Here is a 72,089-nt window from a genome sequence, read left to right on the forward strand (position 1 = left end):
CTCTCCTCTTTGCCTCCTTTACCTTATGCTTTACTTCTCTTTTCTTTTCTTTGTACCTCTCATATGACTCCCTCATCCTATTTTGTAACCAATCTGTGAAAGCTTGCTTCTTCTCTTCTACAACCTTCTTTGTTTCCTCATCCCACCATTCACTACCCTTTCTTCTATTTCCTCCTGACCTTCTTGTTCCACACACCATCTTTGCACACTTTGTGACTCCCTCCTTGAACCACCCCCATTCCTCCTCCACACCTAGCTCTACTCTATCCTTCACTCCCTCCCACTCCTCCTTCAGCTTCTTCTTGTACTCCTTCTCCTTTTCCTTTTCATTTAAAGAGCTCACTCTAAGCACCTCCCTACCTTTTGTCCCATTCCTCTTCCTCCATCTATCCTCCACTCTCAACTTACCTTCCACCAAAAAATTATCTGTATATATATATACATATATATATAAATATATATATATATATATATATATATATATATATATATATATATATATGTGTATTTACCTAGTTGTATTTTACGGGAAGGGGAGCTATGCTCGTGGGGTCCCGTCTTCATATCTCATTTTATCTAAACTATTTTTAAATTCATGTATTGTTTTTGCACACACCACTTTCTCATCTAATTTGTTCCAACTGTTTATTACTCTGTGAGGAAAGCTGTTCTTTTTCAAGTCTCTTCTATAGCTATCTTTTTTTATTTTCTTTCCATGTCCTCTTGTATTTCTGTTATCCCATTTTATCAGATTCTCTCTATCAGTAATTTCTATGCCTTTCATGATTCTGTAAATAGCTATCAAATCTCCTCTCTCTCTTCTTTGCTCTAGTGTCTGTAGTTCAAGTTTTTCTAGTCTCTCTTCATATGATAGTTTTGAGAGCGTTGGTGCCAGTTTTGTAATTGCTCTTTGTATTCTTTCAAGTTTTTTTATACATTTTTTTGTACTTGGTGACCATATCGTTGCTGCATATTCCAATCTTGGTCTTATCAGGGTGATTAGGATTTTCTTCACCATTTCTTCATCCAGGTATGTAAGTGCAACTTTGATTGTTCTTATTAAATTATAAGTTTCTCCAAAAATCTTATTTATATGTTTCTCAGGTGACATACCATTCATAACAATGACTCCCAGGTCCTTCTCATTTTCTACTTTTCTTATTCCTTCTTCTCCCAATTTATATGCTCCTGTTATTCTGTTTTTGCTTTTTCCAAATTCCATTATACTACACTTTTTTGTATTGAACTCCATCTCCCACTTCCTACTCCATTCCTGTACTATATTTAGATCTCTCTGTAGTGATTCACAATCTTCTTCAGTTTCCACTCTTTTCAGTAGTTTTGCATCATCTGCAAAGAAGCTCATATAGCTTTCTATTCCTTCATCCATATCATTAATATATATAGCAAACATTATTGGGGCCAGAACTGTTCCCTGCGGAACACCACTTATTACTTCATCCCATTTTGAGTGCTGGTTTCTTATCACTACTCTCATTTTTCTTTCTTGCAAAAAGTCTTCCATCCAATTTAGTAGTTTGCCCTGTATTCCTCCTTCAGTTTCTAATTTCTTAAGCAACTTCTTATGTGGTACTTTGTCAAAAGCTTTCTTTAGGTCTAGAAATGCACAGTCCGCCCATCCATCTCTTTCTTGTATTATATCTATTAGCCTTGAATAGAAACATATTAAATTGGTGACGCATGATCGTCCTTGTCTGAATCCAAATTGCCTTGGATTTAACACTTTGTTTTTTTCTAAATATTTTACCCATCTACCGGTACTTTTGATAATTCTTTCACAAATTTTTGCTATTGTACTTGTTAGAGAGACTGGTCTATAGTTGGTAGGTTCTTCTTTATTTCCTCCTTTATATATAGGTACTATATTTGCTTTTTTCCAATCTTCTGGAACTTTTCCTTCTTTCAAGGAACTGTTTAGTATGCTATGTATTTTGTCTGCCAGTTCATTCCTGCATTCTTTCAGAATCCAGTTTGCTATATCATCTGGTCCATGCGATTTTCTGACATCAAGATTACTCAAGTGTGTCAATATTTCATTCTTTGTTACTTCTATTTCTTCCATAGGGGGGACTTTCTCTTTCCATTCAATCTCTTCAGGTTGTATGTTCTCCCTTGTAAACACTGATTTAAAATGTTTGTTCATAATTTCCGCCATTTCCATTTCCTCAGTGTATTCAACTCCCTCTTGTCTTAATTTCTCCAAGTCTTGTTTGTTTTTCAGTTTATTGTTTACAAATCTGTAGAATAGTTTTGGTTCAGCTTTACACTTTTCTATGACATCTTTTTCATATTTTCTCTTTTCCTCTCTGCACGTTTGTACATATTCATTTCTATAACAGGTATATATTTTCCATTTTTCAGGTCTTCTGTCTTTTTTCCATCTGGTCCAGGCTTTGTCTCTTTTGTCTTTTAGCTCCCTACAACTTTTGTTGTACCAGCATTTTACATATTCTTTTTCTTGTTTTTGTCTTGGGACATACTTTTCCACTCCTTTTTTGTAAATTTTTGTCAAAATATTCCATTTCTCTTCCACTGTTGTTTCTTCTTTGTATATTTCTTCCCAGTTTTCTTGTTGAAAGAATTCTTTTATTTTATCAAATTTTGTTTTTTCATATATCATTCTTCCTTTTCTATATTGCTCATTTCTTTTCCTATATTTTTCTTCATTAAGTTCCAGTTCAATCAATATGTGGTCACTTTTGCTTATTGGTGTTTTATATTCAATCTTGTCCACTATTCTAGGTTCAGATGTAATTATTAGGTCTAGTCTCGATGGTTCTTCTTCATTTCTATACCTGGTGTTCTCCTGTATCCATTGTGTCATTGTATGGTCAGTAATCATCTCAAGTAGAGCGTTTCCCCATGAGCCGTCTCCACCCTTTACTGTCATTTCTTCCCAGCAGATTTCTTTGCAATTAAAGTCGCCCATTATAACTATTCTTCCTCCATCTTCCATTATTTTATTTAATGTTATCTTTGTGTCCTCTAACATACTTTTATGTTCACTCTCCTCCCATGAGGCTGTTTTCGGTGGCACATAATTTATCACAAATTTTCTGCTCTTCTTATCTCTGTCTTCCACTTCTATCATAATCATCTCTACTGTATTCTTTCCATATATGACACCCTTCACGTTTATATCCTTCTTAGTCAGGAACATAACTCCACCCCCTTGCTTTTTCTCTCTGTTTTTAATCCAATGATTATATGCATCATGTCCTACACTGTTGGGTGGTATTGGGCCTTTTAATTTTGTTTCTACAATTCCCATTATGTCCGGTTCTTTTTCTTTCAAATAATCATTCAGCTCATTCAATCTTGTTATTAATCCATCTATATTTGTGTAAGACACTCTTAGTTTTCTGTCACTTCCATTGTGTTCTCTGTTTCCCTTTTGTTTTTCTCTTGTATGTAGAACTGCCTTAGTTTCATATTCACTACTCTCCAATAGAATCTCTCTTTCTCTGACTCCGTTCTGTTCTCGTTTTTTGTCTTAGCTTCAAGTCTTTTCTGCTTTTCTTCCTCTCTTTCCTCTTTATTCATTTCCCTTTTTATCCATACTTTTTTATATTGTTCACTTGTTGCTAGTTTCCCTGTTTTGGATAAGATATTCTCTGCCGTCGTTTGTGACCTGAATTTAATCTTAATTGGTCTGGTCTTATCCTTACTATACTTTCCGAGCCTGAATTTTTCCTCAATTTCCTTCATAATTTCTGGTTCATCTTCCTGAACTAATTTTAGTAAACTGCTTACTTTTTCATTTTCCTCATTGGTTCTTGAGGTTCTATCTGGGTTATGTTTCTCTTCCATTCCTAATATAATTATACATTTCTTTTTGTCAGCTAAGTCTCTTACTATATTCTCCTTCTGTCTCATTACTTTAATAACTGAGTCTTCAGTTTGTTCTCTCATTTGCTGTTTAATTATATCAGTAAATGCAACTTTACTGTTTTCTTTTATCGACTTCCATCCCTCTCTGTTTTCTTTACTATTCTTCTTCAATTCCTCATTCTCCACCTTTACTTCTTTTAACTGTCTTTTCAGGTTTTCTATTTCATCAGTTAAGTTTTTGTTCGCCTTCTCTAGTTCTTCCAATTTTTCAACCCGCCTTATAATATTGTTCACATGACCGAACCTATGCTCCAAGTCCTCGATCATCTTATCGACCTTCTCTTCTAGTCTTGTCAGTCGGGGGGGGTTTGTGTCCCCCCCACCCTCTTTAAATCCCTGGAAAATATTCTCATCACTTTCTACTGTATTGCTCTTATCTATACTTCTAATCTTTACATTTTTATTAGACATTTCATCGTCGTCGGGGGGCCTTTTGTTTACCTTTCGCCTGTCTGCCTGGGCCAAGTCTACTCCTTCCTCATTTCCTTCCATTTCCCTCAGTAATCCCTCCCCTTTTCCTCTTTCCCTACTTTCCTACTATTCCACGAGCAATTTTCCCCCCACCCTGTAAAAACAATAGGCACTTCTCTTTGCGTTGGGATCCACAAACTTCAATTTTCTTCAGAACGTCTTCTAAGCCGTCCATTCGTTGAAGTGTGTGTATGTATGTATATTTATGTGTGTGTATTTACCTAGCTGTACCTAGTTGTATTTTACGGGAAGGGGAGCTATGCGCATGGTGTCCCGTCTTCATATCTCATTATATCTAAACAGTTTTTAAATTCATGTATTGTTTTTGCACACACCACTTTCTCATCTAACTTGTTCCAACTGTCTATTACTCTGTGGGGAAAACTGTTCTTTTTCAGATCTCTTCTATAGCTGTCTTTCTTGATTTTCTTTCCGTGTCCTCTTGTATTTCTATCATCCCATTTTATTAGATCCTCTCTATCAATAATTTCTATGCCTTTCATGATTCTATAAATAGTTATCAAATCTCCTCTCTTCTTTGTTCTAGTATCTGTAGCTCAAGTTTTGATAGTCTCTCTTCATATGATAGTTTTGAAAGTGTTGGTGCCAATTTTGTAATTGCTCTTTGTATTCTTTCAAGTTTTGTTACACATTTTTTTGTACTTGGTGACCACATCGTTGCTGCATATAATCTTGGTCTTATCAAAGTGATTAGTATTTTCTTCACCATTTCTTCATCCAGGTATGTAAATGTCACTTTGATTGTTCTTATTAAATTATAAGTTTCTCCAAAAATCTTGTTTATATGTTTCTCAGGTGACATATTATTCATAATAATGACTCCCAGGTCCTTCTCATTCTCTACTTTTTTATTCCTTCTTCTTCCAATTTATATGATCCTGCTATTCTTTTTTTGCTTCTTCCAAATTCCATTATACTACACTTTTTAGTGTTGAACTCCGTCTCCCACTTCCTACTCCATTCCCATACTTTATTGAGATCACTCTGTAGTGACTCACAATCTTCTTCAGTGTTCACTTTTTTCAATAGTTTTGCATCATCTGCAAAGAAGCTCATATAACTTTCAATTCCTTAATCCATATCATTAATGTATATAGCAAACATTATTGGGGCCACAGCTGTTCCTTGTGGAACACCACTTATCACTTCAACCCAATTAGAGTGTTTGTCTCTTATCACACTCATTTTTTTTTTTTCTTGCAAAAAGTCTTCATCCATTTAAGCAGTTTGCCCTGTAGTTTCTAATTTCTTAAGCAACTTCTTATGTGGCACCTTGTCAAAAGCTTTTTTTAGGTCTAGAAATGCACAATCAGCCCATCCATCTCTTTCTTGTATTATATCTATTAGCCTTGAATAGAAACATATTAAATTGGTGATGCATGATCGTCCTTGTCTGAATCCAAATTGTCTTGGGTTTAGTACATTGTTTTTTTTCTAAATGCCTTACCCATCTACTTTTGATCATTCTTTCACAAATTTTTGCTATCGTGCTTGTTAGAGAGACTGGTCTATAGTTTGTAGGGTCTTCTTTGTTTCCCCCTTTATATATAGGTACCATATTTGCTCTTCTCCAATCTTTTGGAAATTTTCCTTCTTTCAAGGAACTGTTTATTATGCTATGAATTTTGTCTGCCAGTTCATTTCTGCATTCTCTCAAAATCCAGTTTGCTATTTCATCTGGTCCATGTGATTTTCTGACATCAAGATTATTCAAGTGTTTCATTATTTCATTCCTTTTTACTTCTATTTCTTTCATAGGGGGGACTTTCTCCTCCCATTCGATATCACTAGGTTGTATGTTCTCCCTTGTAAACACTGATTTAAAATGCTTGTTCACAATTTCCACCATTTCTATTTCCTCTGTGTATTCAACTCCTCCTTGTCGTAGTTTCTCTAAATCTTGTTTGTTTTTCACTTTGTTATTTACAAATCTGTAAAATAGTTTTGGTTGGTCTTTACATTTTTCTATGACATCTCTTTCATATTTTCTTTTTTCTTCTCTGCACACTTGTACATATTCATTTCTATAACTAGTACATATTTTCCATTTTTTAGGTCTTTTGTCTTTTTTTCATTTTGTCCCAGCTTTGTCTCTTTTGTCTTTTAACTCCCTACAACTTTTGTTGTACCAGCACTTTACACATTCTTTTTCTTGCTTTTGTCTTGGGACATACTTTTCCACTCCTTTATAAATTCTTGTCAAAATATTCTATTTCTCTTCCACTGTTGTTTCCTCATTGTATAATCTTTCCCAGTCTTCTTTTTGAAAGAATTCTCTTATTTTATTTAAAAAAAAAAAAAATCATACATCAATCTTCCTTTTCTATATTGTTCATTTCTTTTTATGTATTTTTCCTCTTTTAGTTCCATTTCAATCAATATGTGGTCACTTTTACTTATTGGTGTCTTATATTCAATCTTTTTCACTATTTCAGGTTCTGATGTGATTATTAGGTTCAGTCCCAATGGTTCTTCATTTCTATGCCTAGTGTTCTCTTGAATCCATTGCGTCATTGTGTGGTCAATAATCATATCAAGTAGTACATTTCCCCATGAGTCTCCTCCTCCCTTTACTGTCATCTTTTCCCAGCAGACTTCTTTACAATTAAAGTCACCCATTATAACTATTCTTCCTCCATCTTCCATTATCTTATTTAATGTTATCCTTGTGTCTTCTAACATATATTTATGTTCTCTCTCATCCCATGAGGCTGTTTTAGGAGGCACATAATCTATTACAAACTTTCTGCTCTTCCTATCTTTGTCTTCCACTTCCGTGATAATCATCTCTACTCTATTTTTTCCATATGTGACATTCTTCACGTTTATATCCTTCTTGGTCAGGAACATAACTCCACCCCCTTGTTTTACCTCTCTGTTTCTAATCCAACAATTATATGCACCATGTCCTACACTGTTGGGTGGTAGTGGACCTTTCAATTTTGTCTCTACAATTTCCATTATGTCCGGTTCTTTTTCTTTCAGGTAATCATTCAGTTCTTTCAAGCCTGTTATTAAGCCATCTATATTTGTGTAAGACATTTTTAATTTTCTGCTACTTCCATCATGTTTTCTGTTCCCTTTCCATTTTTCTCTGTTATGTACCATTTTCTCACTTTCATATTCACTACTTTCCAATAGAATTTCTCTTTTTCTGTCTCTGTTCTTCTCTCATTTTTTTTCCTTAGCTTCTTGTCTTTTTGCTTTCTCATCCTCTCTTTCTTCTTTGTTTATTTCTCTTTTTATCCATATGTTTAAATTGTTCACTGTTTGCTAGTTTCCCTGTTTTTGCCAAGATATTCTCTGCTGTTGTTTGTGACCTGAATTTGATCTTAATTGGTCTGGTCTTATCTGCATTGTATTTCCCTAGTCTATATATTTCTTCTATTTCTCTCCCTGTTTCTGCTCCATCTCCTTAAACTACTTCCAATATCTTATTTACTTTCTCCTTCTTCTCCTTTATTCTTGTAGTTCAATTTGTATTATATTTCTCTTCCATTCCCAATATACTTATACATTTCTTTTTATCCGCTAAGTCTCTCACTATATTCTCTTCCTCATCACTTTAATAATTGAGTCTTTAGTTTGATCTTTCATCTATTGTGCTACTATATCCTTAAATACAATTTTGTTATTTTCTTGGACTTTTTTCCAACCCTGTACTTCTTTTGCTATGGATTCTTTATGCTCTTTATTATTCCTCTTTAATTCTTCATTCTCATCTTTTACTTCTTTTAACTGTCTTTTTAATTCTTCTATTTCCTTAGTTAGGGTTTGGTTCTCCTTCTTTAACTCTTCCAATTTATCAACTCTCTGTGCTATCCTTGTAAGTTGACCGAACCTACTCTCCCAATGTTCGGTCATTTTCTCTAGTTTTTCTTCTAGACTTGCTAATCGGGGGAGGTTGGCATCCCCTCCTCATTAAATCCATGGAAATTATTATTCTCACTTTCCATTGTGTTGTTCTTATCTATATTTCTTACCTTAATGCTTTTACTGATATTTTCGATTTCCCCTGTGTCGTCAGCAGACCTCTTGTTTACATTTTTTCTGCTGTCAGGGGGAGCCCGTTTGTCTCCCTCCTTATTTCCTTCCATTTCCCTCAGTAATCCCTCCCCTTCTCCCCTTTCATTACCTTTCTACTACACCACGAGCTTTCCCCTTCCCTACTAATACAAAAAGGTACTTCCTTATAGTTGAAATCCACGAAAATTGCGGGGGTTTTTCCGGAGTTCCAATCTTCGCTGTCAATCTGACGATTGTGTGCGTGTGTGTGTGTATACATTATGGACATATATACATATGCACATGTTTATATGTATACTTATACACCTATATAGATATATGCAGTACATACATATAATAATTTATTCATTTATTTATTTACATACTTATTTGTCTGTTTATCTACTTAGACCTTGATATAGACCTAAAGAGTTTTCATCATCATCTTTTTTCATCTGTGCCATTATAGTCTAAGCCCAAAATTGCACGCAGAAACTAAACTATCAGCCAATGACTTACTGAAGCTGTTATCTATTTATGTATAAACAAATCTATTAATTAATATAATTTATTGTAATTTATCATTTATTATAAATTATTATAATTTATCATTTATTATAAATTGTTCTTATTTTTTAGGATTTGTCATTATCTATTTATCTTGTTCGTTAATCTACGGATTTCTTCCCACATCTGACCTAGTTATGGACCAAAAGGTCTCCTATTGGCATGCTCTTCCTTTGTAATCCTTTGTAGCGTCCAAGACTATGTGTCAGTAGTATGGTCCCCACACAGTGAAGGATATAAGCAAGATTGAGAGAATACAAAAGCCAACAACCAAACTGGTCCCTAGCCTGGCAAATAAATCATATGAGGAAAGACTAAAAGTACTGGGTCTGCCAACTTTGAAAGATCAAAGAGGAGGAGGTGATATGATTACAGTATTCAAGTCACTAAAGGTGATGGATTACAATGACAGAAGAGATCTCTCGATTAAAGATGGGAGGGCTTTAAGTGGTCATGGGAGTAAATTAAGAAAGACCACATCTCTAAAGGATGTGAAGAAATACAGTTCCCCATATAGATGCATAAATATGTGGAATAGCTTAGGTGATATAGCCCAAGCTCAAACAATACACAAGTTCAAATCTAAATATGATAATTGGAAATCAAGGATATAGATTAAGTTGGAAGTGTATATGAATTTGAGTCTGTTAGAAAATTACAAAATAGGAGATGGGACCCAATGAGCATTACTCTTTTTTTGTATACTACTATTAGGTAAATACCCCCTACCCCCCATCCCTGCCTTGCATAACAGTATCATCTACTGTATATACAGCCACTCTCGACTCATCCTTATCTCCTGCCTTCTTCCTTCCTTGCTCAATAGACATTCGCCTCTTGTTCAATGTCCCCTTCACCTCATCCATCCATCCATCCATCCGATCCTTGGTTTACTACTACCCTATGAAATATTATATTTTAATTAAATATTACTCATAATGGAACATATTCTGTGGTCCAGTATTCCCACCAATATTCCTGTCTATGGAGCTAGTGTGTCCACCATGGAAAGGACTGAGAACTAATGGAGAACCCTACTTCCCACTGTAATCCTTGCCACCCAGATGCAAAAGGACATACCTATTCCACCTCCACAAGGTGTATTTACCTAACTGTAGTATACAGGAAAGGAGTACAGCTCACTGGGTCCCATCTCCTACTCTTCAATTTATCATACCTAGCCTCAAATTCTTGTACATTTCCAACTTAATCTATATCCTTGAATTCCAATTATCATATTTAGATTTGAACTCAAATATTATTCCAGCTTAGGCTATGTCACCTAGGCTATTTCAAGTATATATCCATCTATATAGAAAATTGTGCTTCTTCACATCCTTTAGACATGTAGTCTTCCTTAATTTGTTCTCATGAGGTCTTAAAGTCCTGTTCTTATTCATGAGATCTGTCAATGTAATCTATCCCCTTTAGTAGCCTGAATACTACAATCATGTCACCTCTTTCTCTTCAATCTTTCAAAGGTAGCAGACCCAGTGCTTTTAGTCTTATCTCATATGGTTTACCTGCCAGGCTTGTGTGAGGGTTGGTAGGGAATGGGTAGAATCAATGGTTTGAAGAAGGTTGTGTTATGTCACCGTGGTTTTTCAACATGTACATGGATGGGGTGTTATGGAAGGTAAACATGAGGGTAATGGGCAAGGGCTTGGAGCTGGTTAGTTAAATTGTAAGGAAGTGGGATTTGAGCTACTAGTTTGCAGATGACACTGAACTTGCAGCCAAGTCACAGGCAATACTGAAGGTGTTGGTGGCAGAGTTTAGAAAGGTATGTAAAAAGAGAAAGTTGAAAGTAAATGTGGGCAAAAGTGTGGTTATAAGATATAAATGGGTGACAGTGAGCTGTAGGTGAGTTTAAAAGAAGAGAGGCTGAAGAAAGCTTTAAGTATTTAAGGTCACATGTAACAGGGGATGAAGGAGTAGGGATGGAGGTAAATTATACAGTAAGGGAAGCAAATAAATGGCAAGGTAGAATGAAAGTATCATGAGAAATAGGTATCTTGGATTGAATGAAGAATTATATATATATATATATATATATATATATATATATATATATATATATATATATATGTATATATATATATATGTATATATAAGTATATATATACTTATATGTATATATGTATATGTATATATATATATATATATTTTTTTTTTTTTTTTTTTTTTTTTTTCTTTTTTTTACCAACCACAATGCACTTTAATTCTAAGCCATTAACATCAAGAAACCCAATGGAGACCAACATGCAGAAATTGAAACGTGGTGCGGCAAAGGACTCAAACCCAACTAGCACATGAAAGTGCTGTAGGGACTTTACCAAAGTGCATTGTGGTTGATAAAAATGTATCACTATTCACTGGGACCCATTCAATGTTGTACATATATATATATATATATATATATATATATATATATATGTATATATATGTATATGTATATATGTATATATATATAATATATATATATATATATGCATATAGTGAATGAAGGGGTGGTTCTTTCCATGACACTGTAAAGAGGAAGAATCTAAATGTGTTTGAGATGAAGTATTTAAAAAGTAGGGTAGGAGTTACAAGGATGGATCAAGTAAAAAACAAGGAGATGAAACAGAAATCAGGGTTAAAAAGAGAGTTAACAGTTACCAGAGTTGATCAAAGAATACTGAGAAGGTTTGGGTATATGGAAAGAATGAGTGAAGAAATACTAGCAAAAAAGTGTGATATGCAGAGATAGATGAGTATACTTGAGAGGAGGACTGAGATTGAGATGGATGGATGTGATGAAAGGACATTGGGTGGAAGAGGAATGTCTGTCAAGCATGGAAGGGAAAGGTTAAAAGATAAGTGTGAGTGAAGAGGGGTTGTAAATGGATAAGAAATTGATACGGGCCAAAGAGATTTCATCTTGTCTGCTGTGTAAATTCTCAAGTGGATGGGGGAGGGTCACCATGTATTGAGGCAGCGTGGGTAACCCAGTTTCAGTTGTCTGACCCGGCTGTGGAGGTACTATGTTGTATTGCCTCTGATCTGAATAGTGGGAAGGAGAACTAAGATAGAAGAGACAACAAATGGGTTTGGATAAGTGTGAAATGGGTCAAGGATCTCTGACTTGGCCACCCCCTTATAAGAGGGAAAGGTCCTTTTGGTATATGTATGCATATAAAATATGAAATTGGTCAACACAGAGAGTAGTATCAGATTTATATTCCTGATAAAGATCTATCATGAAACAATAACAAATACTTAATCTCACATTTTAACCCCTTCCATACGGTGCCGCACACGTAGGCGTCATGGGGAGCGAGTGTATTCGCGAGGCTGCCATATCGGCGTCTTGATTATATTTATTGTAGTTGCCCCTCCATAATGACATTCTTTCTAATTCTTTTGTAATCGCATTTTCTATGGTTATCAAAATTCACGGGTGAAGAGAGAACGATCGATATAAGCGGTGACTATATTTTATGATGCGAGTATTATTACGACACGTCGTACGGCTGGCATTGGCTGCTGCCACCGAGATCTAAGTCCATGACGCCTACGTGTGCGGCACCGTATGGAAGGGGTTAAGAGATTTTTTATGTACTATATTTCATCCCTAATAACAACCAGCTCTTTTATCATTGGGGGCCATATTATAATCAAATGATGGAGTCATGGAGGTGGTAAAGGAGAGATACAAGGAGGGTAGCAGAAAGGAAAAAGAAATTTAAAAGTGATCAGCAATCTATTTTGAATGGTGATTGATCTCCAATTATAAAAGAATGCTGCATTAATCTGGTCAGTAGGGGTTACTAAAGTCCCTTGAATATTGAATGAATAAAACCTAGGCACTAAATATCCCATTTGGGCAGATTTTCAAGGTTAAATACACAAGTTTCAAGGTGTTTTTTCCCTGTCTGTAGTCTCTTCCACAGGTTCCCACTCTGTTATCAGCTCAGAAGAAACCTCTGTAAAAAGTGTGTCCCAACTCCATGGAACATCAGGCTGCAATACAAGGGGTAAATTACAATGAAGTTTACGGCAATTGTTTTTCAATATTTCTTAGATTAATTTTAAATGTTCCTAATATTCAAGTACATGCATGAATCCTGGAATTCTTTTGATACATTAATTAATATAAAAAAAAACATAAACCAAAAACACAATTATGTAATTATGATGGAAGTTGAAAAAAAAATAAAAGTGTGCACATATGAAGATATCAAAAGCTTAGGACAATTAAACAAAAAACCATAAAGAAATATATTACATTTATGTAAATACAATTAGGTAAACACACACACAGCAAATTAATAGTGGAAGGTGAGGTCTTTGAAGGGGCCTCAGCTCAGGCAGAAATAACATATGAAAGTTTCCAATTGGTCTTCACATAAGAGAGCAATTTTTCAGAGGGGAGCAAAAATCCAGGTTTAGAAGATATAGTTGAAAAGAGGGAAGTGCTCAATCTTTTGGGATCATTGAGTGTGACAAAAGATTGAGGACACTGCTGCTTGCCAGACCCCCTGATGTTCCATCCCTATGAATCCTCTCTCCCTTGAGATGGCAGCCCATCTGGCCAGGCTGCAGTGCTACCATCAAGCCTTTCTAAATTACCAGATTTGAATGGATGAACACATGGTAGATATCTGTCTTGGATGTAACACTTCACCCTATGCTATTCAACACATTATGGAAGACTGCATTGTACACAATTACACATACCAACACACATATACTCTATATGGGATTAATGGGATAACTCAGTTTCAGCCATGGCATTCCTCAGGGAGACAAGACTGCTTGGCCAGACAGCTTAGGGAATATCATCATCATCTCAGCACCTCTGGGATTAGGGGTTGTCTTTGTCCTCCACCATGCAGTTTGGGTCAAAGGCAATGTAATAAGGCACAGTAGGTCCCAATAACCAAATTTGATTTACCACCACCATTTCACCATATGGTAACCACCAACTCTCACCTCCAAATCCACTCAAAAAAAAGTATGGAACAGATGAGAATATCCCTTTGGCCACTATCACCCTTTCTTCCATCCACAATCTCCCTTCATTCACTCCTATATTTTACACTCCCCTTTCCCTTCTTGACAGACATTCTTTGTGCATCCATGACCCCCTTCACCCCATTTATCCATCTCATTCTTGGTCTTCATCTCAAGTTCACTCCATCCACTTCTGCTTTCTAAACTTCTTTATTAGTCTTTCCTCATTCAGTCTTTCCATATGCCCAAACCACCTTGTCTAACAGCTCTGTCTGTTCTCTGCCTAATAAAAATTCATTTTTATCTATTTTTGTGACATCTATCATATTTATCGAACATTTAATTCAAAATATATTCAGGTTTTTCCTCTCTGTCCCTCTCACATTCCAAATCTGCTCCATACAGTGCCATGGGTACAATTATCACTTCATACAACTTTCCCTTTCCACTTATCTCGAAATACTTATTTCTTATACCACTTTCATTCCACCCAACCATTTACTTGTTTCCTTTAATATACTTGTATAAGGGACCAGCAACTGGCATCTGCACAAGGTGGTCCCATGAGTAGGATATCAGATAGAATCTTTACCTGTGGCACCCATCTTAACCTGCCAACTTCTTCACTTCCATCTGAAGATGCAGCCCCAAGGGGCTGTCTTTGGATAGGACCCAAGCTTTCTCATTATCACATTTGTATTCCCTCCAAATCTAAACACAGGGAGAGCTGACAAGTGGTGACTGCTACTCTCCTATTACTTTCAGCTGGTGGCATGAAAACACTCCCAAACTAATACAACACAGACATCAGTCCAAGGGTTCTTCACAAAGAAATTTATGAAATGCCCTGAAGGCCACTGCCAGCTGCTGTAAGACTGTAGGTTTCCTGTCAGTTAAACTCAGGCAAAAACTGGAATTCATCTCCACATTCACTCCTATGCTCACCACTACATGTGGTCCCAAATGATTAAAAATCCCTGCTTCCTCAAGATTCTTATCCTTCACAATCACACTTAACTTACCACCATCACCATTTTTTGTATGTCCTACTGCATCACTTTAGCTCTATTCACTCACAAATTTCTTCTCTCATATACCTTTCCAAACTTAGGCACCAACTACTTCAGTCTCTCTTCGATTTGACTACAAGTGAATTGTCATCTACAAATAACACTTGGTTCACTTATCATGTCCTTCTATTCTCACCCACCAACTCCTAAGTACTGCCTAGTACTCTTGCATTCATGTCCACAAAGATTCATTATCAATCCTAACATATACTTTATCAAAGTTCATGAAAGCCTAAAAATATTCTCACCATCTACTAAATATTTCTCACACACCTGTTTTGCCAAACCTACATTGCTCTTCCCCCAACCCTTTTGTCTTTTAATCCTCTCACAACTATTAAATGTAAAAAAGACAAACCTCTCTGACATCAGCCTCATTGGCAAGACCTTGAGTAAGAAGGCGCAGGTCAATGTCATCTAAAGTTGAGAAGGCTGCATGACGAAGGAGATCCGAGTCAAGTTCTTTGTATGTTGCAACACGATTCACTGCAACACTGCATTATGGTGAAAAGTGTTACATGTGACATAAAGAGAAATATGTAAATACAAGTACCTCCTTCCATCCTTAGTGGAAAAGCAAACTCCATGTATTAGAGGAGGAGCATGTACTGGACTGATCTAGATTATACAGACAAGATGATAAAATTTTTAGTTCTTTAATTTTCCTTTACATCCACCAAATCAATAATGTTATGATATAAATGATTTTGAATCACAGTAACTTTTAGAAATATATAGAAAAAGTTTTGGTCATTGCATGACAACTGTACAAATGCAAATAGATTTGGTATTGTACTGGTAATAATCAGTGTTTCTATCCTTGGTGACAATATCACATCAAAGAGGTGGAGTCATAGAGGTGGTAAAGGAGATTTATGGATAGCAGAAAAAGGTGATGTGCAATCAATACTTTAGAGACTGTTTTGGGGGTGTCTCTACAGTCTAGAGCCACACATAATTTGTTTGTCAAAACTTAAAATATCTACTCATACATGAATAATGATACTTTTGTCTACTGCTGTTCCTTAAATCTATTTTTACCACTTCCTGATTCCCCAGTGGTATTTACTTAGTTGTATTATACAAGAAGGGAGCTATGCTCGTGGTGACCTGTCTTTGTATCTTTCAGCATCAAGTTTTTTCTTAAAATCTTGAATAGTGTTTGCACACACCGTTTCCATATCTAATTTATTCCAGGTATCCACCACTCTATGTGGGAAGCTTTTTTTTTCAGATCTCTTCCATAGTTATCCTTTTTGAGTTTCTCTTCATGTCCTCTTGTTTTTCCGTTGTCCCATTTTCATAAATAATTTCTATCTAGGATTTCCATTCCTTTCATGATTCTATAGTCAGTAGATCTCCTCTTTCTCTACTTAGTTCCAGAGTTGGTAGTTCCAATTTGGACAATATTTGTTTGTATGTTAATTTGGAGAGAGTTGGTGCCAACTTTGTCGTTGCTCTTTATATTCTTTCTAATTTCTTTATATTCTTTTTAGTACTGGGTGTCCATAGTATTGCTGCATACTCCAGTTTTGGGCTTATTAGTGTAACTAATATTTTTTTAAGGGTTTCCTCATCCAAGTAGGCAAATGCCACTTTCTTTGACCTTAACCTCTTCCATACAGTGACGCCTACATAGGCGTCATGAGGAGCAAGTGGGTACGCGAGGATGCCGACGTTGGCGTCTTGATTATATTTATTGTAGTCGTACCTGTGTGACCCAAATACTCTATAAACTGGCTTCACCATATTTTCTATGGTTATCAAAATTCACGGGTGAAAGAGAACGCGATAGAGCAGTGACTTTATTTTTTATAATACGAGTATTATGACGCAACATCGCACGTCTGGCAGGTAATGCTGCCAGATGTGCGATGTGGCCCGTATTGAAGGGGTTAACCACTTCACTACGGGACTTAAATCTCGCGGGCAGCAGCCAATGCCAGCCGTACGACGTGTCGTAATAATACTCGCATCATAAAATATAGTCACCACTTATATCGATCGTTCTCTCTTTCACCCGCGAATTTTGAAAACCACAGAGAATGGGATTCAGGGCACATTTGGGAGAATGTAAAAACACAGGGGCGACTACAATAAATATAATCAAGACGCCGATATGGCAGCGTTGCGAATCCACTTGCTCCTCATGACGCCTACGTAGGCGGCACCGTATGGAAGGGGTTAATAGGTTGAAGGTTTCTTCGACTATTTTATTGTTTGTCCAGTGTCATGTTTTTGCCGATTATTACTCCAAAATCTCTTTCCGAGTTCACTTTTTTTACTTTATCTTCACCAATTTTATAATTTCTTGTTATTCTATTTTTGCCTTTTCTAAACTCCATTATACTACATTTCTTGATATTGAAGTTTACTTCCCACTTTTGAGTCCATTTCCACATTTTGTCCAGGTCTAACTGTAATGATTCACAATCCTCCTCTGTTCTTACTTTCTTTAGTATTTTTGCATCATCTGCAAAGAAATTCATATAACACTCTACTCCTTCATCCATGTCATTTATATATATGGCAAACATGACTGGAGCCAGTACCAAACCTTGCAGGACACCACTTATCATTTCTTCCCAATTCGAGTATTTGTCTCTAATTACTACCCTCATTTTTCTCCCAGTCAGGAAGTCTTCCATCCATTCCAATAATTTTCCTCTGATGCCACTTATTGATTCTATTTTTCTTATTAGTTTTTTGTGTGGTACCTTATCAAATGCTTTTGTAGGTCTAGAAAGGCACAGTCTGCCCATCTATCCCTTTCTTGTATTATTTCTATTAGTCTCATATAGAAGCAGATCAGGTTTGTTATACATGATATTCCTTGTCTAAATCCAAATTGATTTGGATTCAGTATAATTTTTTCTTCCAGATGTTTAACCTATCTACTTTTGGTACAATATTTGCATTTTTCCAGTCCTGTGGTACCTTTCTTTCTTTGAGTATTTAATTATATTGTATATTTTGTCCATCAACTCCTCTATACATTCTTTCAGTATCCAATTTGCAATTTCATCCAGACCATGTGGTTTTCTGACATCAAGGTTTTTTATTTGGTTGCTGATCTCCTGTGTTAGTTTATCCTTTATTAGGGGGGGGAGATTTCTCTCTCTATTCCCTCACAGTTAGGTGACTTTTCAATTGTGAATACAGATTTGAAATGATTGCTCATAATTTCAGCCATTTCTACTTTTTCTGTATATTCATAATTTACCATTTACTTACCTGTAAAATAGTTTAGGTTGTTCCTTGCATTTTTCTATTATTTCTCTTTCAGTTTCTCTTTTCATCTCTGCATATTTTTACATAATAATTTCATAGTTTGATGTATGTTTGTCATTTGCTTGTTTGTCTTTTTCCATCTTTTCCAAGCTTTGTCTCTTTTATCCTTAGCTTTACTACATTTCTTGCTGTACCAGATTTTTATGTATACTCTTTCTTGTTTTGTTGTGGTACATATTTGTTCACTCCCTCATTATGAATTTCTTTTAGTATATCCATTTCTCTCCCATCCTTGTTTCTTCATTTAGGAATTTTTCCCAGTTTGAGTTATGAAAGAATTTTTTGAATTTCTTAAAATTCGTTTTGTTGTACATTAGTCTTCCTTTTCTATGTTTCTCATTTCTTCTTAAGTCCATTTGTTCTTTAAGTTTGAATTCTAATAGTACATGGTCACTCTTTCCTATTGGAGTTTTGTAATAAATTCTGTCCACAATTTCAGGTTCTGATGTAAGTACTAAATCTAGTCTCAATGGTTCTTCAATGTTTCTGTATCTGGTATTTTCTTTTATCCACTGAGTCATTGTGTATTCAATGGTCATATCAAGTAGTATGTTGCCCCGGTCTTCTCCACTCTTCACTCAAATTTCTTCCCAACATATTTCTTTTGAATTAAAATCACCCATAATTACTATATTTCCTCTTTAAGTATATTAGTTAGTTCATATTTTGTATCTTCCAACAGTTTGGAATGATTGCTTTCTGTCCAGGACTGTGTTTTGGGGGGGCACATACAATACTACAAATTTTCTACTTTTCATGTGCTTGCTTTCAACTTTTATCATAAGTGATTCTACATTGTTTTTTCCTTCTGTTATCTTTGTCACATTTAAGTCTTTCTATTCTTCGTCCAACAGTTGTATAGACCTTGTCCCACAGTATTTGGTGGCAGAGTACTTTTTAATTTAGTTTCTACTATTCCCATTAAGTCTGGTTTTTCTAATGCCAGATAGTCATTCAATTCATTCAGTCCTGAAATCATTCCATCTATGTTGGTATAGGCTAACTATAATTCTTTCCTTTCTCATCTTTTTCTGTCTGCTTTGTTTCCTTTTTCTTGATATACCATTTTCTTAGCCTCAGGTCCACTCTCAAAAAAAAAAAAAAAAAAAAAAAAAAATCTTTTCAGTCTCAGTTCTCTTTTAATTTTTTAATTTGCTTCGTTTCTAAGTTCCTTTTCTTTCTCTTTTTCTTCATCACTTGTTTCTTTTCTATCCATATATTTTTGTAATGTTCATTATTTGCTAGTTTTGTTGTTCTAGATAGTATTTCCTCTGCAATCTAAGTTTTACTTTTAGTGGCCTATATTGTTTTTCTTTTGAGCATCTTCCTATTCTATATGTCTCCTCAATTTCTTTATCTATACTTTGTCCTTCCTTTTGAATCTCTTTTAGAATTTCTTTAATGATTTTTTTTCTTTTTCTCTCTGATATCTAGGATCATCATGTTTCTCTTTAATACCATAAATTACAAGGCATCTTTTTTTTTTATCCACTATGTCCCTGACCAAATTACCTTTCTCTTTAATTACTTGGATTACCTTTACCTTAGCATTTTCCTTGACCTGTTGCTCCACAATTTCTTTAAGAGATAATTTTTTATTTTCCTGTTCTACTTTCCACTGTTTCTTTATTTCTTGGAAGTCATTTTCTTTAATCTCTTCCACTTCCTTAGTCACTGCCTGCACTTGATCCTTCATCACTTTCTTTAATGTCTCATTCCTATTCATATCTTCATTTTTCAATCTTTCATTCTCTCCCTTTATCCTATTTAGTTCATTTTTCAATTCATCTATTTCCCTGTTATTTTCTTCATTGGCCCTCCTTAATAGGGCTACCTCTTTGTACATAATTTTATATTCACTTTTGAGTTTGATTATTTCATCTAACAAGTCGTTGATTTCCCTATTTCTCATTATATTTTTAAACCTGGGTTCTCTTTCCATTTCTATCCCTCTATACATAATTCCACTCTCTCTGTCAAAACCAGAAAATATTTTTTTTTCAAACCTTTGGTACGTCTTTGGTGTTTCATTCAGGCATGTCCTTTTTGGGATCACCCCCAAAAGGTCATTTGACCCTACTTACGTCTAGGCATCTTTTTGTTGGTTCTCTGTCCTTTGGGTTTCATTTTTTTTCCTTCCATTTTTATGGGTAACTGACCGTGAAAAAAAAAAAATAAAGACACAAAGACGGTTACATTATTGGTCACTCATAGTATACTCCCTTCTCGTTTTTGTAAACAACTAGGTAGGGTTGGTTCCAAATTCGTCCATTGGTGAAGCGCTGCTTAGCATTTCAGAGCTTGTTTTCCGTATGTCTTACTTCAACTGCTGCTGGTGTGTGTGAGTATTATTTCATGCTCTACCTTCATTTTATGTTATCTTAAGGAAGATTATACAAAAAATTGAAAATAAATATCAGTCAACACCAACTTGTATCTGAGTTATACATGGGCTAGCATTGTATGGGTAAGGAAATGGTGGACCAGGGGTGTTTTTAGAGTCAGTAAAAAAAAAAAAATGGATTTTCAGCATACAGGGATGTCTATTTTAAGAGAACTGTAGTTTATAACCTATCTTGTACAAAAATAGAGTAGAAAAATAAGCATGAAGACATTTCAGATTTAAAAGAATAAACAAAAATCAATTAAAAAATAAAGCCATACTACCTGATAATAGGTGAATAATAATATCTAGGACATATCGCTTGTTTGCGAAAACGTCGTCATAACTCAAAATATCGAATTTTTCAGGAGAGGCATTTTAAAGTTTCAAAACGCTCTCAATATTATAAAAAAAAAAACTCAAACACCATAGGTGGAGCATTTTTTGGAGCATCAAATACACCTCTAAAGTTTATAGAAGTTGAAACAATCATAATCTTTACTAAGTCTAAAATATTTGTTGGAACAAGTTGGAACATGTAAGGTTATGTCGTTGGGACATTTAGCACTCCCTAGCGGTCAATTTTTGAGCTACAGATATGACACTGCTACCAAAAAAATCCGTGTTTGAAGATGAATATGTCTGTATAGATAACTAAAAAATTCAGTTTTTTGAGTTATGACGACATTTTCGCAAACAAGCGATATATGAGTAAGGAAATCAACCTATGGCTATGTACACAAAGAACAAACTCAGAGACCCCCATGGAACAAGACATGAATATGTACAAACAAATTAATATCTACCTGGGAGCCTGAGCCACCTGCTGGGTGAAGTCTTCCTCTACCACTTCATCTAAGTCTGGGATGACAGGCATATCTATAAATAAACCATGAAATGTAATCCTGATGACCCACCTGCTTTCTAGCTGTTTCAATGATGTTCAAAACTATTTTTTTGTGTTCAGCATTAATATTGCATGTGTTTTTCATTTAGTGTTTCATTTTCTTTCATTATACTGTAGTGGTATAGTCTAAAGTATTGTTGCCATGATGAGCCTAGAAAGCCATGGACACACAGATGAGCACCAGCAAATGCCAATACTGTATATATGTGCTGTGACATAAAGACTTCAATAATTCAGAAAAGTTTAAAATCTGGCAACACTTCAGTGCCATAGTTGCCAGATTTTTCATTTTAACCTGTATTACTTTTGATCATCTTACTGTTCTTTCCATTATTCTTCTGTGTAGTATCATAATGGTGGAATATGGACTACTTCCATACATAATACACATACCAAGGCTTTTCCCCCTTACAAGGGAGGTAGCCAAAAAGGAAAAGGCATAAAATCATTTCCACCCATTCCATCCCTGAAATACACTCCACACCCCTCCACCCTCCCTCTTATCTTAGCACCTCCTGGATGATGGGTCATCTTTGCACCTTGTCCACTGCCCTGGGTCAGAGGCAGTGTCACAAGACACAGCACATCCACAGCAAGGCCGCTTCATTAAATTGGTGACCCCACCTCTCCGTCCCCCCATGCATAAAAGGAGAAGACGGGGAGAAATCCCTTCAGGCTGCATCAAATTTTGCTCACTTATACTACCTCACCCCCATCCCCCTCATGCATCACAACATATCCATATATAACCATTCTCCATTCACCCCTGTTTTCTGTCCTCTCCTATCCTTCCTCAACAGACATTCCCCTACTTCCATACTGGTGTTTAATGTTTCATGTGGTGCTGTTTGGATTGGGATGTCAGCCAGGGTTGCTAAGTGGGATCAAAGTTTCAGTCATTGGTTATGGTACTTGGGTTTGTTGATAATACTATCAATCTAGCTACAGTATATACCAAGGGCTTTTTCACCCCTTATAAGAGACTTAGCCAAGTCAATAGGCACGTACCCACTCCCACCCATTCCACTCCCATCCACCACCCTTTCCTCCCTCTCATCTTAGCTCCTTGCAAATGAAAGTTCATCCCTGTATCCAGTGGTGTAGTGCTGCCAGAGCATGCTTGAGCTCTGCTCTGCCACCTCTACAAGTGAATGATGCATCATTGGGGTCGAGGAAAGGGAAAGAGAATGAGGGAAATGAGGATGATGGCTTAATTGTGGGTGATTGATAGTTGGTCATCATGGAAATTATTAGTATTGCATCACTGTGACTTTAATAATATTGTGGTATGTCTTAATTTTTAAGAGTCAATAGTAGGTTTATTTTCTTACATATTTAATAGTAAACTGACTAGAATTGTGTACGTGCCCGTTGCACTCACGTGAACGTTTCCTGCCCATTTATGAGACGAACAGTGCGAGACAAAGTTACCAATCGTAGCAACATAACATTTTAGACATAAATATTCTGCTTTAGCAATAGGCAATTAGACACATATTCTTTATTCATACAATATTATACTTAGTAGTAAATACTAGGCAGGCAAATATTTATATAATTTAGCATTTTGGGGGGTTGGTTTAACGTGGTGTAAAATATTGAGTGGGCAACTTTATATGCTTCTGTATTTACCTAGTTGTATTTTACAGGAAGGGGAGCTATGCTTGTGGTGACCTGTTTTTGTACCTCACAAGATCAAATTTGTTCTTAAATTCTTGTATTGTGTTTGCACACACTATTTTTTCGTTCAATTTGTTCCATATATCTATCACTCTGTGTGGGAAGCTGTTCTTTTTCAGGTCTCTTCTGTAGCTGTCCTTTTTTAGTTTCATTGCATGTCCTCTTGTTTTTCCTCTGTCCCACATTAATAAGTCCTCTCTATCAAGACATTCTTTTCCTTTCATAATTCTGTAGATGGTTAGTAGGTCCCCTCATTCTCTTCTTTGTTCCAGGGTTGGCAATTCCAGTTCAGCCTGTCTTTGTTCATATGTCAGGTTTGAAAGTGTTGGGGCCATCTTTGTCATTCCTCTTTGTATTCTTTTTAATTTTCTTATATTCTTTTTTGTACTGGGTGACCATATCAGTGCTGCATACTCCAGTTTTGGCCTTATCAATGTTTGTAATATTTTCTTAATCATTTCCTTATCCAGGTATTTAAAGGCCACCTTTATTGATCTCAACAAATTGTATGTTTCTCTGACTATCTTATTTATATGTTTGTCTGGCGACATGTTTTTGGTGATGATTACTCCTAGGTCCCTTTCAGAATTTACTTTCTTTACTTCTTTTCTGTCAATTTTATACATACATATACCAAGGCTTTTTCCCCCTTACAAGGTAGGTAGCCAAAAAACAAAGGCATAGAAACCACTCCCACCCATTCTATCCCTGAATACACTCCACTCCCTCCACCCTCACTCTTATCTCGGCACCTGGATGACAGGTCATCCCTGCATCTTGTCCACTGCCCTGTGTCAGAAGCAGTGTCGCAAGACACAGCACATCCACAGCAAGGCTGCTTTATTAAATCAGTGACCCCACTCTCTGTCCCCCCATGCAGAAAAGGAGAGGACAGGGAGAAATCCCTTCAGGCTGCGTCAAATTTTTCTCACACATACTACCTCACCCCCCATCCCCCACCCATTCCACCTCATGCATCACAGCATCATCCATATACAACCATTCTCCATTCACCCCTGTCTTCTGTACTCTCCCGTCCTTCCTCAACAGACATTCCTCTCTTCCCCAAAGCCCCTTTTACTCCATCCATCCATCTCATCCTAGGTCGCCCCCTCATAATCACGCCTTCCACATCTGCCTTCCATACCTTTTTTACTAGTCTTTCTTCACTCATTCTTTCCGTGTGTCCAAACCATCCCAATACTCTTTCATCCACCCTATCTCCCAGCTCCCTTACCACCCCCGTTCTCTTCCTCACTTCCTCATTTCTCACTCTATCTAGCCTAGTAACCCCTATCATACTTCTCAGACACCTAATCTCAAACACATTCAAACTCCTTCTCTCTTACTCTCTTATGTTCCATGTTTCTGCCCCATACAGTACTGTTGGCAGAATCATTCCTTCATACCTCCTCTTAGCATCCATTCCCAAATGTCTATTCCTCATTACACTTTTTAATCCCCTAAGGCATTTATTCGCTTCTCTCAATCTACATTCTACCTCCACCTCCACTCCACCCTTTCCTGCCACATTCGCACCCAAGTATCTAAAACTATCCACTTCCTCCAGTCTCTATCCCTTAATGCTCACTTCCAGTCTCCTGCCACTTTCACCCCTTGTACATCTCATCACCTTACTTTTACCCATATTTATCTTCAACTTCCTTCTTTTACACACTCTAACAAACTCAGTCACTAACTTCCTCAATCCCTCCTCTGATCCTGCCACAAGCGCAGTGTCGTCCACAAACAACAGCTGGCTCACCTCCCACTTTTCTCAATTTTCTTTAACCGTCTTCAATCCCTGACCCACCACCCTTGCATTCACCTCTCACACCACCCCATCCATGTATAAGTTGAACAGCCAGGGCAACATAACACATCCCTGATGACGTCCCACCTTTACCTCAAACCACTCACTCCATTTCTAATCCTGACACACGCTCTACTACTCTCGTAAAAACTCCTGACAGCTCCTACAAGCTTTCCTCCTATCCTGTATATCTGCAAAACCTCCCATAGTGCCTTCCTGTCTACCCTGTCATAAGCCTTTTCCAGATCCATAAAAGCCCAAAAAACATCCTTACCCTTTCCTATAGCTTTCTCGCATATCTGTTTTACCACAAAAATATGATCTATGCAACCACTACCTGTCCTAAATCCACACTGTTCCTCACCAATTACTCCCTCTGTTCCTCTCCTAATCCTCACAATCAAGATCATCCCATAAGCCTTCCCAACTACACTTAACAAGCTAATCCCTCTGAAACTACAACTCACACTTGTACCCTTTTCCCTTGTAAAGTGGAACTATACAGGCACTCCTCCAGTCCTTCGGCACTCTACCCTCTCTCAAACAAACATTAAATAACCTCACCAGCCAGTCCACCATCACTGTACCTCCTTGTTTTAGACATTCTGCATGACATCCATCCAGACCAGGTGCCTTATCTGCTCTCATCATCTTAACTGCCTTCACTTCATCCTTCCTTATTTCTCCTCCATTTTCCTCACTCATCACGATCATTTTCTTAGCACTTCCCACTGCAGCTATTTTTCCCTCCCTATCCTCCTTCACATTTAACAACTCCCTAAAATACTCTGCCCATCTTCTTACTCCCTTCTCTTCCATTATCATCTCTCCATCTCCACCTTTTACCTTTTCTTATCCACTTGATTCACCTCCTCTTCCTCTCTTAATTTCTTTCCAAAACATCTTTTTATTACTTTCAAAATTTTCTGTCATACTCTTACTCCATTTCACATCTGCTCTCCTCTTTGCCTCCTTTACCTTGTGCTTTAATTCTCTTCTTTTCTTTGTACCTCTCATATGACTCCCTCGTCCTTTTCTGTAACTAATCTATGAAAGCTTGCTTCTTCTCTTCTACAACCTTCTTTGTTTCCTCATTCCGCCACTCACTACACTTCCTTCTATTTCCTCCCATCCTTCTTGTTCCACACACTATCCTTGCACACCTTAAAACTCCCTCCTTGAACCATCCCCATTCCTCCTCCACTCCTAGTTCTACTCTATCCTTCACTCCCTCCCACTCCTCTCTCAGCTTCTTCTTGTACTCCTTCTCCTTTTCTTTCTCATTTAAGCAGTTCACTCTAAGCACCTCCCTACCTTTTGTCCTTTTCCTCTTTCTCCATCTATCCTCCACTCTCAACTTACCTTCCACCAAAAAATGATCTGATATTCCCCCACTCTCTCCCCTTAGAACATGTACATCCTTAACTCTTCCTATTATACTCCTATTTACCACTACATAGTCCATTAACACTATCTACCACCCTCTCCCATGTGTACTTATGCTTGAATTTCTTCCGAAACACTGTATTTGCTATCATCAACTCTATAGACACATCTCCACCATCAACTCTCCACTATGATTCTTTCCTGGAACTCCACATTTCCCAACCACTCTGTCTATTGGTTAATTTCCTACCATAGCATTAAGGTCTCCCAATACTACTACATTGATGTTCCTCCCTAATCCCTCTATGCACTTATTTAAATCTATCCAGAAAGCCTCCCTTCTACACTCTTCTCACTACCAGGTCCATATGCACTTACAAAAACCCACATCTCCTTTCCCAGTTTCACCTTCATCCACATTAACCTTGAAGAAACCTCCTTCCACTCTACTACACATTTACCTATCTCTTCACTTACTAGTATAGCCACCCCTTCTCTCCTTCGTCTTCTCTTCACTCCTGAGAACCTCCCAACTCCAAACTCATACTCACTCTTCCCTCTCAACTTAGTTTCACTCACAGCCAACACATCCATCTTTCTTCTCACAAACATACTACCTATCTCTTTCCTTTTACTCTCATCTGTACCACATCCATGCACATTAAAAAACCCAAACCTTAGGGTACTGGTTGGAAAACTCCTAGACCCTCTTATGTGGGGCTACAGGGAGAAGGATGCCTAGTCCCAATCCCCGTCCTATATTTCTCACTTCTTATGATCCAAGTGGGAATACTTGGTGGTAGCATTCTATCCCCCACCACAGGGTAGGTGAAACAAGGAAATGAATATTCAGAGAAATGGTACAGGATAGCAACAAGGGATTGGGGGGGACAGCACAATGGAGGGACAATAGCAGTATAATAAAAGTGTCATCATTTCTCTGTGAGCAGAGTCCTCCTCTATCAAAGACATAATGATGTGTGGCTCTGGTCTGTAGGGGCGCCCCATATAGACCCTAAGTATCAACTGGATGCTACTTTGCCACAACAACATGCAGCCAATACCCCTGATATCTTATTCTTGCTTTTCCCAAATTAGATTATACTGCATTTCTTGATGTTGAATTCTACTTCCCATCTCTTGCTCCACTCTGTAATGAGTCACAGTCTATTTCAGAGTTTATTCTCTTTAATAACTTTGTATCATCCGCAAAGAAGTTCGTTACATTCAATACTTTCATCCATGTCATTCACATATATAGCAAACATTATCGGAGCTAGTACTGACTCCTGTGGGACGCCACTACTCATTTCTTCCCATTTTGAATATTTGTCTCTGAGCACTACTCTCATTTTTCTTCTGTGTAGGAAATCCTCCATCCAATTCAATAGTTTTCCATATATGCCTCCTATTGTTTCCAGTTTATATAACAATTTTCTGTGTGGTACCTTATCACATGCCTTTTGTAAATCCAGGAAGGCATAGTCTGCCCATCCATCCCTCTCTTGCTGAATAATAAAAGAAAAAAGTAATGATCTAAAATAATTTTATCCAAAGCACTGATCAGACATGCGTACACTCCGAAGACGAGAGCAAGACTGCCCACGCCAACTCCTGCATTTGGCGGGAAAGACCGGTACGACTCGCCTTGTGATCACAAAATGCTCACAAAATATACAATAACAAATATATATATTAATAAATAAACACAACAGGAAATATATACATAAAAACGCAAGAAAGGTCACCATTACATAGAAACAAATCAAATTAGTGGTACATGATCTTCCCTGTCTGAATCCAAATTGCCTCGGGTTCCGTATATTGTTCTCCTCCAGATATTTTGTCCATCTATCTTTGATGATTCTCTCACAAATTTTACCTAATGTACTCATTAGGGATACTGGTCTATAATTTGTTGGGTCTTCTTATTTCTCCCTTTATATATTGGCACTATATTGGCATTTTTCCAGTCTCCTGGTAGTTTTCCTTCTCTGAGTGAGCATTCAACTATTTTGTATAATTTTCCTGTTAGTTCATCTATACATTCCTTTAGTATACAGTTTGCAACTCCGTCTGAGCCATGTGATTTGTTAATGTCAAGCTTTAACATTTGATTCCTTATTTCATTCTGAGTAATATTTAATTCCTTCATTGGAGGAAATCTTATTTCATTTCTTTGATCACAGTTTTGTAGATTTTCTTTTTCTTTGAAGAATACAGATTTGAAATGTTTGTTCACAATATCTGCCATTTCTACATCTTCTGTGTATTCTCTGTTACCTTGATGTAATCTAAGTATTTCCTGTTTATTTTTTAGTTTGCCATTTACATACATACATACATATACCAAGGCTTTTTCCCCCATACAAGGGAGGTAGCCAAAAAGGAAAAGGCATAAAATCATTTCCACCCATTCCATCCCTGAATACACTCCACACCCCTCCACCCTCTCTCTTATCTTAGCACCTCCTGGATGACGGGTCATCCCTGCACCTTGTCCACTGCCCTGGGTCAGAACCAGTGTCGCAAGACACAGCACATCCACAGCAAGGCCGCTTCATTAAATCGGTGACCCCCCCCCTCTCCGTCCCCCCATTGCATAAAAGGAGAGGACGGGGAGAAATCCCTTCGGGCTGTGTCAAAATTTGCTCACACATACTACCTCACCCCCCATCCCCCCGCCCATTCCACCTCATGCATCACAACATCATCCATATACAACCATTCTCCATTCACCCGTCTTCTGTCCTCTCCCGTCCTTCCTCAACAGACATTCCCCTCTTCCCCAAAGCCCCCTTCACCCCATCCATCCACCTCATCCTAGGACATCCCCTCATGTTCACTCCTTCCACATCTGCCTTCCATACCTCTTTTACTAGTCTTTCTTCACTCATTCTTTCCATGTGTCCAAACAATCCTAATACTATTTCATCAACCCTATCTCCCAGCTCCTTTTCCACCCCTGTTCTCCTCCTCACCTCCTCATTTCTCACTCTATCTAGCTTAGTAACCCCATCATACTTCTCAGACACCTCATCTCAAACACATTCAAACTCCTTCTCTCTTCTTCTCTTATGTTCCATGTTTCTGCCCCATACAGTTTGCCGTTTACATATCTATAAAATAATTTGGGTTGATCTTTACATTTGTCTATTATGTCCTTTTCATAATTTCTTTTTTCTTCCCCACATTTTTTTTACATATCCATTTCTTAGTTTGGTGTATATTTTCCATTTGTCAGATCTTTTTCTTATATGTATACCCTTTCCTGTTTTTGTCTAAGTACATACTTGTCCACTCCTTCATTATAGATTTCCTTCCAAACTGTCCATTTCTCTTCCACCTTTGTTTCTTCATTATTACATTTTTCCCAATTTGCTTCTAGAAAGAATTTCCTAAGTTTCCCCAAAATCTGTTTTGTTATACATTAGTCTTCCTTTTCTGTGTTTTTCATTTATTTCTATATTTTTCTCTTCATTTAATTCTAATTCTAGTAGTATGTGATCATTTTTTCCAATTGGTGTCGTATTCAATTTTATCCACAATTTCAGGTTCTGATGTGAATATCAAATCCAATCTTGAGGGTTCATCATTATTTCTATATCTGGTATTTTCCTTGACCCATTGCATGAATATGTAATCAATGGTCATTTCCAGTAATATGTTTCCCCAGTGATCTTCTCCACTTTTCACAGTTATTTCTTCCCAACATATTTCTTTAGTTAAAATCACCCATAATTACCAGATTTCCTTCTTTCTTTAGTATTTCATTTAGTGTTTGTCTTGTGTCTTCCAGTATTTTGGAGTGTTCACTTTCATTCCATGTGTGAGTTTTAGGTAGGATATAAATCACTGCATACTTTCTATTTTTATATCTCTATCCTCAACTCTTTCTGTGATTTTTGTCGCATTTAGGCCTTTCTTGGTTAGCAACATGACTCTTCCACCCTGCTTTGTTTCTCTGTTTCTAATCCAACAATTATTTAATCCTTGGCCTATACTATTTGGTGGTAATGATCCTTTAATTTTGTCTCCACAATCCCCATTATATCTGGTTTTTCTTGTTCCAGATAGTCATTCAATTCATCTATTCCTGATATCAATCTGTCTATGTTGGTATATGCTACCTTTATTTTTTTTCCTTTTCTTCTTTATCCTGCATTTCCTTCCCTTATGTACCATTTCCTCAGTCTCAAGTCCATCACTCTAAAAAAAATCCTTCCTTTCGTTCTCCATTCTTTTCCTTAGCTTCCTCTTTTAGTGTTTTTTCTCTCTCTTTTTCCTCATCAATTTTTGTGGCTATTACTTTTTGCTAGTCTTCCTGCGTTTGTTAACATTTCTTCTGCTATCCTCTGCAAATTAAGTTTTACTTTGAGAGGTCTATTCTTCTCTTCAGAATATTTCCCCATCCTGTAAATTTCTTCTATTCCCTTTTCAAGTCCTTGTCCCTCCCCCTGTGTTTCTTTTAGTATTTCTGTCACTATATTCTTCTCTTTTTCCCTTTGGAACCTTATTAGTCCATGTTTCTCTTTGATACCATAGATTACAATACTTTTTTTTTTTTTTTTTTTGTCTATTGTGTCTCTTACCCAATCTTTTTTTTCCTTTACTTCTATCACAGTGTCTTTGTACTTTTATTCATTTGTTCTTTGACTATTTCTTTAAAGAGTATTTTTTGTTTTCTTTGTCTTCTTTCATTTGGTTTTTAATTTCCATCATGTGAAGGTGGAGGTAGAATGTAGATTGAGAGAAGCGAGTAAATGCCTTAGTGGTTAAAAAAGTGTAATGAGGAATAGGAATCTGGGAATGGATGCTAAGAGGAGACTGTATGAAGGAGTGATTGTGCCAACAGCACTGTATGGAGCAGAAACATGGAACATGAGAGAAGAAGAGAGAAGGAACTTGAATGTGTTTGAGATGAAGTGTCTGAGAAGTATGATGGGGGTTACTAGGCTAGATAGAGTGAGAAATGAGGAAGTGAGGAGGAGAACAGGGGTGGAAAGGGGGCTGGGAGATAGGGTGGATGAAAGAGTATTAGGATGGTTTGGACACATGGAAAGAATGAGTGAAGAAAGACTAGTAAAGGAGGTATGGAAGGCAAATGTGGAGGGAGTGAACATGAGGGGACGTCCTAGGATGAGATGGATGGATGGGGTGAAGGGGGCTTTGGGGAAAAGGGGAATGTCGGTTGAGGAAGGACGGGAGAGGACAGAAGACAGGGGTGAATGGAGAATGGTTGTATATGGATGATGTTGTGATGCATGAGGTGGATTGGACGGGGGAATGGGGGTGAGGTAGTGTGTGTGTGAGCAAAAATTTTTGACGCAGCCCGAAGGGATTTCTCCCCGTCCTCTCCTTTATGTGGGGGGACAGAGAGGGGGGGTCGCCCATTTAATGAATTGGCCTTGCTGTGGATGTGCTGTGTCCTGCGACACTGCTTCTGACCCAGGGCAGTGGACAGGGTGCAGGGATGACACGTCATCTAGGAGGTGCTAAGATGGGAGGGAGGGTGGAGGGGTGTGGAGTGTTTTCGGTGATGAAATGGGTGGGAATGTTTTTGTGCCTTGCCCTTTTTGGCTACCCCCCTGGTAAGGGGGAAAAAAGCCTTGGTATATATATGTATGTGTTTTTTTTTTCACCATTTTTGCCTGCCTTTATTAGTATCTTCTCATTAACTTCCCTCAACGAAGTTTAATTTTTGTGTCATCATTTTTCATCTTTTCATTATAATTTTTTACTATAGCTAGCTCCTTTTGCATTTCTTCCATTTTCCTAATTAATAGTGCATTTTCCTTTCTCAATTCACTCACTCTGTATAATTGGTTATGTTCCCTTTTCCATTCAACAATTTCCCTTTTCATTTCAAATATTTCTTGTTTTATTAGTATGTTTTTGAGGTTCATACCTCTTTCTGTTTTGAATCCATGGAATAATTCGTCTTCATATCTAGGACTATCGATATTACAATTTCTTTTTTTCTAACCACTCTCAAAGGCATTTCATACTTACTCATATCTAATCTTCTTTTGATTGTCTCAGCGTATGTCGGTTTATCATCCTTTTTATCCATTTTCCTTTTTTTTTTATTCTTACAAAACTTAATCACTTTGCAACATCACGGTTCTACCACTCACCATTGCCCCACTTCCATTTGTTTACAACTAGGTAATGTGCCACTCTTTTGTCGATGAATTGCTAGATTTAGCATTAGCTCGTGGATTGTTCTCAGGCACATCCAATTTGTTCAACTGTCAGTTTGTGTCTGTCACTTTGCCACTCAGTGCCATATTTACAATGGTGGTTGATGGTCCATGGATTTATCACTAATATGGAAGTTTTTTTCTCTCTCACAAACAACCCCATCATGGCTTCTAGTTCTTAGCAAACAATGTTTACTTCCTTCTTTCATAAACAAAATGAAGAGTGTAAGAAGAGTAATGTACAGGAGACTAACACTGACAGTGATAACACTAGGCCTAACAGTGAAGGTGGAAAAAGTTGATTCAAGTTCGACCGCTTCTAGTTCAAATGTTCAAACTGGATCCATGGGCAGTTCTGAAGGTAATAGCAATAGTTCTATGGAGTCTATATCCATATTCAGGTGTTTAGACTGTAGAAATGTGGAAGAAAAAAAAAAGGATACTTATCCATGGTTAGACTTTAGGGATGATATGCTCGGGTGTAAGGTATGTGCAGACATAAGCAATGTGACACTTTTCACATCTAAGGGTTTAAAACTATCAAATGAATGGTAGATGTACCAAGTATCCTATTATGGGACACATTGAAGTACACATTTGAAGTCTCTCAGAATTTTTTTTTTAACATAAACTATCAAAAGCTCATACTGCTGCTTTAAAAGTTAAATATGTAGCTAGAGATGATGCTCTTGGAAAATTGTGTGATGCCATGAATGCTTTGCATCTCAAGACAGCTTGTTCCATATTTTGTTCTGCATATTATTTAGCTCAGAATGACAAACCATACTCTGATCACTTTGGCTTATTAGAACTACAAAAGCAAAATGGTGTTGACATTGGAACTGGATTCCATTCTCACTTTCGTACTAATCAGATAATTAATTGCATAGCTATTAATATGAAAAAGAAAATCTTTCAGTTAGTTTACTTGAAATGTGAAAGTGATAAGGAAGGTGATCCCCATTTCATGTTCTTAGATCTCCTTGAACTACCTGATCAGAAAGCAGCAACTATTGCTCTGAGGTACTGTTGTAGATTTTTCTCAAGTTGAAGGGGGGTTCTGCTACACTCACAGGGGGGAAGTGTTTTGGGGCAGGGCAGGAATACAACAGAGGAACCTTAATTTTTTAAGGGCCATTGTTTCTTCCATATCGTTGCTGCTTGGATATCATTAATACTGATGCTGCATTTGGGTTATCTTGCAATGGGTGCCTTCCATCCTGATTAGGTTTAAAGAAGATATGTTTAAGAAATCTTTTCTAGCTCCTTCCCCATGTGGAGTGACCAAAGGAGATCTTAACCCATTCAACTCCGATGACAAGATGTCTTGTCATTTGGTCAAATAAAACAAAAAATCATAATAAAACAACAAAATGTTTGATGATCAAACAGCACCAGAAAAATATGACGTCGTCAGTCCTCCTGGAGGAGGACTGACGACGTCATATTTTTCTGGTGCTGTTTGATCATCAAACATTTTGTTGTTTTATTATGATTTTTTGTTTTATTTGACCAAATGACAAGACATCTTGTCATCGGAGTTGAATGGGTTAAATAGATCTGCTAATTCATGTTGACAACTGACAGGCTGTGTTGCTTCTTTGTCCCACCACAAGGCAACCACTGGGCACTACACCACTTGACATGTGGGTTGGCATTAACCACTTCCATATGGTGACGCCTACGTAGGCGGCATGAGGAGTAAGTGGGTACTCGATGATGCCGACGTCGCCATCTTGATTATATTTATTGTAGTCGTACCTACGTAATTTCGATTCTCTCTAAACTGGCTTCATCAATTTTCTATGATTATCAAAATACACGTGTGAAAGAGAACGAACGATTGAGCACTGACTTTATTTTTTATAATGCGATTATTATGACGCATCATCGCAAGTCGGGCAGCTAATGCTGCCAGACGTGCAATGTGCCCCGGAGTGAACAGGTTAAGGGTTTCTAGTGATCACCATCTACAGCCTCCATCTTCACAGATGATTGCCAGAGGATTTCGGTTGTTAGTTAAGAGAATGAAGTTATGGATAGTGGAGAAGTTTGATGGTAACTGATTATATTGTTAACCACTTCAGTACAAGTCAAATTCTCACATGCATCATCGGTTACCAAGTGTACGATGCAACACACAGCCCGCATTATAAAATACAAAGTCACTGCTGTAATAATAAACACAGAAAACATGATCAAACTAGTTCACAGAATCCAGGGGTAACTCATGTACAACAACAACAACAAAAATATAATCAAGATGGCGATGCTGGCATCCTCATGTACCCACTTGCACCTCATGATGCCAACGTAGGCATCATCGTACCGAAGTGATTAATCTCAGCTACTTCCTCAATCCTTGCATATATTCCCAGACAGGATTCAACCTAGGAGCACCACAAGGAGGCAGTGAGGCTGCAGTTGGATTCTTTCAACTTGCTTTCCAATCCCATTTTAAAATCTTGCTTCCCACTTCTTAAGTGGGAGACAAGGCAGAGAGTGCAAGTCCCTGAAATGGGATTCATAGTAGGTAGGAAAAAGTTCACCTCTTTGAGAGAGAAAAACATAGAAAGAGAGAGCAAGACATAGAGTTAAAAAAAATAGACATGGATAGAGAAAGAGGGATAGGGAGAAAGAGGTGCTGGGATGGGAGGTGTGGTGTAAGTGGGCCTTTGTTGTAGGTGTCTGTTATGAATTGGCTATATAAGAGGAATTGAGGTCATCATATGTACCAGTTACAAAAGAAATGACCCAAAGGGCTTTCTCCTCATTTTCTCTATTTTTACATGAAGGGATGAGGAGGGAGGGACACCATGTAAACAAAGCAGTGGGGCCCTGCTGTTGATAAGCTGTGTCTTGCTTCACTGCTTCTGATTTGGTCAGTGGGCTGGAGACAGGGATGACCTTTCATCCATGAGGAGCTGAGATAAAAGGTTAACAGGTGGGTGATGAATGGGAGTGGGATGGGTGGCTACCTACCTTATAATGGGGAAGCAGCCTTTGGTGTATAGATAGACAAAAGAAATATATATTGACATACTGTACTAATTCATATTATCTTCCACCTAAATCTCAGAACAAAATTTTCCTTCCTTAACACTTACCTGAATCAGAATCAGAATCACGGTTGAATCTTTTATCTTCAGGAGGTGGTCCAAAGTCACTTCTGAAAATGATGAGATATTTGTACACTAAATTTTTTATATGGCTATCATATACTTATGACCAACTTTTGAGTACAAAATCTTTAAATACACATGTATTTCCACATCAAGGTATTGTTCCAGTTTCCTACAGTCAGTACTAAAGAAACCTTACTAACACTCCTGTGACTAAACCACATGTAATTCTTTTATGAACATTACATATACAGAAAGTTAGAATAACTGGATATCTCTTCAAAAGAAACAAGAAAAGGTGACATGACTGCTATACTCAGAATAATAAATTAGTGGACAAAATTGATAGGAAAAATACCTATATTACAAGAGTCAAAAGAAATCAAGGAAAAACATAAAAAAGACAAGGTGCTTGAGGAACATAACCATATATTTCCATACAGATGTATAAACTTTTGGAATAATGTAAATACATAACTATTACAATACATACATATACCAAAAGCTTTTTCCCTCTTACAAGGGAGATAGCCAAAATGAAAGGTATAAATCCACTGCCACCCATTTCATTCCCACATACTCCACTCCCATTCACCACCCTCCCTCCCTCTTATCTTGGCTCTTCCTGGATGATGGGTCATCTTGCCCAATGCCCTGGGTCAGAAGCAATGTAGCAAGACACAGCACATCCACAGCAAGGCCACTTCAATTAATTGGCAACCCCCTTCTCCATCTCCTCATGCAGAAAAACAGGAGACACGGAGAAATCCCTTCGGGGTGTGTCAAAATATTATTCACACATACTCCCTTTCCCCCATCCCCCACGCACACCCTTCCATGTATCACACCATCATCCATACACAACCATTCTCCATTCACACCCTATCTTCTCTCACCTTTACATTCCTCAACAGATTCCCCTATTTCCAAATGCCCCTTTTACCCCATCCATCCATCTCATCCTTGGTTGCCCCCTCATGTTCACCCCTTCCACCTCTGTCTTCCACACCTCTTTTATTAATCTTTCTTCACTTGTTCTTTCCATGTGTCCAAACCATCCCAATACTCTTTCATCAACCCTATCTCCCAACTCCCTTTCCATCTCCGCTCTCCTCTCCTTGTTTCTCACTCTATCCAACTTAGTAGCCCCAACCATACTTCTCAGGCATTTAATCTCAAACACATTTAAACTCTTCCTCTCTTATGGTCCATGTTTCTGCACCATACTGTGCTGTTGGCACAATCACTCCTTCATACAATCTCCTCTTAGTATCCATTCCTCAAATGTCTATTTCTCATTACATTTTTTAAATCCCCCCAAGGCATTTACACCTGCTTCTCTCAATCTACATTCTAACTCCACCTCCATTCCTCCCTATCCTACCACATTTGCACCCAAGTATCTAAAGCTATCCATTTCATCCAGTTTCCTTTAATACTCACTTGAAATTTGCTGCCATCCTTGTACATCTCATCACCTTATTTTTACCCACATTTATCTTTAACTTCTTTCATATACCTTCCCAAATTCTGTCACTGTCTTCCTTAATCCCTCCTCTAATCCTGCTACAAGAGCAGTGTCATCAACAAACAACAACTGGCTTATCTCTCATTTTTCTCCATTTTCTTTAAACCATCTCCAATCCCTGGCCCATTACCTTGTTTTTATTTCCCACACCGCCCCATCCATGTATAAATTGAACAGTGTTTGGAAGTGGAGGATTTTTTAATTTCATCACCATGATTCCCATTATGTCTGGTTTCTCTGCTGCCAGATAGTCCTTTAATTCATTTAGTCCTGAAATCATGCAGTCTATGTTGGTATATGTTATTTTTAATTTTTTCCTTTCTCCTTTTTTGCCTATTACCAGTCTGTAATTTGTTGGGCCTTCCTTATTTCATCCTTTATAAATTGGTACAATATCAGCATTTTTCCAGTCTGGCATTTTTCCTTCTTTGAATGAGCAACTTATTATGTTGTACATCTTGTCTGCTAGTTCTTCTTTACATTCTTTTAATAACCCATTTGCCACTCCATCCAGGCCGTGTGATTTTCTGACATCGAGGTTCATTATTCGATCCATTATTTTCTTCATGGGGGGATTTCACTTCTCTCCCTTCAACCCGCTGATGCCATTTTGTAATGAAGTGTTTGCACACAACTTCAACCATTTCGGTATCTTCTGTGTATTCTGTTTTCCCTTGGTGTAGCTTCACTGTTTCCTATTTATTTTTCAGTTTCCTATTAACATATCTATAGAATAGCTTTGGCTGATCCTTTTATTTTTCTAATATCTTACTCATAGATACATTTTCTTCCCTGCATATTTTTACATATTTCTTTGATTAACATATAATTGCCACTTTCTAGGTTTCCTTTTCTCCATCTCTTCCAAGCTTGGTCTCTTCTATCTTTCGCTTCGCTGCACCTTCTATTAAACCAGCACTTAATGTACACCCTTCATTGTTTTTGCTTTGGTACATATTTCTCCACTCCTTCTTTGTATCTTCATCAAAATCATTAATTTTTCTTCCACTTGTGATTCTTCTTTGTAGAATTTTTCCCAGCTTGCTTTAAAAAATTTATTTTTCAAGTTTCTCAGTCCATTTTCCCATACATCAGTCTACCTTTTCTGTGTTTCTCATTTCTCTTTATATATACTTCCTCCTCTTATTCTAACTCAAATAGTATGTGGTCACTTCGCAATTGGTGTCTTGTATTAAATTTTGTCTACTATTTCAGGTTCTGATGTAAATATTAAATCTAGTCTCGAAGATTCTTCATTATTTCTAAATCTAGCATTTTCCCTTACCCACTGTGTCACTTTATGTTCTATGGTCATGTCAAGTAATATATTTTCCCACTGATCATCTCCACCTTTCACTGTCATCTCTTCCCTACATATTTCTTTGCAATCAAAATCACTCATGAGTGTTGTGTTACTTCCGTCCATCAGCATCTTGTTTAATGAAGATTTCGTATCATCTAACATTTTGAAGTAATCTTTCTCCAAGACCCTATTTTTGGGGACACATGAATCACTTCAAATTTTCTGTTTTCATGTCATTGTTTTCAACTTTTACTGTGAACATCTCTACCCTGTTCATTCCATATGTAACTTTTGTCACATTTAGTTTTTTCTTAACCAGAAATATGACTCCTCCACCCTGTTTCTCTTTATTTCTATGCCAGTTATTATATAATCCATGTCCAACACTGGTACTAGTGGAACTCTTAATTTTGTCTCCACAATTCCCATTATGTCTGGTTTAGCTTCTGATAGGTTTTGTTAAGTTTGTTCAATCCTGAGATCAATCCATTTATATTAGTATATTCCAATTTTAATTCACTACACCCTCCATGTTGTTCTCTGAACATTTTTTCTTTTTTTTTAGTATACCATTTTTTCAGTTCCATGTCTAACACTCTCCAATAGAACTGCATTTTCTCAGTCTCTGTTCTTTTCTCACATTTTTCTTTAGTTTCATTTGTTAATGTTCACTTTTTGCTAATTTTCCTGTTCTTAATAAGTTTTCTTCCACTGCCATTTGTGACCTTAATTTAATCTTAAATGGTCAACATTTACTTCCTACATACCCATTCTGTGCACTTCCTCTATTTCCTTGTCTATTTCTTGCTCATTATCCTGTACTACTTTCAGAACATTTTTTTTTGCCAATTCTTTGTTCTCTTTTTCTCTCAAGAACCAATTTCAGATATGTTTTTCCTTTACACCATAAATCATTATGCATTTTTTTTTTTTTTTTTTTTTGTGTCTATTGTATCTCTTACTAGGTTTTCTTTTTGTTTAATTACCTTAATAACTGCACCTTCAGCCTTCTCCTGCATCTGTTGATGAACTATTTCTATGAAAATTACCTTATCTTCTTCCTGGTCTTTTTTCCAATTATTCCTAAGTTGCTGTAATTAATTTTCTCCTATACTTTTTCCTGCTTTCATGGTCATTGCTTTAATCTTTTCATCCACCTCATTTCTTATGGTCTCATTATTTGTGTTTTCATTATTTTTCAACTTTTTGTTTTTACCTTTCAGCACTGGCCAGTTCTCTTTTTAGTACACTAGTCTCTTCTTTCATTTCATTGTTCAGTTTTTTTAAGTCAGCAACTTCATTAAGTCTTTATTCATCTTCCATAGATTGCTTGTTTCTTGCTTCCATGCATTGTTCATATTTCTCATATCCCTATGTCTATAATTCTACTAAAGAGAGTTTTTCGTACCCACCGAATCGCAAAAAACTACTTTCATTGCCATTGTCAAATAGAAACCTTTTGTACCTCTTGGTGATCTAAAATCTAGATTTATATTCTGCTTTGCTCTTGTACCAGTAGCCAACTCTGTGTATCTGTTTACATTTGACTGTAATGAATGGCCATCTTGGGAATCTTCTGACCTGTCAACAATTTCCTCCATTTTACTTCAATTTCACACTTTTTACATTATGATTAAACATTTAGGGTATCCACAAGCACTCCCCTTCCCATATATAACACTCAAAGTATTCTATAACTGAAGCACTGTTGCAACGTTTCGTAATAAACTTATTTCTCAGGAGCACCAATTTATGTGTGTTGTCACTACAAGGAATGACCTCTCCCAGAGTACATGTTTGATTTGCCTGGGTCCATTCATTTTATGGAAAGCAAAGCCTGCAGATCCTTGACCTGGATGTTGATTCTAGGTTGGTTGGCTTGTATATGGCTCCCAGGAAGAGTAGTCAATTGGGATCTGATTCCTTGTTGATGACTGTTGTGATGTCTAGATTTTCTCTTTATGATGTTTGGTTGTGTGAAGTGGTGGAGTGTAACTTAATGGATCTGTGGTCTTCCTGTAATGGTACTCAGATGATGTTGGGTTGGTTGCATATTCAGTTGGGCTGTTTTTGGGCTGTTCTCTTGATTTTTTAGTTTATGATGAGTTGGATGTGTTTTTCAGGGTCTGTGGCCTTCATGTTTTTGTAAATGATCTCTCTGGGTATTTTTTCATCAGTCTTGTGTTCTGTAGACATGTGGTTCTTGTGCTATATTGTGATGGAGTCTTTATCCTTTGGTGTCATGCTATCTTATTTGGTGTATCATCTATCCAGAATTTGTATTGTGCTGTTTATTTCTGCATTAGTATATCCATTGTTAACCAGTACTTGTGTGAGCCTTACCATTTCTTGGTGTGTAGTCTTTCATGTGGAGCAGTGTGTGAGGGCTCACTTAATGAAGGCACTAATGGTGGAATGCAGGTAGTTAATAGGGCACTCACTTCTTCCATTCAGGCAAAGCCCTGGGTTTATGGTTTTTGTGTAAACTGCAGTCAAGAAACTGGCTTGTTGTTCTGTAACAAGGATTTTGAGGAAAGGGAGATGACCATTGTTAGCTTTTTCAAAGGTGAAGCTCTGTCCCAAGGCCATAATGAAGCTGTTCTTCAAGTCTAGTAACTCACCTTGATCTTTTATCTGTACATCAGCAATGAAGGCAAGAAGACTGTGCACTGTATAGAATACACATGCAATAAAATAAGCAATATTGAATCTTCTTTATCTTTCAACCTCGTATGTCTACATATATATATATATATATATATATATATATATATATATATATATATATATATATATATATATATATATATATATATATATATATATATATATAGTTGAAATTACTAGAGATCATGGACCCAGTCTGCAGACCAAGTATTAGCCCTTAGGGCTGCACTTCAGATTGAGATTTGGGTGTTGACATATTTTGAAGATGGGTTACAGAGAGATAATTCTCTCTAATGTGCATCTTACTGGTCCATCACAATGCTCAGTGGAACAGAAAACAAATCATTCTATTCCTTCAAACAATATTATTTACCCTGTTTCAGCCTGAACACAAAATACAAATAATTCTTAATATTTATATGAATACTCAAAATATAAAGGCCAAAACAACAGAAGAACAAATAATTACTTACGGACCCCTGGCAGAGTTTGCCCAGCCACCAGCCCTCCTCCCCAGTGGTGGACCTCCAGAGGGCAGCCTGCCCTGCATGGAATAATCACAACAGTATTATTGCACTCTTCAATGTAGCAAAAAAAAAATAAATAAATAAATAAATAAATAAATAAATAAATAATTAATAAAAATATTAAAATATTGTTAAAATTATACAAAGGTTTCACTTTTTCTTTCCTTTTCTTTCCCATCTAAATAAACATTTGTGTTATGTTCTACATTAGCTTTCACCTGTGATATTGCTCATCCTACTTTCTCCAACTATTTTGATAGAGAAAAAAAATATATTTCCAACACACATATCTGTTTATGGTCCACTAGGTTATAAAATTTTCACCTTTTCAAATGAACAAAACATATTGATAAAAAAATTTCAGCTATGGGATACTTAAAAAATTAATCAGTGTCATTTATCTTCATATGTGTCAGATACATTCAACCTATAGGCATATAGATGCTACCCTTAGAGCTCAAGTTAACTTACTCTTTATTTTTTTCTTATATTTCTGCACTAGCAAAATTAATAGTACCGGTAATACTTTTCACAAGGTTTGGTGCTTTTATTCTAATATTCATATATACATATAATCTTAACCTCTTTAATATAAGGACCCCACTCACAGGTGAATAAAATTACCTGGTATAGGCAGCAAAATCTACAGAGTGCATCATTATAGCAAAGGAATTAAATAATTAAATGAGTATTAATCTCATCAGTACAAGGCCCTGCCCTCAGATAAATAAATCATCTGGTGTAGCCAGAACAAATTCTGTAATGTGTATAACAGTAGCAAAGAAGCTAATAAGTTATTCTAAGCTACAGGAACTTACAGAATATAAAACACACAGCAATTCAAATAATATATATAACAACACAAGTGTATGTACATTAACATATTACTGTATTCAAATCACATGCACTTTCTCACCTACTTAAGTCAATACACAGAGTTGGAGCTGCAGCCATCACATATCTATGTGCATTCCTAAAAGCATTCCAACACAAAAAAATACTTTAACCATACTACAAGTAAACATCAACAGTATCACAAACACATTATGCCATTTCAATTCCTGCATAAACACAACCTATACATGGCACCAACACAAAGAAAAAACTCTCAATACACAGTATCCAAATTCATAGAATACACCACAGTCTGGGAAGACAAAACTTAAAACAAAGGTGGAATCATAAGACTAATACACAACATTATTCTTTAATCTAATTAAATAAAAGACTCTAAACAAATGCTAACAGACACCAGAAATAGTAACAATCCACTTACATAAAGAAAACAAATTACATTACAATCATCTATACAGAAGAAACCCGTTTACCCAGCATTCTGAACTGTGGCACACTCAAAACAATGGAAAAATTTTCACCAGCCAAAATCATAGTAAAAAATAACTTTAAATGTTTAAATTGCCCATGCCGCCAGGTGGTGCTGGTGCTTAAACTGTTTTTGTACATAACAGGGTTGTCAGGTTGGCATTTTAAATGCCAAATAACTAAAATCTGGCAATTTTATTTGTCTGGCATTCAAAATTTGAGTTTGACATATTTTAAGATTCTGGCATTCAAAATTTGAGTTTGGCATATTTTAAGATTCAGGCATTTTTGGCATTTTTTAGAAATACAGTATGGTCGCAAATAGTGTGGTTATTTGGTGGATGACCACAACCATGCTAATCAAAATCCTGCTATTGGAACAACTAGTTATATGGTAAAAATTAATTTGTGGGGGATGGCTTTGAATTTAGAGGTTAAATTTTTTATATATCCCAAGAGAATGGAAGCTAGCTAACGTTACTCCCATATTCAAAAAAGGTGACAAAAAGAAATCAAATAACTACATGCCTCTAAGCTTGACTTCAATCGTAGGAAAAATTATGGAAATTGTCATCAGAGATACTATCGAACTTCAATTAGAAAGTAACAGATAAATGATAGCCAGCATGGATTCAGATAGAAACGTTTTTGCATGGCTTACTCGAATTCTACAACAGTCATCTCGAATTATGACAAAAGAAACAATACAGATTTAATATATCTAGACTTTGCAAAAGCTTTTGATACCATCCCCCATGAAAGACTACTTACTAAATTGGCTTCACACGGAATAAGTGGTAGCCTATTCAGTTGGACTAGTGATTGGTTGAATGATCAAAAACTGAGTTATTTTAAATGGCAAAACTTCTTGATGGAAAAATTTTATGAGTGGAGTTCCTCAGGGTTCTGTTCTTTGGCCACTTCTATTCATATCTAAATTATATAGACCACAGACTAAAATCTATTGTCTCCAAATTTGCTGATGATACAAAACTGTGCAGAATGGCAAAGGATCACTTAAACCAATTAGATATTCAAGAAGATTTAGATAAACTACAACAATGGTCTGAAAAGTGGCTAATGAAATTTAACAAAGTAAATGCAAGGTTATGCACATACATAAAAATAGCAGTACGATTATAAGTTATTTGGAAATTCATTAATAAAAGTGGATAGTGAAAAAGATCTCAGCGTAATTATCAGTAACGATCTTAAATCATCTAAGCAGTGTATTTCAGCCTCTGAGAAAGCAAATAAGATTCTAGGACTGATTGCACTCTCTTTTTACTTCAAAAGTCCATCACTCATTAACATGCTATATAAATCATTAGTTTGTCCACATTTGGTCACTGAATCTCATTAAAGACATTGACAGACTGAAAAATGTACAATGGCAAGTCATAAAAGTTATTCCAAATATAAAAAATAAATCATATGAAAATTGACTAAAACATGTGAATCTGTTTTCCCTAAAAAAGCGTAGACTCAGGTGTCTTGATACAAGTCTTTAAGATTCTAAAAGGAATTGAGATCAAAAGTATCAAAATATTCACGCTAAATGAGAATCCAATAATGGCCTCAAACTGTCAGGAAATAGATTTAATTTGGAAGTGGGTAGAAACAACTTCACCACCCATGTAGTTAATGAATGGAATAAATTTCCTGCAGAGGCAGTCCAATGTAGTTCAGTTCGAAGCTTTAAAATTATTTAGATAAACATCTAAGCAAGATACTGTAATGACTGCCATTTATTTTATTCATTTGTTTGTTATTATTTGTTTACTATTATTTGCTTGATTTTCATTTATTATTTATCTGTCAATTTAGTATTATTTATTATTTTCCTGTTTGTCTATTATTTAACTATACCTATACATTTATTTTATTTATTATTATTCATATTATAATTTTTAAATTGGAAGTGGCTAGAAACAACTTTGCTAACTGTGTAGTTAATGAATGGAATAAACTTCCTACTGAGGCAGTCTAATATAGTTCAGTTCAAAGTTTTAAGATTCGTTTAGATAAACACCTAAGCAAGATGATGTAATGCCTGCCATTTATTTTATCTATTTGTTTGTTATTATTTTTTTGTTTATTATTATTTGTTTGATTTTCATTTACCATTTATCTGTCAATTTAGTATTATTTATTATTTTCCTGTTTGTTTATTATTTGACTATACCTATACATTTATTTATTTTGTTTATTATTATTTATATTGTTATCGTTTTTATTTGTTTATTTATCATTATCATTTTTTTGGCATCTGACCTAGTTATGGACCAAACAGTCTCCTGTCAGCATGCTCCTCCTTTGTAATTCCTTTAATCCCTTTGTTAGGTAAGGTAATTTTGCCTTGATTTAAGGCAAGGTTTGGGTCTTTTAATGTGCATGGATGTGGTACAGATGAGAGTAAAAGGGAAGAGATAGGCAGTATGTTTGTGAGAAGAAAGATGGATGTACTGGCTTTGAGTGAAACTAAAATGAAAGGAAAGGGCAACTGTGAGTTTGGGAGTGTAGCTGGGAGGTACTCAGAAGTGAAGAGGGGACGAGGGAGAGAAAAGGGGTGGCTATACTAGTAAGTGAAGAGATAAGTAAGCGGGTAGTGGAGTGGAAGGAGGTGTCATCAAGGTTGATGTGGATGAAGGTGAAGCTGGGAAAGGAGATGTGGGTTTTTGTAAGTGCGTATGGGCCTGGTAGCGAGAAGAACGTAGAGGAAAGGGAGGCATTCTGGGTAGATATAAATGAGTGCATAGAGGGATTAGAGAGAAATGTCAATGTAGTTGTATTGGGAGACCTAAATGCTAGGGTAGGAAATGAACCAATTGATGGAGTGATTGGAAAGTATGGAGTTTGAGGCAAAAATCTTAGTGGAGAGTTGATGGTGGAGATGTGTCTTGAAAGAGAGTTGATGATAGCAAATACAGTGTTAAAGAAGAAAGTCAAGCATAAATACACATGGAAGAGGGTGGTGGATGGAAGGGTGGCAGATAGAGGGTTAACCCCTTCCATACAGTGCCGCATACGTAGGAGGCATGAGGAGCAAGTGGATACGCGAGGCTGCCATATCGGCATCTTGATTATATTTATTGTAGTTGCCCCTGCGTAATGATATATTCTCTAAACTGTCTTCATCACATTTTCTATGGTTATCAAAATTCACGGGTGAAAGAGAGAACGACTGATATAAGCGGTGACCATATTTTATCATGCGAGTATTATTACGACACATCATATGTCTGGCAGCTAATGCTGCCCGCAAGATTTTGGCCCGTACTGAAGAGGTTAATGGACTATATAGTGGTGACTAGGAGTATGGTAGGAAGAGTTAAGGATGTACATGTTCTAAGGGGAGAGAGTGGGGGAATATCAGATCATTTCCTGGTGGAAGGTAAATTGAGAGTGGAGAATAGGTGGAGAAAGAGGAAAAGGGCAGAAGGTAATGAGGTACTTAGAGTGAACAGCTTAAATGAAGGAAAAAAGGAGAATGAGTATAAGAAGAAGTTGAGAGAGGAGTGGGAGAGAGTAAAGGATAGAGTAGAACTAGGAGTGGAGGAGGAATGGGGATGGTTCAAAGAGGGAGTCATAAGGTGTGCAAAGATGGTGTGTGGAACAAGGAGGGTGGGAGGATATAGAAAGAAGGGTAGTGAGTGGTGGGATGAGGAAGCAAAGAAGGGTGTAGAAGAGAAGAAGAAGGCATTCATAGATTGGCTACAAATTAGGACGAGGGAATCGTATAAGAGGTACAAAGTAAAGAGAAAGGAAGTTAAGCATAAGATAAAGGAAGCAAAGAGGAGAGCAGATGTGAAATGGGGAAAGAGTATGACAGAAAATTTTGAAAGTAATAAAAAGATGTTTTGGAAGGAAGTTAAAAGAGGAAGAGGAGGCGAATCAAGTATAGAAGAAACGGTAAAAGGTGTAGATGGAGAGATGATAATGGAAGAGAAGGCAGTGAGAGGAAGGTGGGCAGAGTATTTTAGGGAGTTGCTAAATGTGAAGGAGGATAGGGAGGGAAAGGTAGTTACAGTGGGAAGCGCTAAGAAAATGAGAGTGATGAGTGAGGAAAATGGAGGAGAAATAGGGAAGGATGAAGTGAAAGTAGCTGTTAAGATGAAGAGAGCAGGTAAAGCACCTGGGTTGGATGGATGCCATACAGAATGTCTGAAGAAAGGAGGTACAGTTATGGTGGACTGGCTGGTGAGGTTATTTAATGTTTGTTTAAGAGAGGGTAGAGTGCCAGAGGACTGGAGGAGTGCCTGTATAGTTCCGCTTTACAAAGGAAAGGGGGACAAGTGTGAATGTAGTAGTTACAGAGGGATCAGTTTGTTGAGTGTAGTTGGGAAGGCTTATGGGAGGGTCTTGATTGAGAGGATTAGGAGAGGAACAGAGGGAGTGATTGGTGAGGAACAGTGTGGTTTTAGGACAGGTAGGGGATGTGTAGATCAGATTTTTGTGGTAAGGCAGATATGTGAGAAAGCTATAGGAAAAGGTAAGGATGTTTTTTGGGCTTTTATGGATCTGGTGTGGAATGTTATATGAACTTTGCAGATGACGCAAAAATACTAAAGAAAGTACAGAGGAAGATTGTGAATCACTACAGATAGACCTAGATAAAATCTGGAAATGGAGTCAAGAGTAGGAAGTGAACTTTCACATCAAGAAGTGTAGTATAATGGAGTTTGGAAAAAGTAAAAATAGAATAGTGAGAAATTATAAAATTGGTAAAAAAGTAAAAAAAAGTGAGCTCGGAAAGGGACCTAGGAGTAATAATCAGCAAAGACTTGTCACTGGACAAACATATTAATAAAATATTCAGAGAAACCTTCAACCTACTAAGGTCGATGAAAGTGGTCTTTGACTATTTGGATGAGGAAATGGTCGAGAAAATATTAGTTACATTGATATGACCAAAATTGGAGCATGCTGTAACACTATGGACACCGAGTACTAAAAACAATATAAAGAAATGAGAAAGAATACAAAGAGCAACAACAAAGATGGCACCAACACTCTCCAAATTGACATACGAACAAAGATTGTCCAAATTGGAACTACCAACTCTGGAACAAAGAAGGGAAAGAGGAGATCTAAACTATTTATAGAATCATGAAAGGAATGGAAATCCTAGATAGAGATGATTTATTAAAGTGGGACAATAGAAAAACATGACATGAAAAGAAACTCAAAAAGGATAATTATACAAGAGATCTGAAAAAGAATAGCTTCCCACACAGAGTGGTGGATACCTGGAATATATTAGATAAGGCAACAGTGTGTGTAAATACTATTCAAGAATTTAAGAACAAACTTGATGCTGAAAGATACAAAGACGGGTCACTATGAGCATAGCTCCCTTCCCGTATAATACAACTAGGTAATACAATTAAATAAATACATCTATCATTAGTCCTGTTGTATAGTATAAAAAGTAAACATTTTTAAAATATTCATTTGTCTCAACAAATCATTCCATATATAAAACCCAGGTCATGTATACTTTTATATACAATTCCAAAACTATGCAAGTTTTCACTACCGTCCTACAAATTTCACACATGTTTACATGGACGATTCATCAGTCATGTAACTTCTCACGAGTACACTTTCAGTATGAATATGCTATATGGCAATAAAAATCACTCTGGTAGAAACTGAAATATAGAACAATCAACTACAGTATCCATGCAAATTACTGTATAATCAAACTTAGTGAGATACTCAAGAGTAGTTGATATCTCTTATGGCAAGTCCATAACAGGTGAAACAGAAAAAAATCACAACTGGAAAAGTCAAACACACAAAAAAAAAAAAAGTGCTGGAAAATATACTAACCTATTCTACACACTTCAATATTTTACCTGTTTTTCTGATGATAATTCAGATTTTGGGGGGGAGAGAATTTGTTCCTCATCATTGCAAAAAGAATCAGGACCTGAACCTGTAGCTGGCCTTCTTCCTTTATGAGATGGTGAAGTCTGGAAAGACTTCTGTGTCATCACAGGCTTTGATACATAATTTCATACTGATATATATTTTTTTCTAGAGAATCATTTTCAGAAAAGTCAATATTAGAAATACAGTACTCCTCAAGAGACATTATTAGTATTCAAAAGAACACAAATATTGCTTCTTGTCTTCAGAAATTAAGTGTTATGATGGACTAGTATGATGCAGTCTAAAGGAATGTTTTTCTTATCTGCATCATAAATATTTTTTATTGGATGAGTAGGGGGTGTTGATATACAATTAAGTTATGAGGGTAAACCAGCTCCAGTTGTTGGGCTCTGCTGTGGAAGAACTGTATCAGTACAATCCCTTTAACCTAAACAGTGTGATGAAGGGCAAGGGCAACCCTTCATCCTAGAGTTACTGCAATGTGTATTTACCTAGTTGTATTTTACAGGTAGGGGAGCTATGCTCATGGTGTCCCATATTCATATCTCGTTCTATCTAGACTGTTTTTAAATTTGTGTATCGTTTTTGCACACACTGCATTCTCATCTAACTTGTTCCAAATGTCTACCCTGTGGGGAAAGCTGTTCTTTTTTAGGTCTCTTCTATAGTTGTCTTTCTTGATTTTCTTTCTGTGTCCTCTTGTATCTCTACTATCCCATTTTATTAGATTCTCTCTATCAATAGTTTCAATGCCTTTAATGATTCTATAAATAGTTATCAAGTCTCCTTTCTCTCTTCTTTGCTCTAATGTCTGTAGCTCAAGTTTTGCTAGCCTCTCTTCATATGATAGTTCTGAGAATGTTGGTGCCAATTTCGTAATTGCTCTTTGTATTCTTTCAAGTTTTGTTATACATTTTTTTGTACCTGGTGACCACGTCATTGCTGCATACTCCAGTCTTGGTCTTATCAAAATGACCAGTATTTTCTTCACCATTTCTTCATCCAGGTATGTAAATGCCACTTTGTTTATATGTGCAGGATCGTACCCGCATATAATGAATAGGATTAGGAAATATATATTAATGATAGTTACCAATTACTTACGGTAGGCACAGGTCCCATAGAAGAGGTAGGGGCCAGTAGGAGCAATCGCGGAAAGCCGGTACGCAAAAGTGTAAGTCTGTTTAGTCATAATCGTCAACAATGTCTTACGTACCTGTCTCCGGATTGTCTTACCGGCGTCTTATGTGTCAAAGTTTAAGTAGTTAAGTATAAGTTCTTAAGATTGGCGATATACTGCTACCGATCAGTTCTAGTCGGTGAGTGCTACCCAACTGGCGTGCTAGTAGTAACTGACTGTACTCAACTGACCGATCCGACCCGCTCACGCCGGGCTGTCATCCACGCACTCTCTACGTCCGAAAGCGTCATTCATTTGTTTCGTGTGTTTTTAGTAACGAGTTTAGATGATGCTACTGCAATATGTTTCTCAGGGGACATATTATTCATAATAATGACTCCCAGGTTCTTCTCATTTTCTACTTTTTTAATTTCTTCCTCTCCCAATTTGATCCCACTTTTTTTTTTTTTTTTTTTTTTTTTTTTGCTTTTTCCAAATTCCATTATACTATACTTTTTAATATTGAATTGCATCTCCCACTTCCTACTCCATTCCCATACTTTATTTAGATCACTCTGTAGTGACTCACCATCTTCTACAGTGTTCACCTTTTTCAACAATTTTGCATCATCCGTAAAGAAGCTCATATAACTTTCAATTCCTTTATCCATATCATTAATATATATAGCAAACATTATTGGGGCCAGAACTGTTCCTTGTGGAACTCCACTAATCACTCCATCCCAATTAGAGTGTTTGTCTCTTATCACCACTCTCATTTTTCTTTCATGCAAGAAGTCTTTCATCCACTTCAGCAGTTTGCCCTGTATTCCTCCTGCAGTTTCTAATTTCTTTGGCAATTTCTTATATGGTACCTTATCAAAAGCTTTTTTCAGGTCTAGAAATGCACAATCAGCCCATCCATCTCTTTCTTGTATTACATCTATTAGCCTTGAATAGAAACACATTAAGTTTGTGACGCATGATCGTCCTTGTCTAAATAGGGAGTCATAAGGTGTGCAAGGATGGTGTGTGGAACAAGGAGGACGGGAGGATATAGAAGGAAGGGTAGTGAGTGGTGGAATGAGGAAGCAAAGAAGGGTGTAGAAGAGAAGCAGGCTTTCACAGATTGGCTACAAATTAGGACGAGGGAATCGTATGAGAGGTACAAAGTAAAGAGAAGGGAAGTTAAGCATAAGATAAAGGAAGCAAAGAGGAGAGCAGATGTGAAATAGGGTAGGAGTATGACAGAAAATTTTGAAAACAATGAAAAGATGTTTTTGGAAAGAAATTAAAAGAGGAAGAGGAGGTGAATGAAGTAGAGAAGAATAAGTAAAAGGTTCAGATGGAGAGATGATAATGGAAGAGAAGGCAGTGAGAGGAAGGTGGGCAGAGTATTTTAAGGAGTTGCTAAATGTGAAGGAGGATAGGGAGGGAAAGGTAGTTGTAGTGGGAAGTGCTAAGAAAATGAGATTGATGAGTGAGGATAGACAAGAAAGCACTGTGGGAGGTACTGCAGATATATGGGATAGGAGGAAAGCTGTTAAGAGCAGTCAAGAGTTTTTACAAGAGTAGTAGAGCTTGTTAGGATTATAAATGGAGAGAGTGAATGGTTTCAGGTAAAGGTGGGACTTCATCAGGGATGTGTTATGTTGCCCTGGCTGTTCAATCTATACATGGATGGGGTGGTACAAGAGGTGAATGCAAGGGTAGTGGGTCACGGGTTGGAGATGGTTAACCCCTTCACTCCGGGCCAAAATCTTGCGGGCAGCATTAGCTGCCAGACGTGCGATGTTGCATCATAATACTCGCATTATAAAAAATAAAGTTACCGCTGTATTGCTCGTTCTCTTTCACCTGTGAATTTTGATAACCATAGAAAATATAATGAAGCCAGTTTACAGAGTATGGGGGTCACGCAGGTACAACTACAATTTATATAATCAAGACGCCAACATTGGCATCCTCACATACCCACTTGCTCCTCATGACACCTACGTAGGTGTCATTGTATCGAAGGGGTTAAAAAAATGGAGAAAAGTGGGAAATAAGCCAGTTGTTGTTTGCTGATGACACTGCACTTGTGGCAGGATCAGAGGAGGGATTGAGGAAGTTAGTCACAGAGTTTGAGGTGTGTGAAAGGAAGCTGAAGATAAATGTGGGTAAAAGTAAAGTGATGAGATCTACAAGGAGAGAGAGTGACAGCAGGTTGGAAGTGAGCATTAAGGGAGACTAGAGGAAGTGGATAGTTTTAGATATTTGGGTGCGAATGTGGCAGGAAAGGGAGAAGTGGGGGTGGAGGTAGAATGTAGATTGAGAGAAGCGAGTAAATGCCTTGGTGGATTAAAGAGTGTAATGAGAAATAAATATCTGGGAATGGATGTTAAGAGGTTATATGAAGGAGTGATTGTGCCGACAGCACTGTACAGGGTAGAAACACAGAACATAAGAGAGGAAGAGAGAAGGAGTTTGAATGTGTTTGAGATGAAATGTCTGAGAAGTATGATAGGGGTTACTAGGCTAGAGTGAGAAATGAGGAGGTGAGGAGGAGAACAGGGATGGAAAGGGAGTTGGGAAATGGGAGTTTGAATATGTTTGAGATGAGGTGTCTGAGAAGTATGATGGGGGTTACTATGCTGGATAGACAAATCCTCACAAACAATGGGTACTCTAAAACTGACTTTGATTCTATTATCAACAATATGCTAGAATCATATCACACAATCAAAGCATCACAAAATCATAACTACATCAACATATATTACTGAAACACCTTTACTAATAATTGCAAAAAAGATGAAAAAGTAATTAAAGATATCATCCAAAGGAATTGCCTCCCTACAAGCGAGAACAACAAAATCAGAGTTCTCATTTACTACAAAATTCCCAGAACTTCCTCTATGATCATGATGAACAACTCTTCTAGGGGATCAGACTTCATATCTAGAACCAATGTTGTGTACCAATATACTTGCTCTTCAGAGGATTGTAAGCCTCTTAACCATACCTACATCAGTTTTACTAGATTCAAAGTCAGCCGTCACTTATCATTACATCTACAAGAGGGAGCAATCAAAGAAGACCATCAAATTTTTAACAACGCTGCACTCCGCATGGATGAATTGATTAATTCCATAAAAATTATTGGAACGAGTGATGACCCTAGGAGGCTACAATTGCTCGAAGCCTTTCATATTAGAGACAAAGCTCCAGTCATTAACATCCAATGTAATATGACCTCCAGTATCCCATTATATAGAAACAAAAATTCCCCACTCCTCCCTCCCTCCACCCCCTTCTCTTCTTTGTCTCCCCCTCCTCCCATTCCTCCTCTTCCCTTACCCCTCCTCCTCTCCTCTACAGTAACCACACCAAATATTGGAAAAAACATTATAACAAAACATTCTATATTTATATATGTATTTAGGATTAGATAAAAACAGGAATGTAAAACTTTGAAATATATAATGCAATACTGAATTGCAAATATTATATCCTTCCTTTGGAAGGGAGTAGACTGGATGAGACTAAGGTGCAGAAGGGGTTGAGGTGTGGTGTGAGTAGCAAAGATGATGGAGAGATGAGGAAGATGAGTATCATATATTATTTTATCGGTATTATTTTAGTTGTGGACACCTATGCGATATAGCATTAGAAAAATAAATATTACATAATATACCAAAGGCTTTTTCCCCCTTACAAGGGAGGTAGCCACAAAACAAAGACATAAAAACCATTCCCACCCATTCCATCCCTAATATACTCCACTCCCCTCCACCCTCTACCTTCCCTCTTATCTTGGCACCTCCTGGATGATGGGTCATTCCTGCATCTTGTCCACTGCCCCTGGTCAGAAGCAGTGTCACAAGACATAGCACATCCACAGCAAGGCCGCTTCATAGAATCGGCAACCCTCCCTCTTCATCCCCTCATGCAGAAAAGAAGATGGGGAGAATTCCCTTCGGGCTGCATCAAATTATTTCTCATACATACTCCCTCAACCCCCATCCCCCCGCCCATTCCACCACGTGCATCACATCATCCATATACAACCATTCCCCATTCACCATTCACCCCTGCCTTCTGTCCTCTCCCGTCCTTCCTTCCATCTCATCCTAGGTCGACCCCTCATGTTCACTCCCTCCACATCTGCCTTCCATACCTCTTTAACTAGTCTTTTTTCACTCATTCTTTCCATGTGTCCAAACCATCCTAATACTCTTTCATCCACCGTATCTCCCAGCTCCCTTACCACTCCCGTTCCCCTCCTCACCTCCTCATTTCTCACTCTATCTAGCCTAGTAACCCCCATCATACTTCTCAGACACCTCATCTCAAACACATTCAAACTCCTCTCTTCCTCTCTTATGTTCCATGTTTCTGCCCAATACAGTGCTGTTGGCACAATCACTTCTTCATACAATCTCCTCTTACCATCCATTCCCAAATGTCCATTTCTCATTACAATTTTTAATCCACCAAGGTATTTACTCGCTTCTCTTAATCTACATTCTACCCCCACCTCCACTCCTCCCTTTCCTGCCACATTCGCACCCAAGTATCTAAAACTAACCACTTCCTCCAGTCGCTCTCCTTTAATGCTCCCTTCCAGTCTGCTGCCACTTTCACCCCTTGTGCATCTCATCACCTTACCTTTACATACATACATACATATACCAAAGGCTTTTTTCCCCTTTACACTGGGGGGTGACCTTACATTTACCCACATTTATCTTCAACTTCCTTCTTTCACACACTCTCCCAAACTCTGTCACCAACTTCCTCAATCCCTCCTCTGACAAGAAACAATGGTCTCAAACTGTCCGGAAATAAATTTAATTTGGAAGTGGGTAGAAACAACTTCACCAACCGTGTAGTTAATGAATGGAATAAACTTCCTGCAGAGGCAGTGCAATGTAGTTCAGTTCGAAGCTTTAAGAATCATTTAGATAAACACCTAAGCAAGATGCTGTAATGATTATAATCTATTTTATATTATTTGTTTTTGTTTTATCATTTGTCTGTTTGATTCTCATTTATTATTAGTTATATGTCAATTTATCATTACTTACTATTTACCTGTTTGTTTATTATCTAACTATACCTATGCATGTATTTATGTATTTTATTTGTTATTTACATTATTATAGTTTTTATTTATTCATTTATTTTTTTTCACATCCAACCTTGATATGGACCAAAAGGTCTCCTGTCGGCATCCTCCGCCTTTGTAATCCTTTGTAGGTGCAGCATCATCCACAAACAACAGCTGGCTCACCTTCCACTTTTCTTCATTTTCTTTAACAGTCTCCAATCCCTGACCCACCACCCATTTATCTCTCGCACTTCCCCATCCATATATAAGTTGAACATCCAGGGCGACATAACACATCCCTGATGAAGTCCCACCTTTACCTCAAACCACTTACTCGCTCCATTTCTAATCCTGACACATGCTCTACTACTCTCGTAAATACTCCTGACAGCTCCTAGAAGCTTTCCTCCTATCCCGTATATCTACAAAACCTCCCACAGTGCCTTCCTGTCTACCCTGTCATAAGCCTTTTCCAGATCCATAAAAGCCAAAAAAAATCCTTACCTTTTCCTATAGCTTTCTCACATATCTGTCTTACCACAAAAATATGATCTATGCAACCTCTACCTGTCCTAAATCCACACTGTTCCTCACCAATTACTCCTGTTCTTCTCCTAATTCTCTCACTCAAGATCATCTCATAAGCCTTCCCAACTACACTTAACAAGCTAATCCCTCTGAAACTACAACACTCACACTTGTCCCCTTTTCCCTTGTAAAGTGGAACTATACAGGCACTCCTCCAGTCCTCTGGCACTCTACCCTCTCTCCAACAAACATTAAATAACCTCACCAACCAGTCCACCATCACTGTACCTTCTTTTTTTAGACATTCTGCATGGCATCCATCCAGACCAGGTGCCTTACCTGCTCTCATCATCTTAACAACTGTCTTCATTTCATTCTTCCTTATTTCTCCTCCATTTTCCTCACTCATCACAATCATTTTCTTAATACTTCCCACTGCAACTATCTTTCCCTCCCTATCCTCCTTCACATTTACCAACTCCCTAAAATACTCTGCCCATCTTCCTCTTACTGCCTTCTCTTCCATTATCATCTCTCCATCTGCACCTTTTACCTTTTCTTCTCTACTTGATTTGCCTCTTCTTCCTCTCTTAATTTCTTTCCAAAACATCTTTTTATTATTTTCAAAATTTTCTGTCATACTCTTACCCCATTTCACATCTGCTCTCCTCTTTGCCTCCTTTACCTTGTGCTTTACTTCTCTTTTCTTTGTACCTCTCATATGACCCCCTACTCCTATTTTGTAACCAATCTGTGAAAGCTCGCTTCTTCTCTTCTAGAACCTTCTTTGTTTCCTCATCCCACCATTCACTACCCTTCCTTCTATTTCCTCCCATCCTTCTTGTTCCACACACCATCTTTGCACACTTTGTGACTCCCTCCTTGAACCATCCCCATTCCTCCTCCACTCCTAGTACTACTCTATCCTTCACTCTCAGCTTCTTCTTGTACTCTTCCTTTTCCTTTTCATTTAAAGAGTTCACTCTAAGCACTTCCCTACCTTTTGTCCTTTTCCTATTTCTCCATCTATCCTCCAGTCTCAACTTACCTCCCACCAAAAAATTATCCGATATTCCCCCACTCTCTCCCCTTAGAACATGTACATCCTTAAATCTTCCTATTATACTCCTATCTACCACTACATAATCCATTAACACTATCTACCACCCTTCCATCCACCACCCTCTCCCATGTGTACTTATGCTTGACTTTCTTTCGAAATTTTGTAAAATAAAGATATGAAAACCACTCCCACTCATTCCATCCTTATTACATTCCACTCCCCTCCACCCTCTTACTTGGCACCTCCTGGATGATGGGTCATCCCTGCATCTCACCCACTGCCCTGGGTTAAAAGCAGTGTCACAAGACATAGCACATCCACAGCAAGGCCGCTTCATTAAATTGGCGACCCCCCTCTCCATCCCCTCATGCAGAAAAGGAGAAGATGGGGAGAATTCCCTTCGGGCTGCATCAAATTATTTCTCATACATACTCCCTCAATGCCCATCCCCCCACCCATTCCACCTCATGCATCACATCATCCATATACAACCATTCTCCATTCACCTCTGTCTTCTGTACTCTCCCGTCCTTCCTCAACAGACATTCCCCTCTTCCCCAAGGCCCCTTTCACCCCATCCATCCATTTCATCCTAGGTTGACCCCTCATGTTCACTCCTTCCACACCTCTTTTACTTGTCTTTCTTCACTCATTCTTTCCATGTGTCCAAACCATCCCAATACTCTTTCATCAACCCTATCTTCCAACTCCCTTTCCACCCCCATTCTCCTCCTCATCTCCTCATTTCTCACTCTATCCAGCATAGTAACCCCTATTATACTTCTCAGACACCTCATCTCAAACACATTCAAACTCCTCTTCTCTTCCTCTATTATGTTCCATATTTTTGCCCCATACAGTGCTGTTGGCACAATCACTCCTTCCTACAATTTTCTCTTAGCATCCATTCCCAAAAACACAAGACAAAAGTTGCTATTTTTTTTTTTTTTTCAGAAATGCACACCCACCTAATATAGCATTAGAAAATTAAATTATAATCTTGTAAATTATAATACATCAATGTAATATTTTTCTTGGTGGAAATCAATTACAGAAAACATTGCTAAAAGCAATACAGAAATGAATGGAGTTGTGGCAACTCCTTGAGATGCCATATTTGTTTTGATAGATTTGGAGGTTAAAGACAATGATGATGATAACCCTAATCACCTCTAGAATTACAGGTACTGCATTACTAAATGCAGGTTAGGTTAGGTTAGGTAAATTTGATTAGGTAAGTAGGTTGGGTTGGTTAAGTTAGGTTAAAACAGATGAATTTATCATACTTTTATTTCTTTGACCTCCATATCAATCAAAACAAAGATGGCATCTCAAGCAGCCCCCACAGCTCCATTTGTTAGTACATCACTTTCAACAACTTTTTCTGTTATTGATTTCTGCCAGGAAAAACATATTACTTTGATGTATTGTATTTTCCAAATTAATACTTAATTTCCTAATGCTATATCACATAAATGTAAACTTCTAAAAATTTACCAAAAAGTTAAAATTTGTGCTTGCAAACTTTCCCATTTATACCAATGATTATTACATCCCTCTTGCAGGATTACCACATATCCCAATAAAGAAGGCAATAATTTCCTGTTGGTGACAGCTACAGCTGTCACCAACAGGAAATTATTGCCAAAGAGGTGGTAAAAGATTTAAGAGTATACATGAATAATGATGCCAGCTTTTCTCACCACATCACCCAAATAACACTAAAAGCAAGACAACTAGCTGGACAGATTCTCAGGAATTTCCAAACTCATAGCCAGGACTGTATGAAAACTTTGTAGAAGTCCCTGGTCCTACCACACCTGGAATACTGCTGCCAGCTTTGGTCTCCCCACAAAGCATCTGAAATAACTGAACTGGAATACCCACAGAGAACTGGGGGGTACAGCATTTCAACTACTGGGAGAGATTGCAAGCACTCAAACTTTACTCACTTCAGAGGTGCAGAGAGTATTACATTGTCATATGTGTCTGGAAAACTCTTGAAAATTTGGTACCTAACACAAACATCAGGAATACTAATCACAAAAGAAGAGGGAGATTGTGCTATATCAGAAGCACACATTGGTCAACACAGAGACTCAAGACTGACTCACCACAGTTTCATCTACACTGGACCCAGACTTTTTAACAGCATCCCACCGAGACTGCGCAATATGTTGGGCGTATCACCTGACACTTTTAAGATGCATTTTGATGTATGGCTGACTGAGTCTGAGATCCCTGATCAGCCACCAACACCAGGCTACACCAGCGCCAACTCAAACTGCCTTCAAGACTGGTATAGGGAGTGGAGAGAGCTGTCTGGTTACAGTGGGGCACCGCCTCAGCTGCATCATTAATGGATGGAATTCGACTAAGTAAACTAAGTATTTGTGCCCCCATCATTGACCTCATTGATCAATTCAATGTCTAAGTTTGACATTAATATAATGAACATTACCTTCTTGTTTGCAGGCGACAACTTAAAATCCAAAGAATCCATTTTCATAAGAACAGTTTTCTATTTATGAAGATAGGTCTATGTCGACTATGTCCCAGTTCAACGTATCTATTCACCTGGAATGAAAATAGATTTCTGATTCAAAGTTTTGAAATGCCGTTTTTTTATTTCAAATGTTGAGCAGCTTTGCTCTCGTCTTCATCGCTTACTATGCAATCAGGCAAATGATCAAAAATGACAATTAGATAAACCTCTTACCAACGAAAAAGCTAACTTGGACAAACCTCTCAAAATAAGGATGTTTTAAGATCACCATGGCAACCTATCAAAACAAATAGATCTGTTTGTACAATGTATCACAATGTATGACACCGGGAAAATAGGCAATATAGTTATTTGCTAATTCCCATTTCAGTATACAAAATATTTCGTTAGCAAGTGGCGTATCTCTTAGGATGAAAAGATGTTGATAAAATCATAAAAACCCTGATATGTCCAAGACTAGAAAATGTGTCCACACCCAGAGTGAAGGATAAAAACAAGATCGGGAGAATACATAGGTCAGCAACCAAATTCCCCAAAATGAGATGGGAAGGCTTTAATTTGCTCCCATGATATCTTAAAGACCACATGTCTAAAGGATGTGAAAAATACAGTTTTTTATATAGATGCATAAATACTTGGAATAGCTTAGGAACTGATATAGCCCAACTCAAATAATACACAAGTTCATATCTAGATATGATAATAAGAAATCAAGGATATAGATTAAGATGGAACTCTAGACACACACACACACACACACACTTTCAACGAACGGACGGCTTGACGAACGCTCTGAAGAAAAGTGAAGATTGTGGATACCAACGCAAAGAGAAGTGCCTTTTTGTATTTGCAGGGGGGGGGGGAATTGCTCGTGAGGTAGAGGGAAAGTAAGGAAAGAGGAGAGGGGGAGGGATTACTGGGGAAATGGAAGGTAATGAGGAGGTGGAGGAAATGGCCCTGACGGGCCGCCGGGTAGACAAAAGACCCCAAGACGAGTTGGATGATAACATGTCTAATAGGAATGTGAAGATTAGAGGTATAGATAGGAGCAATATAGCAGAAAGTGATGAGAATATTTTCAAGGGATTTAAAGAGAGTGGGGGGGACTCAAACCCCCCCCGACTGACAAGACTAGAGATGAAGGTTGATAAGGTGATCGAAGACTTGGAGAGTAGGTTAGGTCATATGAACACCATTTTAAAAAGGGTTGAAAGATTGGAAGAACTGGAAAAGGCGAATAAAAACTTAACTGATGAAATAGAAGAACTAAAAAGACAGTTAAGAGAGGTAAAGGGGGAGAATGAGGAATTGAAGAAGAATAGTAAAGAAAACAGAGAAACAATAGCTAAAGAAAGTAAAAATTGGAAGCAAACCCAAGAAGGAAATAAGATTTCATTCACTGACATAGTCAAACAGCAATTGAAAGAACATACTGAAGACTCAGTTATTAAAGTGATGAGACAAAAGGAGAATATAGTAAGGGATTTAGCAGACAAGAAGAAATGTATAATTATATTAGGAATGGAAGAGAAACACAACACAGATAGAACCACAAGAATCAAAGAGGAAAATGAAAAAGTAAGCCAATTACTAGAATCAGTTCAGGAAGATGAACCAGGAATTATGAAACAAATCGAAGAGAAATTTAGACTCGGAAAGTATAGCACAGACAAGACCAGACCAATTAAGATTAAATTCAAGTCACAAACAACGGCAGAGAATATCTTATCCAAAACAGGGAAACTAGCAACAAGTGAACAACACAAAAAGATATGGATAAAAAGAGAAATGAATAAAGAGGAAAGAGAGGAAGAAAAGCAGAAAAGACTGGAAGCTAAGACAAAAAACGAGAACAGAACGGAGTCAGAGAAAGAGAGATTCTATTGGAGAGTAGTGAACATGAAACTAAGGAAGTTCGACATACAAAAGAAAAACATAAGGGAAACAGAGAACACAATGGAAGTGGCAGAAAACTAAGAGTGTCTTACACAAATATAGATGGATTAATAACAGGATTGAATGAGCTGAATGATTATTTGAAAGAAAAAGAACCGGACATAATGGGAATTGTAGAAACAAAATTAAAAGGCCCACTACCACCCAACAGTGTAGGACATGATGCATACAATTATTGGATTAGAAACAGAGAGAAAAAGCAAGGGGGTGGAGTTATGTTCCTGACTAAGAAGGATATAAACGTGAAAGGTGTCATATATGGAAAGAATACAGTAGAGATGATTATGATAGAAGTGGAAGACAGAGATAAGAAGAGCAGAAAATTTGTGATCAATTATGTGCCTCCGAAAACAGCCTCATGGGAGGAGAGTGAATATAAAAGTATGTTAGAGGACACAAAGATAGCATTAACTAAAATAATGGAAGACGGAGGAAGAATAGTTATGATGGGCGACTTTAATTGCAAAGAAATCTGCTGGGAAGAAATGACAGCAAAGAGTGGTGATGACTCATGGGGAAATGCTCTACTTGAGATGATTACTGACCATTCAATGACACAATGGATACAAGAGAACACTAGGTATAGAAATGAAGAAGAACCATCGAGGCTAGACTTAATAATTACATCTGAACCTAGAATAGTGGACAAGATTGAATATAAAACACCAATAGGTAAAAGTGACCACATATTGATTGAACTGGAACTTAATGAAGAAAAATATATGAAAAGAAATGAACAATATAGAAAAGGAAGAATGATGTATGAAAAAACAAACTTTGATAAAATAAGAGAATTCTTCCAACAAGAAAACTGGGAAGAAATATACAAAGAAGAAACATCAGTGGAAGAGAAATGGAATATTTTGACAAAAATTTACAAAAAAGGAGTGGAAAAGTATGTCCCAAGACAAAAACAAGAAAAAGAATATGTAAAATGCTGGTACAACAAAAGCTGTAGGGAGTTAAAAGACAAAAGAGACAAAGCCTGGACCAGATGGAAAAAAGACAGAAGACCTGAAAAATGGAAAATATATACTGGTTATAGAAATGAATATGTACAAAAGTGCAGAGAGAAAAAAAGAAAATATGAAAAAGATGTTATAGAAAAGTGTAAAGATCAACCAAAACTATTCTACAGATTTGTAAACAATAAACTGAAAAACAAACAAGACTTGGAGAAATTGAGACAAGGAGGAGTTGAATACACTGAGGAAATGGAAATGGCGGAAATTATGAACAAACATTTTAAATCAGTGTTTACAAGGGAAAATATACAACCTGAAGAGATTGAGTGGAAAGAAAAAGTCCCCCCTATGGAAGAAATAGAAGTAACAAAGAATGAAATATTGACACACTTGGGTAATTTTGATGTCAGAAAATCGCATGGGCCAGATGAAATAGCAAACTGGATTCTGAAAGAATGCAGGAATGAACTGGCAGACAAAATACATAGCATAATAAGCAGTTCCTTAAAAGAAGGAAAAGTTCCAGAAGATTGGAAAAAAGCAAATATAGTACCTATATATAAAGGAGGAAATAAAGAAGAACCTACCAATTATAGACCAGTCTCTCTAACAAGTACAATAGCAAAAATTTGTGAAAGAATTATCAAAAACAGATGGGTAAAATACTTGGAAAAAAACAACGTACTAAATCCAAGGCAATTTGGATTCAGACAAGGTCGGTCATGCGTCACCAATTTAATATGTTTCTATTCAAGGCTAATAGATATAATACAAGAAAGAGATGGATGGGCTGATTGTGCATTTCTAGACCTAAAAAAAGCTTTTGACAAAGTACCACATAAGAAGTTGCTTAAGAAATTAGAATATGAAGGAGGAATACAAGGTAAATTGCTAAATTGGATGGAAGACTTTTTGCAAGAAAGAAAAATGAGAGTAGTGATAAGAGATCAGCACTCAAAATGGAATGAAGTAATAAGCGGTGTCCCGCAGGGAACAGTTCTGGCCCCAATAATGTTTGCTATATATATTAATGATATGGATGAAGGAATTGAAAGCTATATGAGCTTCTTTGCAGATGATGCAAAACTACTGAAAAGAGTGAAAACTGAAGAAGATTGTGAATCACTACAGAGGGATCTAAATAAAGTACAAGAATGGAGTAGGAAGTGGGAGATGGAGTTCAATACAAAAAAGTGTAGTATAATGGAATTTGGAAAAAGCAAAAACAGAATAGCAGGATCATATAATTTGGGAGAAGAAGGAATAAAAAAAGTAGAAAATGAGAAGGACCTGGGAGTCATTGTTATGAATAATATGTCACCTGAGAAACATATAAATAAGATTTTTGGAGAAACTTATAATTTAATAAGAACAATCAAAGTGGCATTTACATACCTGGATGAAGAAATGGTGAGGAAAATCCTAATCACCCTGATAAGACCAAGACTGGAATATGCAGCAACGATATGGTCACCAAGTACAAAAAAATGTATAAAAAAACTTGAAAGGATACAAAGAGCAATTACAAAACTGGCACCAACACTCTCAAAACTATCATATGAAGAGAGACTACAAAAACTTAAACTACAGACACTAGAGCAAAGAAGAGAGAGAGGAGATTTGATAGCTATTTACAGAATCATGAAAGGCATAGAAATTACTGATAGAGAGAATCTGATAAAATGGGATGACAGAAATACAAGAGGACACGGAAAGAAAATAAAAAAAGACAGCTATAGAAGAGATTTTATAAAGAACAGCTTTCCTCACAGAGCAATAGACAGTTGGAACAAGTTAGATGAGAAAGTGGTGTGTGCAAAAACAATACATGAATTTAAAAATAGTTTAGATAAAATGAGATATGAAGACGGGACCCCACGAGCATAGCTCCCCTTCCCGTAAAATACAACTAGGTAAATACAACTAGGTAAATACATGGAAAGAAAATCAAAAGGGACAGCTATAGAAGAGACCTAAAAAGAACAGCTTTCCTCACAGAGTAATAGACAGTTGGAACAAGTTAGATGAGAAAGTGGTGTGTGCAAAAACAATACATGAATTTAAAAATAGTTTAGATAAAACGAGATATGAAAACGGGACACCACGAGCATAGCTCCCCGTAGAATACAACTAGGTAAATACACACACACACACACACACTTCAACGAACGGACGGCTTAGAGGACGTTCTGAAGAAAAGTGAAGTTTCGTGGATCCCAAAGCAAAGGAAGTGCCTATTGTATTTACAGGGTGGGGGAAATTGCTCGTGGGGTAGTGGGAAAGTAGGGAAAGAAGAGAAGGGGAGGGATTACTGAGGGAAATGGAAGGAAATGAGGAAGGAGAAGACTTGGCCCAGGCAGACAAACGAAATGTAAACACCAAAAAACGGCCCCCCCGACCAACTGAGTGACGACGAAATGTCTAATAAAAATGTAAAGATTAGAAGTATAGATAAGAGCAATACAGTAGAAAGTGATGAGAATATTTTCCAGGGATTTAAAGAGGGTGGGGGGGGACACAACCTCCCCCCCCCGACTGACAAGACTAGAAGAGAAGTTCGATAAGATGATCGAGGACTGGGAGCGTAGGTTCGGTCATGTTAACAACATTGTACAGAGGGTTAAAAAATTGGAAGAACTAGAGAAGGCGAACAAAAACTTAACTAAGGAAATAGAAGACCTAAAAAGACAGTTAAAAGAAGTAAAAAAGGAGAATGAAGAGTTAAAGATGAATAATAAAGAAAACAGAGAGGGATGGAAGACAATTCAGGAAAACAGTAAAGTTGCATTTACTGACATAATTAAACAGCAAATGAGAGAACAAACTGAAGACTCAGATATTAAAGTGATGAGACAGAAGGAGAATATAGTAAGAGACTTAGCTGATAAAAAGAAATGTATAATTATATTAGGAATGGAAGAGAAACATAACCCAGATAGAACCTCAAGAACCAATGAGGAAAATGAAAAAGTAAGCAGTTTACTAAAATTAGTTCAGGAAGATGAACCAGAAATTATGAAGGAAATTGAGGAAAAATTCAGGCTCGGAAAGTATAGTACAGATAAGACCAGACCAATTAAGATTAAATTCAGGTCACAAACGACGGCAGAGAATATCTTATCCAAAACAGGGAAACTAGCAACAAGTGAACAATATAAAAAGGTATGGATAAAAAGGAAAATGAATAAAGAGGAAAGAGAGGAAGAAAAACAGAAAAGACTTGAAGCTAAGGAAAAAACGAGAAAAGAACGGAGTCAGAAAAAGAGAGATTCTATTGGAGAGTAGTGAATATGAAACTAAGGCGGTTCGACATACAAGAGAAAAACAAAAGGGAAACAGAGAACACAATGGAAGTGACAGAAAACTAAGAGTGTCTTACACAAATATAGATGGATTAATAACAGGATTGAATGAGCTGAATTATTATTTGAAAGAAAAAGAACCGGACATAATGGGAATTGTAGAAACAAAATTAAAAGGTCCACTACAACCCAACAGTGTAGGACATGATGCATATAATTATTGGATTAAAAACAGAGAGAAAAAGGAAGGGGGTGGAGTTATGTTCCTGACTAAGAAGGATATAAACGTGAGGAGTGTCATATATGGAAAGAATACAGTAGAGATGATTATGATAGAAGTGGAAGACAGAGATAAGAAGAGTAGAAAATTTGTGATAAATTATGTGCCTCCGAAAACAGCCTCATGGGAGGAGAGTGAACATAAAAGTATGTTAGAGGACACAAAGATAACATTAAATAAAATAATGGAAGATGGAGGAAGAATAGTTATGATGGGCGACTTTAATTGCAAAGAAATCTGCTGGGAAGAAATGACAGTAAAGGGTGGAGACGGCTCATGGGGAAACGCTCTACTTGAGATGGTTACTGACCATACAATGACACAATGGATACAGGAGAACACTAGGTATAGAAATGAAGAAGAACCATCGAGACTAGACTTAATAATTACATCTGAACCTAGAATAGTGGACAAAATTGAATATAAAACACCAATAAGTAAAAGTGACCACATATTGATTGAACTGGAACTTACTGAAGAAAAATATATGAAAAGAAATGAACAATATAGAAAAGGAAGAATGATGTATGAAAAAACAAACTTTGATAAAATAAGAGAATTCTTTCAACAAGAAAACTGGGAAGAAATATACAAAGAAGAAACAACAATGGAAGAGAAATGGAATATTTTGACAAAGATTTACAAAAAAAGGAGTGGAAAAGTATGTCCCAAGACAAAAACAAGAAAAAGAATATGTAAAATGCTGATACAACAAAAGTTGTAGGGAGTTAAAAGACAAAAGAGACAAAGCCTGGACCAGATGGAAAAAAGACAGAAGACCTGAAAAATGGAAAATATATACCTATTATAGAAATGAATATGTACAAACGTGCAGAGAGGAAAAGAGAAAATATGAAAAAGATGTCATAGAAAAGTGTAAAGATCAACCAAAACTATTCTACAGATTTGTAAACAATAAACTGAAAAACAAACAAGACTTGGAGAAATTAAGACAAGAGGGAGTTGAATACACTGAGGAAATGGAAATGGCGGAAATTATGAACAAACATTTTAAATCGGTGTTTACAAGGGAGAACATACAACCTGAAGAGATTGAATGGAAAGAAAAAGTCCCCCCTATGGAAGAAATAGAAGTAACAAAGAATGAAATATCAACACACTTGAGTAATCTTGATGTCAGAAAATCACATGGACCAGATGAAATAGCAAACTGGAGTCTGAAAGAATGCAGAAATGAACTGGCAGACAAAATACATAGCATACTAAACAGTTCCTTGAAAGAAGGAAAAGTTCCAGAAGATTGGAAAAAAGCAAATATAGTACCTATATATAAAGGAGGAAATAAAGAAGAACCTACAAACTATAGACCAGTCTCTCTAACAAGTACAATAGCAAAAATTTGTGAAAGAATTATCAAAAGTAGATGGGTAAAATATTTAAAAAAAAAAAACAAAGTGTTAAATCCAAGGCAATTTGGATTGAGACAAGGACGATCATGCGTCACCAATTTAATATGTTTCTATTCAAGGCTAATAGATATAATACAAGAAAGAGATGGATGGGCGGACTGTGCATTTCTAGACCTAAAGAAAGCTTTTGACAAAGTACCACATAAGAAGTTGCTTAAGAAATTAGAAACTGAAGGAGGAATACAGGGCAAACTGCTAAATTGGATGGAAGACTTTTTGCAAGAAAGAAAAATGAGAGTAGTGATAAGAGATCAACACTCAAAATGGGATAAAGTAATAAGCGGTGTTCCGCAGGGAACAGTACTGGCCCCAATAATGTTTGCTATATATATTAATGATATGGATGAAGGAATTGAAAGCTATATGAGCTTCTTTGCAGATGATGCAAAACTACTAAAAAGAGTGAAAACAGAAGAAGATTGTGAATCACTACAGAGAGATCTATATAAAGTACAGGAATGGAGTAGGAAGTGGGAGATGGAGTTCAATACCAAAAAGTGTAGTATAATGGAATTTGGAAAAAGTAAAAACAGAATAACAGGATCATATAATTTGGGAGAAGAAGGAATAAAAAAAGTAGAAAATGAGAAGGACCTGGGAGTCATTGTTATGAATAATATGTCACCTGAGAAACATATAAATAAGATTTTTGGAGAAACTTATAATTTAATAAGAACAATCAAAGTTGCATTTACATACCTGGATGAAGAAATGGTGAAGAAAATCCTAATCACCCTGATAAGACCAAGATTGGAATATGCAGCAACGATATGGTCACCAAGTACAAAAAAAATGTATAAAAAAAACTTGAAAGAATACAAAGAGCAATTACAAAACTGGCACCAACACTCTCAAAACTATCATATGAAGAGAGACTAGAAAAACTTGAACTACAAACACTAGAGCAAAGAAGAGAGAGAGGAGATTTGATAGCTATTTACAGAATCACGAAAGGCATAGCAATTACTGATAGAGAGAATCTGATAAAATGGGATGACAGAAATACAAGAGGACACGGAAAGAAAATAAAAAAAAGACAGCTATGGAAGAGATTTGAAAAAGAACAGCTTTCCTCACAGAGTAATAGACAGTTGGAACAAGTTAGATGAGAAAGTGGTGTGTGCAAAAACAATATATGAATTTAAAAATAGTTTAGATAAAATGAGATATGAAGACGGGACACAACGAGCATAGCTCCCCTTCCCGTAAAATACAACTAGGTAAATACAACTAGGTAAATACACACTTCAGTGAACGGACGGCGTAGAGGACGTTCTGAAGAAAAAGTGAAAAATAGAGGATTCCAAAGCAAAGGAAGTACCTATTGTATATGCAGGGTGGGGGGGAAATTGCTCGTGGGGTAGTGGGGAAGTAGGGAAAGAGGAGAAGGAGAGGGATTGCTGAGGGAAATGGAAGGAAATGAGGAAGGAGAAGACTTGGCCCAGGCAGACAGACGAAATGTAAACATCAAAAAACGGCCCTCCGACCAGCTGAGTGACGACGAAATGTCTAATAAAAATGTAAAGATCAGAAACATAGATAAGAGCAGTACAATGGAAGGTGAGGATGATAATTTCAAAGGATTTAATGAAAGGGCGGCGGATACCAACTTCCCCCGACTGACAAAACTGGAGGAAAAACTTCAACAAATGTCTGACAACTGGGAAGTTAGGTTTGGCAAGATGACAAAAATCGCCGAGAGGTTTGAAAAATTGGTAGAACTAGAGAAGGCGAACAAAAACTTAACTGATGAAATAGAAGACCTAAAAAGACAGTTAAGAGAAGTAAAGGTGGAGAATGAGGAATTGAAGAGGAATAGTAAAGAAAACAGAGAGGCCATAACTAAAGAAGCTAAGAATTGGAAAACAACCCAAGAAGACAATAAAGTTTCATTCACTGACATAGTCAAACAGCAATTGAAAGAACATACTGAAGACTCGGTTATTAAAGTGATGAGACAGAAGGAGAATATAGTAAGAGATTTAGCAGACAAGAAGAAATGTATAATTATATTAGGAATGGAAGAGAAACACAACCCAGATAGAACCACAAGAATCAAAGAGGAAAATGAAAAAGTAAGCCAATTACTAGAATCAGTTCAGGAAGATGAACCAGAAATTATGAAGCAAATCGAAGAGAAATTTAGACTCGGAAAGTATAGCACAGATAAGACCAGACCAATTAAGATTAAATTCAAGTCACAAACGACGGCAGAGAATATCTTATCCAAAACAGGGAAACTAGCAACAAGTGAACAATATAAAAAGGTATGGATAAAAAGGAAAATGAATAAAGAGGAAAGAGAGGAAGAAAAACAGAAAAGACTTGAAGCTAAGGAAAAAACGAGAAAAGAACGGAGTCAGAAAAAGAGAGATTCTATTGGAGAGTAGTGAATATGAAACTAAGGCGGTTCGACATACAAGAGAAAAACAAAAGGGAAACAGAGAACACAATGGAAGTGACAGAAAACTAAGAGTGTCTTACACAAATATAGATGGATTAATTACAGGATTGAATGAGCTGAATGATTATTTGAAGGAAAAAGAACCGGACATAATGGGAATTGTAGAAACAAAATTAAAAGGTCCACTACCACCCAACAGTGTAGGACATGATGCATATAATTATTGGATTAGAAACAGAGTGAAAAAGGAAGGGGGTGGAGTTATGTTCCTGACTAAGAAGGATATAAACGTGAAGTGTGTCACATATGGAAAGAACATAGTAGAGATGATAATGATGGAAGTAGAAGACAGAGATAAGAAGAGCAGAAAATTTGTGATAAATTATGTGCCTCCGAAAACAGCCTCATGGGAGGAGAGTGAACATAAAAGTATGTTAGAGGACACAAAGATAGCATTAAACAAGATAATGGAAGAGGGAGGAAGAATAGTTATGATGGGCGACTTTAATTGCAAAGAAATCTGCTGGGAAGAAATGACAGTAAAGGGTGGAGACGGCTCATGGGGAAACGCTCTACTTGAGATGGTTACTGACCATACAATGACACAATGGATACAGGAGAACACTAGGTATAGAAATGAAAAAGAGCCATCGAGACTAGACCTAATAATTACATCTGAACCTAGAATAGTGGACAAAATTGAATATAAAACACCAATAAGTAAAAGTGACCACATATTGATTGAACTGGAACTTAATGAGGAATAATATATGAAAAAATGAACAATATAGAAAAGGAAGAATGATGTAAGAAAAAACAAACTTTGATAAAATAAGAGAATTCTTTCAAAAGGAAAACTGGGAAGAAATATACAAAGAAGAAACAACAGTAGAAGAGAAATGGAATATTTTGACAAAAATTTACAAAAAAGGAGTGGAAAAGTATGTCCCAAGACAAAAACAAGAAAAAGAATATGTAAAATGCTGGTACAACAAAAGTTGTAGGGAGTTAAAAGACAAAAGAGACAAAGCCTGGACCAGATGGAAAAAAGACAGAAGACCTGAAAATGGAAAATATATACCTATTATAGAAATGAATATGTACAAACGTGCAGAGAGGAAAAGAGAAAATATGAAAAAGATGTCATAGAAAAGTGTAAAGATCAACCAAAACTATTCTACAGATTTGTAAACAATAAACTGAAAAACAAACAAGACTTGGAGAAATTAAGACAAGAGGGAGTTGAATACACTGAGGAAATGGAAATGGCGGAAATTATGAACAAACATTTTAAATCAGTGTTTACAAGGGAGAACATACAACCTGAAGAGAACGAATGGAAAGAGAAAGTCCCCCCTATGGAAGAAATAGAAGTAACATAGAATGAAATATTAACACACTTGAGTAATCTTGATGTCAGAAAATCGCATGGACCAGATGAAATAGCAAACTGGATTCTGAAAGAATGCAGGAATGAACTGGCAGACAAAATACATAGCATACTAAACAGTTCCTTGAAAGAAGGAAAAGTTCATGAAGATTGGAAAAAATCAAATATAGTACCTATATATAGCTGTCGATCACGAGTCCAACACGTGATCCAAAGACCAAGTGAATACACACACACGACTCGGTGGCGCAGTTGGTAGAGCGATGAACTACTAGCATGGTGGTGCCCGTAGTGCTTGGTTCGAATCCTGCCCAGCGCCGAAATTATTTCGGTACAGCTGCGCTTCGGGTCGTTACTCTGACTCTCGTGGGCGGGGAGTTGGGTGTGTGTGTAAGGTCATAGCATTACCCATAGATCGGACCTATGAGCTCTGAGCTCTCTTCCAGGAGGGAAATAGCTGTCGATCACGAGACACGTGATCCAAAGACCAAGTGAATACACACACACACACTTTTGTCGGATGGATGGCGAGGATTAGAGTTCTGAAGAAAAAGTGAAATTTTCGTGGACCTCAACGCAAAGGAAGTACCTATTGTATTTACAGGGAAGGGGATAACTCGTGGTGTCGTGGGAAAGTGATAAAAAAGGAGAAGGGGAGGGATTACTGAGGGAAATGGAAGGAAATGAGGAAGGGGAGGACTCGGTCCAGGAGGCCAGACGTCTTGTAAACAAACGAAGGACCGATGATTCTGGTGATGGGATTAACAAAATTGTAAAGATTAAAAATATAGCTAAGAGCAGCACAATGGAAGGTGAGGATAACAATTTCCAGGGATTTAATGAGGGTGGGGGGATACCAATCTCCCCCGATTGACAAGACTAGAGGAGAAACTTGATAAGATGATCGAACATAGGGAAGACAGGTTCGGTAACGTAACCAACATTGCGCAGAGAATTGAAAAGTTGGAAGAACTG

At 37.0% G+C, this 72,089-nt stretch overlaps 1 protein-coding gene across 3 annotated transcripts; it reads right to left on the reverse strand.

Moving 5' to 3' along the window:
• Positions 1-12,566: 12,566 nt before the first annotated feature.
• Positions 12,567-59,767, reverse strand: IFT43 (intraflagellar transport 43). 3 transcript variants are annotated; one of them, XM_076207145.1, is made up of 7 exons: positions 59,601-59,644; positions 59,343-59,458; positions 41,801-41,871; positions 35,815-35,876; positions 21,525-21,597; positions 15,403-15,538; positions 12,567-12,981 (listed from the first exon to the last, which is right to left on the reverse strand). In XM_076207145.1, the coding sequence occupies exons 2-7, from the start codon at positions 59,388-59,390 to the stop codon at positions 12,874-12,876; spliced, it is 498 nt and encodes a 165-aa protein (XP_076063260.1). In that variant the 5' UTR covers positions 59,391-59,458; positions 59,601-59,644; the 3' UTR covers positions 12,567-12,873. The 3 variants fall into 3 exon arrangements, with proteins under 3 accessions (XP_076063260.1, XP_076063259.1, XP_076063258.1); XM_076207144.1 differs by lacking the exon at positions 12,567-12,981 and adding an exon at positions 13,269-13,581 and having other exon boundaries at positions 59,627-59,767; XM_076207143.1 differs by lacking the exon at positions 12,567-12,981 and adding an exon at positions 13,269-13,581 and having other exon boundaries at positions 59,601-59,661.
• Positions 59,768-72,089: the final 12,322 nt, after the last annotated feature.

The sequence above is a fragment of the Oratosquilla oratoria genome, chromosome 23, assembly GCF_046742065.1.
Source record: "Oratosquilla oratoria isolate Oo_2021 chromosome 23, ASM4674206v1, whole genome shotgun sequence".
Lineage (NCBI taxonomy): Eukaryota > Metazoa > Arthropoda > Malacostraca > Stomatopoda > Squillidae > Oratosquilla > Oratosquilla oratoria.

What these genes read in the sequence shown, in the direction of transcription:
- IFT43 (XM_076207144.1), bottom strand. Translation starts at nt 59,390, where the DNA reads ATGAAAATGGATTCTTTGGATTTTAAGTTGTCGCCTGCAAACAAGAAG. An exon ending in TGATTCTGATTCTGATTCAG is followed by an intron (nt 21,598 to 35,814) that starts GTAAGTGTTAAG and finishes GTTTATTTATAG; the next exon opens with ATATGCCTGTCATCCCAGAC. An exon ending in CAGGTGGCTCAGGCTCCCAG is followed by an intron (nt 15,539 to 21,524) that starts GTAGATATTAAT and finishes ACCATAATGCAG; the next exon opens with TGTTGCAGTGAATCGTGTTG.